Source organism: Haematobia irritans, chromosome 2, assembly GCF_050003625.1.
Source record: "Haematobia irritans isolate KBUSLIRL chromosome 2, ASM5000362v1, whole genome shotgun sequence".
In the NCBI taxonomy this organism is placed as follows: domain Eukaryota; kingdom Metazoa; phylum Arthropoda; class Insecta; order Diptera; family Muscidae; genus Haematobia; species Haematobia irritans.
This window is the reverse complement of record NC_134398.1, coordinates 232,678,345-232,750,433: the sequence shown is the minus strand read 5'-3', so window position 1 is coordinate 232,750,433 and position 72,089 is coordinate 232,678,345.

Below are 72,089 nucleotides of genomic sequence, written 5' to 3'. Positions count from 1 at the left end.
TTCTGTCTTTTTTATTTAACATAGACTTCATGTGGACTAACATACAATTTAGAAGAAAATCTTAAGAATGCAAATGTTACCACAAGCCAAGTAATTCGATTGTGCATGATAGTCCTTTTATGCAATCCATTGTGGAGGGTACATAAGATTCGGCCGTTTTGTTAGACCCATATATATATATATATATATTTTTTTTTTTTTTTTTTTTTATTGTTTATTTTGAATCATTGAATATTATTACATCTACAAATAAACAAAATAGATTTTTCATATATATTTATCATTATTATATACATAGTCCCTTCTACGAGCTCTCAGTACACTAATCTATCATCACATTGTTCTACATCTTTTCAGAATATTATATTTTAAGAATATATATGCAAATTACGTAGAGATTATCCTTGATAATGAAAATTTTTTGAAAAAACATTATCTTTAATATTGTTATATATATATATATATATATATATATATATATATATATATATATATATATATATATATATATATATATATATATATATATATATATATATATATATATATATATATATATATATATATATATATATATATATATATATTTCTATAGACAATTTGGCAAATTTTTTTATATATATATATATATATATATATTCTCCTGCCCTTACATTTTGATCATTACTTGATTTGAGAAAATATGAATTCCAATTAGACACACAAACTGACTGAACATGGGTTTCAAACTTTTTAGTACAATTTTCAATAGAACTTCTTTATAATCTTCATTTTAAAGAGTCTAATTGTTCACTCCCCAGGTTGGAGGGCTTAATCGCTTCCGAATTTGGCATAAATCAAATATTCTCTTTTAAATAGTCACCAATGAACTACTTCATCTTCATATTACAAAGTTGAAAGTGTATTTTCAAACATTTAAATTATATTTCCATATGCTAGTTAAATATTTATCAAAGCCCGTAAGTTTTGCACATCACACATAAAAATGAGGAAGGAAGAGCCAGAAGTTAAGAACTTAATTAGCTTAAAATCACCTATCAACTTCTTCAATTAACCCCGTCAGAATATCTGAAATAGACATAAATAATATTTGCTCGTACGTGTAGAGTCTCCTTGCGTGTATGTATGTGTGTATGCGTGGGTTTCTTCTCCTATGGCTGATGGTGTCTTCAATATTTAACATCTCCTCTTTCTCCCGAGATTGAGGTAAGTGGAGATAAATTTTACCACAAATTACCTATAAAAGTCATTTGAAATTTTAGCACCTTAACATTATGCTGATGTACTATTTATGCTAGCAAATAATGATTAAATGCTGTGTGTCATGGTACATAGGATGCGGAAGACACGACATGACTTCCATGTAGACACACCCTGTATGATGAAATAGGGGGAGGTCGGATATTTCGATAAAACAAAGTGTTCGTACCTAATAGTTCATATGCCAGAACCCCAAACATCTTTGCCCCTCAAATTGTGTATGAATGAGGCTATACTCTTGCATTGAGCTATGAATGTGTACTCACAATTATGTGAATCAACGTACCTACACACACACATATATATAGAGAGCTGTAGTACTAGAATGTGTACATAGGGATGTGTATTTTTTGTACCATTATACCTTTATTGGTAATACCGGAGCTGTCGATTCAATTCTGTGCTATAATGTCACTGCTGTAATGCAAATATATTGCTGGCGGAAAAGCAAAATTTTAATGAAACTGTCAACGCTACGAGTCTGTTTGTCCGTTTCTCTGAGCCCCACTTAGCACCTACCCGGCCCCCATTTTGACATCATCCAACTAAGGATATGCCACACAATTCAGGGAAGCTTGATTGCCACAATATTCTACCCACTCGAGTTGCAACAGCTGTAGTGTGGCATGGTGTGGTGGCTGTCTCTTTTATCTCCTGTTTTATTTATCCGATTTTTCAACACCATCCGCATTGGTGGCTGTAGCATTTGAAGTTGACGGTAACCGCGCTTATGGAGAACAGATTCAAAAAAACGAGAAGGATGAACTCCCTCGCCCTCTTGAAATACAATATAAACATTGCTGCTGTTGCATTTACCTCATTTTTGAATTGCTTCGATGTAATAAAACTTGACAAATTATTTTGCGGTATAAAGTGTGTATTTGTATGGTTACGAGTAAGCATTCGCCTGTTTGTGTGTGTGACTATTTCCGAGTGTGAATATATGATGGCATGTGTGAGATTATTTCTTGCACACCCAAACACATACAAATAAATATATTTAAAGAGATATTATTTACGTAATATAAATAACATGTATGTGTGCGTGTGTGTGTGGGTATTCGAGGGAGTTTGCACATCCGCACATATACTAACAATCATACAAATAAAATATGTTTATCCAGTGATTCTGTCATTAGTGATTTATGTGTTTGTGTTCGTTAGCAAATCATTTCCATGTGGCTTTCTGAGTGTGGGTGTGTGCGTGTTGTCATTTATTTGCTCCTGATGAAGAATTAAAATTCTTTTAAATGTCAAAAGGAAGAATTGCAATTTATAACGATCACATAACACTCTTGGCATAACCATATTTATGGCTTTGAAATAAACAAAAAGGGGCCTAGAAAAACCGAAATAGATTTGATAATTTTGATATATCTAAAAATTATATTTCGTTTAGCAAATTCTAAAGTTTTATAAAGATAATGATGGTCTCATACCAGTTAAAAAAAATAATTATTAATATATTAATTATTTTGAAAATTTAATTAGTTTTATATAAAATTGTGTAGAGTGAGCTGCCAATTTTGCCGATTTATCGGCATTTTGATGATTTTTTACTCACAAAATGGACAATTCCGATTTTTTCCGATTTTAACGATATAAGCTCCGTTCATTAGACACATAGTTTAGGGAGTTAAAGTTTTTACATTTTGAAGAAATTTTTGAAAATATTAAAATAAATTTGAAAATTTTTGGGAAAAAATTCGGAAACAAATCATGGAGTACTTTGGCTTTTCGAGTTTTGTCAAAATTCGTACAAATAATCATGATTCTTCCACACTCCACAGCAAACGTAGAAATTTTTAGCCAAAAAACTAAAATTAGATAATGGCTGGAGAATAATTCATTGGAAGGAATATTCTATTCCAAAAATAACCTAAAATGAAATAACTCAAGTTGAAACTTTTACTAATTATGATAAAATTCTAGTACAGTATAAAAAAATAACCACATATAGTATCTATCGGAAACACCATAAAAAAATCACCTGTTTTTTAAACTTTTTCTTGAGTTTCAAAATATTTAATTTTTAAATAAAAATGTTAATTACTAACAATATTTTAGAAAAATAGATTTTTTATACAAAAATTACGAAATATTTTTGTTTAACTAGAAAATGATTTTTATGTTAATGTTATTTGCACACAAAACTGATTTCTTTGTATTTTATTTTATTGAAATGCATAGTTGTGTACATTAATCTTCTGTTTTGTATGTGAAATAAATACTTTTGTTTTGTGTTTACCCAAAAAATACGTTTAATTTTAATATTATTTATATTGCCGATTTTTTGACGATTTTTAAAATGCAAGTGCCGATTATGACGATTTTTATCGGAAAAAGTGACTTTTCTTGAAATTTTATTGGCAGCCCTGTGTGTAGATACTTTTTTAATATATCCAAAGAGAGAGAGAGAATGATCAAAAAAATACACTGAAAAAATGCTTGGTTCCAACGATGCATATGCACTAATTACTTTGGTGTTGATTTCGAGCAAGATGGAATTCTCGTTTAAATTTAATTTTATACAATAGGACTCAGATCTTAATTTATGCGGATTTAGGTCTGCGTACTTCAGTAATTTCAAAGTCCCTCATAAACGTGTTAACCATTTAAGATAAGCTACATTATCATTCCAAATTCACACTTGACATGACAAATCTGCATTTGAGAAATTATGCAATGTTTCAAATAAAAAAATATTTAAAATAAACTTCTCCTATTACTGAATACATTTTAGTTTTATAGTTAAGATACAAATAACATCAAACTTAATGCCGATTTCTTTTATGTTAGTCTAAAGGGGAATCAACTAACGTTAAAGACAAAACGCCAAAACGGAAAAGTTTATAGACTTTTGGTCAAGCAAAAGTACATTTTATCAGTGAAAACATAAAACATTTATTGTTTTATGCTAAACAAAATCAGTTTACTATGGTCCCGGGTTCAATTAAGCTCACGGCTTTATTTAGATATGGGAGTTAATTTACTCCAAAATGGGATATATCTTTTTTTTTTTATCAATCACTTAACCCAAAGATGACGCACTGGATATATGGGAGCGTAATACGTCCTACCATAGCATACACTTCTCGAGTCTGGTGAATATCTATCAAAACATGAGAAACCATCAAAGAATAATAGGAGAGACAGTGATAGTAACGACAGATTACTGGAAGACCGTTCTCAGGGAGCAGGACCCCAGAACACGTAAAAGTCGAACTAATTGTTACAACTATATTTTAAAAATGGGGAAACGGCGGCATTGGAAGCATTAGTTGGACGAGTTTTGAGGAGTGGACTTTGGAGAACGAGATAGACAGCAGAGCTTGCCGAATGCAGGCTTAGGTATAACAGAAATGAGGATGAGAAATATTGTTATTATTTTTTAACCGGGGCTTTTTCGATAGAGTGCCCACTTTAACAGCTTTACAATAGTTATTGTGTGAGTTTGAGCAATATCATAACATTCAATAACATACCCTATTTTAGAATATACATTAGATTAATTGCCGCTAAGGCAGGACTCGTTGCCGCTAAATCAACATCGAATGGAATCCCACATCCATTAGGAATAAAATACAGATCATTGAGTACTTAAGCATTACTCAACCGTATTTGAATGAATCTTCCTTTTTCGTTTGCAAAAGTTTGTGTGTATTTCTATTTGGATTTGAATTGGCATTTTCGTTCCATGCCATCGAAATGATTTGAATTGCACTCGTTTTTCTTGGTTTGGTGTAAGAAATCCAATTTCTCGCAGTGAAACCACTAATTTCTACTTCATACAAAGTTTCGAAATAGCTTCCTTTTAGCTACAATATCGTTTGTTAAGTATTTGTTTGAGTGTACGTGTGGGTGTGTAGGTGTAGGTGCGTGGTGTTTTACCATTTCAAGACATTTCGTGGTACAACATCACCCACTCACAACAGGCAATATGGGAAGGAAATCCCAAAATTCATCTTAAGCAGCAAATGACAATTAAGGAAATGCGAAACTATTTGCAATTATGGTTTCTAAATTGCAGCATCATTACATCCCCCAAGATGAAGTTGGTACAGAGATAACACAACATGGAGACGCATACAAACACTACAGTATAACAAAACCGCACTGGCACACACACACACAGACAAACAAATGAGTATTGTTTGTGTAAATATTTTCACTAAGAGCTGAATGTATGTCTCCTTCGTGCTGAAGAGTACATTGTCAGAGCTACTGACAGGCTCACATTTGTATGTGCAAGAGACCATCCCGCATTTAACCATCTAAACTGTAGTGTAACCAATTAGTTCTACTTATTTATGGATCTCATACATTGTCGTATACATAGATGTACACACATTCAGAACGAGGTCCCCTATGAGCAGTGGCGCAAAACTAAAACAAAACCACATATGCAAGTTTTTCCAATTCGTTCGAAGAATTTTATTGCCAGTTTTTCGACATTATTGATTATTTATCTTACTGCCGTGGTAAAAAAACATTGTCTTTTTCATTTAAATTTCACTGCTATGACAGTCAGTGTCATCTGTCACAAATGTGACATCAAGGTCAGTGCTGCCGCTACTACTTAAAATGAAGTATTTTGCTTCATTTTCACAAAATTTACTTCGTCACTCCTTCTTCCAAAAATCTGCTTCACTTTTTGTTCTGCTTCAAATTTTAAAAATTTTCCCCATATTACCTAATTGTTTTTCCTATTCCTTTAATTACGATGAACCAATTTTTGCATAGTTGTTAGAGACCATATACTTACACCATGTACCAAATTTCAGCCGGATCGGATGAAATTTGGTTCTCTTAGAGGTTCCGCAAGCCAAATGGGGGGATCAGTTTATATGGGGGCTATATATAATTATGGACCGATGTGGACCAATTTTTGCATGGTTGTTAGAGATCATATGCTGAAACCATGTACCAAATTTCAGCTGGATCGGATGAAATTTGATTCTCTTAGAGTCCCCGCAAGCCAAATTTGGGGGTCCGTTTATATGGGGGCTATACGTAAAAGTGGACCGATATGGCCCATTTGTAATATCATCCGACCTACATCATTAACAACTACTTGTACCAAGTTTCAAGTCGATAGCTTCTTTCGTTCGGAACTTAGCGTGATTTCAACAGACGGACGGGCGGACGGACATCAGATCGACTCAGAATTTCACCACGACCCAGAATATATATACTTTATGGTGTCTTAGAGCAATATTTCGATGTGTTACAAACGGAATGACAAAGTTAATATGCCCCCATCCTATGGTGGAGAGTATAATAAAATGAATTCTATTGTTTTGTTTTCAAAAATGTATGCTACTTCAATTTTATTCAATCTACTCCACTTTTTTCCAAAATCTACTTCATTCAATTTTTCACTGGCGGCAGCACTGATCAAGATATTCATTGGTGTGTATTAAACACTTATCTCTCCGAAGTACAAGAAGTGTATTCGGCTTTTACAATTAGTGAAATTACATATTATTACAATATTTTTTCGAGCTTATTGGAAAGGAATATTAAGGGAATTGATATTATTAAGTTACTGAAAATGCCCGATACCCATCCCGCAAGCCTGACTATACATATGTTTCAATGTTGGACACTACACATTTCCATAGTCTTTAGTGAGATCTGACCCGGTGAGATGATTTAATTTGGGTCTTTTATGTTAATTCCTTATGAAATGTATATACGACAGTTATTATTCCCTAATTTAACCATTTTTTTCACCACCACTGTGCATCATCGTTTCCCTTAATCTTCCTGTCCAATAAGCTCGAATAAATATAATATGTAGTTCAAGTGATATGGACATTGAACCAGCCTGCATTGATATCAGGCTAACATAAAAATTAGTGAAATTATTCAATAAAGTAATTCAATGTAATTTTTTTCTTTTGTATAAAGGCCAATGATTTCATAACCTGTCGAAGTATTCTAGTATCCCATTTTTATGATCTTAAAATTTAGCACTGTATAATATCGCTTTAATTGGCAAAACGATAAAATAAAGATGCGATAATCGACTTTTTTTCAAAAGATTGATATAAATAAACGTGTTTTAATAACATCAGGTTTATACTCGTAATTTCAGGTAAACCACATATCAGTTCTAACTTCTATGTACTCAATAGTCGAAATTGGCAGATCTTTCTATACGAAAAAGTAAACTTTTCGTTTATAAAATAAGGAGGATATGGCGACCTTGGAGAATATGGTGACATTAATGACAAATTCAGGCAAAAAGACTTAATACTAATCTGCACTAAATTCATATTCATTGTATCCAGATTTCGTGAAAATTAGTATGTTCTCTACGGGAAACACGTACAGAATGCCACTAGCAGACCTATGGACTGGTTCTGATGCTTCAGTTTATCGAAACTTTAAATTTGTATACACCTCTGAAAGTTGAACACCCACAGTCGCCTAAATTTTGTCTATATTTGAGAGGTGTCCAGGTATGAGAGGTTAATTTTAATGTTTTAATGTAGCAATCGTCCCAGGCAACTGTCCACACTTGGGAGGTATGCGGTTTTCAGGGTGTCCAAGTTTGAGAGGTTGCACTGTATATAGTGAAACCAGTCAGAAGTGGACAATAGATTGGGTCACGGCCTAAAGAAAAAAAAAGTTGATGCGCTCACCCCCCAGTTTTGTAGCATATTCGAAGACAATTTCAGAACACCAAAACTTTTTTCCGTGCTCCCTACGACCCCCGAATGCGAAAGTGATTGTTAGAATTTTAAAACGGTAGGTTCTCAAATTGTTCTAGCAAAAACACATGCACTTTGCATAACGCAGAAAATGCCGTAGTGCAAACAACGAGTATGTATACAAAGTAGAAGTGTGCACGTGAGTAATAGTTTACTCACGCTCACGCACACTCACGACTGAAAAATCATACTCACGCACGATATTTTTTGGTAGGACTCACGCTCACGCACACTCACTCACGAAAACGTCGTGACTTACGAAAAATGCCGTGACTCACGAAAAATATCGTGACTCACGAATAATTTTATGATTAATTTACCTTACCGAAGTGTCTGAAAACATGAGCATTATTAAAATTGAGAGTATTATTAAACTCTTAACATCCCAGGTGTCACTAAAATTGTAATTGAATTTAACTCTTAAGCGTTTTATGTTGGTGAGCAGGAATATTTTCGTGAGTGTAATTCGTTACTCACGCACACTCACGAAGATATTATTTTCGTGACTCACACTCACGCACGACATTTTGGTTTGTTAATCACGCTCACGCACACTCACGCTGTTGTCATGAGCGTGACTCACGCACGAATCACGAAAATTTTCGTGAGTCACGACAATTTCGTGTCACGTGCACACCTCTAATACAAAGGTACCGTTAGAAATTTACAGATAAACAGGTTTTGGGTTCTAAATTCCTTATAAATTAATTTCGTAGATGTGAATAACAATGTGCATGTGGTTTCGATCGGACATCATGACAACACAGCAAAAACTATTTGGTGGTGTGTAGGGTGACCTATTGACTTTTTAAAATCTCTTTAATTTTTTTGTTTATGAATATAAGTAAATACTTTAAAAGCAAAAGATTCATATTTTGTTAAGATCTTTATAATGGTTATCAGAAAAAAAAGTTTTCGTGTTCTGAAATTGTCTTCGAATATGCTACAAAACTAGGGGTGACCGCATCAACTTTTTTCGTGACCCTATGGACACCCACGGTCGCCTAAATTTTGTCTACATGTGAGAGGTGTCCACTCGTGATAATACAGCAAAGGTTAGGTTAGGTTTCACAAAAGTTGTCCACTTTTGGGAGGTTCTGTTTTTCAGAGTGTCCAAATTTGAGAGGTTTCACTCACAAATATTTATACTCTCTTTATATTAAAATCTTAACGGTTCACATGCTCAAATTAATACAGATTTTTGAGAGATGGTCCAAGACTATTTCATGGGAACCTGCTACTAAACTATCCCAGGACGTGTACATTGAAATGAGCCCAAGTTATGTTCTAACATAAAGTGTGAGTTTAACTGGGACCGGCCCATATATACCAGGGACTGATCCTGTACAGGTGCTGGGTTGATGCATTACACCTAGTGTTCGTAAGCATCAGTATTCTAGTATGTTTGAAAAATTTTATTCTACGGAACAAAATTTCCCAAAACTGTCCATTTGGCCGTTTCGATAATTGTTCATTCTCTATAAAGAATAATGACGATGAAAGTTGTCAGAGCTTTCTTGAGGGAAAAGTCTGCATAGCACAAATATGTGGCATAGTAAGAGAGACAATTTTGTATTTGTGTTTGAATTTGTGTGTGTATTGGGGACCTTTAACCTATCCAAGTATGGCAATTATATGATGTGCTTACTTTTATGTAATTATTTTGTATATTTCTACACATGTCTACATATACGAGAACTTAAACACAACCAAGCAACTACATATTGGGTGTGTGTGTGTGTGCGTTTCGTGTAATATATAGTTTTGCCAGTATGGTATTTGGTAAGTAAAAGTGGTTCACTAAATGGAAGCTTTAACAACTTTCTTATCTTTTTCAGTCTCATAAAATAAATTGATGTATGCAGAAATATATTCAACCCATACAAACAGGCAATCATACACATGCATGGGACACACACACACAGTGTTTATGCAAGGATCCTAGTACAAAATATCTGTACACTATCTCCATTTATGGTAGATGAATGAGTGTGCAATAAACAGTAATGTAAGCTCTAGTGGATGGATATATGTATGTATGGATGTATGTGTCTGCATTGCTAAACTGGTGGGGCTTACATTATTTGTGGACGATAATGTGTTCATTAAAAGGAAATTTATGTCCCCTCTTCTTCATCGAGTGCATAGCAAAGTATAGAAATTCCAATGTTTTCCTACTTGCCTTCGCAAACTTTGATGAATTTTTCATTAATGATTAAATCATAAATTCCCCACAAAGAGAAGGACAAAAGCAGAAACCAAACCACAGCAAAACCAAAGAAGGACAACCAAGAACGAAAAAAATCACTACGTAATGATGAACGAGCAGTGTCACTAACAACAGTTTGTCACTCTCGGCGTTGGAGGAAAAAGAAATTTGCAACACTTACTAAACGAAACCTCTAAAAGCCAACGAGGCAGAGAGAGAGAGAGAGAGAGAGCGGCAGACGTTTTTCCCCTAGTGCATTTGCACAGAAGTTATATTTAGTAAATTTAAAAGGCAAAGGGTCGCATAACACACAAAACCATAATATTTTTCGTTTAAACCTCAAAGATGCCAAAAACAAAAATGAAATAAAATCATTCCCTTTTATTTGAAAGCTTAGACCCTTAAAAAAAAGATAAAAAGGAAATATGAGAATATATCTTGGCTCCTGTCAAACTCGAGTCAAATCTTGACTTTCAATGGAACAGAACAGCAACAATCAATCTGATAAAGATATCAAAGCACAAAAGCTCAAGGTCATGTGACGATAAGAGTAAACATATTTTTCTATCTCGTAAAAATATGTCGAATCATTTAAAAATAATTGATGAATAAAAAATAAAATCAGCTACGTAGACGAAATAAACGTATAACATACTCTTATATATATTATGTTCTCGATTGATGTTATCCCAAAGAGTGCTTCCGCAAAATATGGCAATATAAAAAAACATTGATGGTAGCTACAATGCACGGGGGCCCAGGGACCCAGACCATTTGCTTGTTAATATTCTAAGTAAATAGACTACAGAACCATCCAACCGCTTACCCATACAAATGTTTAGCTTGGCTTACCATTCATCATTCAATTTTTGTATTTATTAAAAAAAAAATTATTTTTGTTGAAATGGTGGACATTAATCCTATGACAAGCCCATGATAAATTCATCGCTTCTGCTCCAATTTTGCACCACTTCCGGAAAGAACATTTTCACTCATTTTTGCGACACTTTTTTGCAGGGAACCTATAATAAAATAGCAACCAGTCATAGCCTAACAAATCATCTACTATTTCTATTTCCTACTAGCTGTCCTTCCGTCCATCCGCTTGTTATTCACAAGACAGCGGTCAAACTATCTTTAAGATATTTGAGCATAATACACTTTTTTTATAAAAAGGCTATTTAATGCATGTCGAACATAATTTAGATGTAAATCTCAAACATTTAAATCACAAACGTACAAGAATAACATCCCTAAGGGAAATGGATCAACCCCACGACCGGTACAGAACTAGTCCCTGGTGTATATGGACCAGTCCCAGTTCTGGTCAAAACGTATGGAAAGTACCGGTCACTTTAATATGGATTTGTCATTGACGGGGTAAATTTACACTTTAGAACATGTCTTAGACTCATTCCAAAGGACGCGTCCTAGGACAACTTAGTAGGATTACATTATAGACAGGCCCTTATGAACTAATCTGGGACAAACTCTCCACCACAAAGTAAAAACTTTTGGAATACATGGAACAATAGATTCCCAGCAAAAAAATTTGGAAGTTCTTCCAAAGGCACAACTTTAAAAGCACTTCCAAAAGATGCACTCCCAATGATGTTCTTAATTTAAACCAACCAGGAAGTTCTTTCAATTAAATTTTTTATAACTTGGTTTTTTCATACTTTTACGGCCATTTTCATGTGCTCCGTTAGGATTTAATTGCCAGTTAACAGAAAGTAAATTGCAAATATCTTCTCTCCAGTTAACTTTAACTGAAAAATTTTCGTCAGTTAAGTTCCTAACTGGCATATGGAATATATATGCAAGATGACAGCTTCGTCCATAATACGGTTTAAAAATTGGTTAATTAACGGAACACTAACGGAGCTTTATGAAAATGGGGGTTATGGCCATTTTCATGTAGCTCCGTTAGGCTTTAACTGCCAGTTAACAAAAAGTAAATTGGAAATATCTTCTCTCCCGTTATCTTTAACTGAAACATTTTCAGCAGTTAAATTCCTAACTGGCATATGGAATATATATGCAAGATGACATATATGTCCATAGTAGGGTTTAAAAGTCCGTTAGCTAACGTAACACTAACCGAGCTTCATGAAAATGGGGGTTAATGAGTAATTTTAATTTTTTTTTTGTTTCAATAGATTAAATCCAAAAATGCTAAATCCAGTCTGAAAAAATTGTGAATTTTTTAAAATATCGGAAACATTAGAATCCATTAAAAATTATAAAAGAATTATAAAAATTATTTATTTGACAAAATATCACAGAATTTTTTAATTTACATCCAAAACATTGAATTCCGATCACACCTAAAGAAGTGATGCAAATTCAGTGCATCGGCTGTTGAAATGGAGGACTTCCGTACCATGTTAATTCATCGCTTCTGCGTTCGGATCCAAAAAGATCATTTTCATTACTTTTTTGGCGACGCTTTTTTGCTGGGTTATTCTGATATTTGTATTTCAGAGAGTATAGAAATCAATAAATTTAACAGTTGCGACAAACTGGAGCACTGATGCCTGTGATAGGTCTTTTAGTACCTCAGTAATGCTGGTGACATTTGTGAGGGTTTCAAAGCTTCTCTAAGTGGTGTCACTGGAATGTGGAACGCCGTTCGGACTCGGCTATAAAAAGGAGGTCCCTTGCCATTGAGCTTAACATGGAATCGGGCCGCACTCAGTGATAAGTGAGAAGTGTACCACTGTGGTATCACAATGGACTGAATAGTCTAAGTGAGCCTGATACATCGGGCTGCCACATAACCTAACCTAACCTAGGTCTTTTAGTAACAATTTGCACCAATTTCCCGTAGGGATGTAGAAAATGTACGCAATTTCGGTACTGATTATAATTATTGTTTCAAATAACGTTTTCCATAACATTTAGAATACAATTTAATTGTTGAGAAATTTCCCTTTTATTTCCGAAATATTAAAACAAGAAAAGAATCAAGCAAAGTTTCTCCAATAAAAGAGTTGACAAGTTTTATTTATTTTTCTGAATAGAAATTAACAATATTAGAAAGATTAGGATACTTAGTTGTTGACTGTTTGACTGCCAGAAATGGAGAGAGAATTTATTTTCTATTCAATACTTGAAACCTCATAAAAATAGGTTCGATGTCAATGATCAAGTAAACAATGTTCGATGACAATGTTGGACCATCAATGCATTTGCATATACAAACGTGTCAATGCTAATAGTAAATATATATGTTTGATAGTATAGTTCTGCACACAGCTGCTCTCTTTTTTCCTGCAATCCCAACAAGAACCAATGCATGCATTGCTTAAGTAATGGGCAAAGAGGTTGTTCGGGTAACAATGCACTGAGGGGGAAGGTATGACTCCCACTCAAATGATTGTTGCATAGCGGAGCAATGATCTGCACTAACGAAGTTATCGATGATCATTAATAGCAATGATGATAATGAAGTTTTATATGTCTATTAATGAAGTTTTGTTTGGTGAAATTGCCGACGGTATTTGATTGATGGATTTTGATGTTTTATAGGTTGGCGAAATAAGAATTTTCGTCAACATTAATAATATGAAAGAATGTTCATTAGGAAGTCAACTAAAATATCAGAAATAGTTTTGAAACATTGCAAAGCCTTCTTTTATTTTTATGCCACCGATCCAACGAAGTTCTAATATTTTTAAGCGTCAACACAAACGGAGACCAAGCTGTGTCAATCTGACAACGATTAGTTGACACCATGCATTGTCAAAATAACAACCAATGATCTGAAAACGTAATGGTTACGAATTTATAAACAAAATTAAAAAAAAAGGATTTCCGCTACCGTGACCCGAACCTGTGCTCGAGTTCGAGTAATTTTCCAGTATTTTTTTTTATAAACATTTTAACTAAACTGTATTGCCACCGCCGATGTCACGCCGATTTCACAAAAATCGGTAAATATTTTTCGACAAATTTTATGATAATTTTGTGATATAGTTCGAAGGAAAAATTTGGAGTTAAAAATTGCAAAAACGTCTTTAGTACGATATGAAGTTCATGATGGGCGCATTATTGGTAAAATTTACAAAATTTTAAGAAATTCTCAACGTTTTTATGGGAGACACTTATTTAGTAAAATTTTTTGCTTCATTTGTTTATAATTACCCCCTTTTTTAGTTCATTTAGATAACGTACCCAAAAAATTATCGTGGTCAAGGAAATTTTCTCAATGCATAATAATTCCATAAACTGAAATAGAATTAAATTGGCCTTAGTGCCAAATTTGAAATTGAAGAAGGTGTGAGCCGGTGTTTAATCGTGGTGAATGCGGACTTTTGCAATGTAGAATCGTGTTTTCTTCACTTCAGCATCGAATTATACCGTCAATTCGGTATAGTATAATATGATGAAAAATCTCACAATCACGATTGTTGCCTGAAGAGCCTAAATACATCAACATAGCATTAAGAGATTTCTCATGTGCATACTGTGTCAGCTATCTTGTACACCTTTAATCGATGTTCAACTAAAAGGAAATGCTGAATGCTTTTGGAGCAGTTGAATGTGCTCCCTGAGAAGGAATATGATCACCTCAAACATGTTTTAAGAGCAAAATGTTATTTTTGGGTGGTGACCATGTAACATGGTTTTCGCAACCATGTTATTTTCTTGGAAATCATGTATCTGATTTCGGCAACCAGGTTATATTTGACGACAAAATAACATTTTAGTGACAAACATGTTACATGGTCACCATACAAAAATAACATTTTGCTCTTGAAACATGTTTGAGGTGATCATATTCCTTCTCTGCGTGTGGTTCATCAAAAAAACGATCCCACTGCATTGCTCTAAGACAATTTCAATTCGCTGTACAATTTATCTTCTAAAAACAAAAATTGAATATTGAAACGAATCGCTCTTATCAGAGATGAAGCAACTTCTACCGTGCAATTAATACAATCCCATATTTAGATCGATGTCCAAGGGGTATAGCACACAAAGTCTAAGGGCATACAGGGAAAGTTGACAAAGCTGATATTATCATGTAAGTTTCCAGCATTATCAACGTGCTCAACATGAAAACTACTTGGCTGATTTGTGTAAACTTTTGGGATTATGTAGTGAACCATTCCCCCAAATATCAAAATTCGATTATCAAATTTTATCTAAAACCCAATAGTTGGAACCCAGCTTGGAAAATTGTATATGACTTTACTGATCCCTTACCATAGTAGTAGTCATATGTAAACATACGAGTATACAAGTATTTGCTGTAACAAATTGAATTCATATACGGCGCGTTCATAGTATCAATAAACTTTCGTTAATAGGATAACAGGTTGGCTGATAAGTCCCCGGTCTAACAAAGAAAAACACATTTTCTTTGTCAAAATTCGTTTTTATTATTCAACGTAGTTCCCTTCAAGAGCGATATAACGACCTTCCAATTTGTTGATACCATTTTGGTAGTACTCCTTCGGTTTTGGCTCAAAATAGGCCTCAGTTTCGGCGATCACCTCTTCATTGCAGCCAAATTTTTTCCCTGCGAGCATCCTTTTGAGGTCTGAGAACAAGAAAAAGTCGCTGGGGCCAGATCTGGAGAGTACGGTGGGTGGGGAAGCAATTCGAAGTCCAATTCATGAATTTTTGCCATCCTTCTCAATGACTTGTGGCACGGTGCGTTGTTTTGGTGGAACAACACATTTTTCTTCTACATATGGGACCGTTTTGTTCATAGTTTTTCCCTTCTCAAGATAATCGATAAAAATTATTCCATGCGCATCCCAGAAAACTGAGGCCATTACTTTGCCAGCGGACTTTTGAGTCTTTCCACGCTTCGGAGACGGTTCACCAGTCGCTGTCAACTCAGCCGACTGTCGATTGGACTCAGGAGTGTAGTGATGGAGCCATGTTTCATCCATTGTCACATATCGACGGAAAAATTCGGGTGTATTACGAGTGAACAGCTGCAAACACCGCTCAGAATAATCAACACGTTGTTGTTTTTGGTCAAATGTGAGCTCGCGCGGCACCCATTTTGCACAGAGCTTCCGCATATCCAAATATTGATGAATGATATGACCAACACGTTCCTTTGATATCTTTAAGGCCTCTGCTATCTCGATCAACTTCATTTTACGGTATGGATTTTTTGATGTTTTCGTCGGTAACCGCCTCTTTCGGGCGTCCATTGCGTTCACCGTTCTCCGTGCTCATTTCACCACGCTTGAATTTTGCATACCAATCAATTATTGTTGATTTCCCTGGGGGCAGAGTCCGGAAACTCATTATCAAGCCAAGTTTTTGCTTCCACCGTATTTTTTCCCTTCAGAAAACAATATTTTACTATATAAAATAATATGCATTTAATTCTAGCGATACCATCTATGTGTCAGACCGGGGACTTATCAGCCAACTTGTTATGTTTTCTGTCACCATAGTCTTCTTTAGATTTCTTAACAAAATAAACACACTGAAAAAACAGTGAACCCTTTTCCATTGCAAAATGAACAAAACTGTAGTAATATTGACCATGGTTTAGCCCCTACGATTTTTTTCAACTTGTCTAGTTTATAATTCTCTTAAATTTTAGTTCATCTATAACATTGTATTTTAGTTCATATTTACAATACCATAAGATTTATATACCCCTACCAAGATTTATATACCCTACATAGATGGGTCAGACCGGGGACTTATCATCCAACCTGTTATGTTTTCTGTCACCATAGTCGTCTTTAGATTTCTTAAGAAAAGAAACAGAGAAGCTTTTAATTTTAATTTACTACAATAGAATTTAATAGTACATAGTCTTTGATTTTGTTTCCTGTTTATACAACTTCTTCCAGGTACATATTTTTAGACATTAAATTCTAGAAATGTTTGAAAACAAATCGTTCTCATTGAAATGTAAGACAGATGTGCGGTCAACATAAAAACATTTATTTGTGTAAAATTGTTTCCAACATAACAATGGTAGCTTTCAAATATGATGTCACAGTAAATTTCTTATCCCTATGGTCGTCGACACTTTTTTCTGGGGCAACATAAATAATTGGCCATATTTTGACATGGAACATCCTTCACCTTAGTTAGCAGGAAAGTCCCTCTGGAGAAATGAAGAAACAAACAAAGAAAAATATTACAACTGTCTGTCGGAACATTAAATTTAATTTTCATTTTTGCGGCTTTTTAAGGTGAGTGGGTCTTCTGGATTTCAAAGGCTGGCCAATACAGAGTTCAAATTTCACTTTGATGAAAATCTCTGCCAGGAATTCTTTATTTTCCCCATTTTTATCATCTCTCTATGCAGGACTATTTTCATGCCTTGCTGAAAGTTATTTTAAATTGGCAGAAAACTGGAGGACAATAAGTACAAATTTTTCAAAGACAATTTCTTTGGAAATTTCGTAATTTGTGTGTGTATTAAGGAAAAACAAGTATATACGGCCGTAAGTTCGGCCAGGCCGAATCTTATGTACCCTCCACCATGGATTGCGTAGAAACTTCTACGAAAGACTGTCACCCGAATTACTTGGGTTGTGGTATCTTAAAACTTCTTAACATCGTTTTCTAAATTGTGAGTTAGTCCATACGTGGTATATATTAGACAAAAAAGTTATGTATTGTTAAGTCTACAAATAATTACGAATCGATATGGACTTTTTGCACGGTACGTAGAGAGCCAGAACTGAAATATGGGGGCGCTTATATGGGGGCTATATACAATTATGAACTTGATATGGACCAATTTTTGTGTGATTGGAAATCGATTTATATGAGGGATATATATATAACTATAGACCGATATGGACCTAGTAAGGCATGGTTGTTAACGGCCATATATGTTACTAGCACAATGTACCAAATTTCAACTGACTCGGATGAAATTTGCTCCTCCAAGAGGCTCCAAAAACAAATACCGGAATCGGTTTATATGGGGGCTATATATGATTATGGACTGATATGGACCACTTTTGGCATGATTGTTAAATATCATATACGATCACCACGTACCAAATTTCAAGCAGATCGGATGAATTTTGCTTCTCCAAAAGGCACCGGAGGTCAAATCTGGGGATCGGTTTATATGGGAGCTATATATAATTATGGGCTGATAGGAACCAATCCCAGCATGGTTGTTGGATACCATATACTAACATCACGTACCAAATTTCAACCGAATGGGAAGAATTTTGCTCTTCCAAGGGGCTATGGAGGTCAAACCTGGGGATCGGTTTATATGGGGCCTATAATTATTGACGATGTGGACCAATTTTCGCATGGTTGTTAGAGACCATATACTAACACCATGTACCAAATTTCAGCCGGATCGGATGAAATTTGCTTTTCTTAGAGGCCTCGCAAGCCAAATCGGGGGATCGGTTTATATGGGGGCTATATATAATTATTGACCGATGTGGACCAATTTTCGCATGGTTGTTAGAGACCATATACTAACACGATGCACCAAATTTCAGCCGGATCGGATGAAATTTGCTGCTCTTAGAGGCCACGCAAGCCAAATCGGGGGCTCGGTAATATGGGGGCTATATATAATTATGGACCGATGTGGACCAATTTTTTCATGGTTGTTAGATACCATATACTAACACCATGTACCAAATTTCAGCCGGATCGGATGAAATTTGCTTCTCTTAGAGGCCTCGCAAGCCGTTCGTTTATATGGGGGCTATACGTAAAAGTGGACCTATATCAATAACAACTACTTGTGCCAAGTTTCAAGTCGATAGCATGTTTCGTTCGGAAGTTAGCGTGATTTCAACAGACGGACGGACATGCTCAGAACGACTCAGAATTTCACCACGACCCAGAATATATATACTTTATGGGGTCTTAGAGCAATATTTCGATGTGTTACAAACGGAATGACAAAGTTAATATACCCTATGGTGGAGGGTATAAAAACACAAAAATTTAATTCTTTCCAAACTTAATTTATTAATTTGTATACTATGGAAATGGTCGAATTGAATTCGTGTTTAAGTACAACTGAAGAGGGTGTATGGTAATGTGGCTTACAGCACAAATGCTTTTTTCAAATATAATCCAATGTAAATAGAAATTCATCAGAATTCCCATAGGAGTGGAATATACCAAAGACATTTCCATCAATGGCAAATGTATTACAATTGAAAACCGGAAACTCGAAAGTTTCTATATATAAATATATTTTTGTATTTCATTTCTTTTTTTCTTTTGAAACCTGATTTGTTTGCAAAACAAATATTTCAAAGTTTAAAGTAATCACATCAAGTGGTGAGTGATTACTTGAGATTAATTAAAATTTGATTTAATTTGCTTGCTTTACCTGATGTGAATGTGTATGTGACATTTGATATAGGGGAGATTTTTCTTCACTATTATAGAAGTGAAAGGTATTTTATTTTTGATTTGTATCAAGATATAGCAATCAGAAATGTTTGTGCGAGACATCATATCATATAAACTAAACTATAGAATTAATTCCTTAATCGAAGTAACGCAAAGAGAAAATATAGTAGGTCTGATTGTCGATATCACGTTAAAACATTTCGACCTTCAATTAAGGATTTCGGTATTGATTCCGAGCCAAATATGCGGGTGCGTTAAAATAAAGACGTTTTAAGGAACCTTTATGGCTTCAAATCTAAGATCAATAAAATGAAATAAGGATACATATCTAATTTATCGAATTTTCATTTTTATACCCTTCACCACTACTGTGGTACAGGGTATAATAAGTTTGTGCATTTGTATGCAACGCCAAGAAGGAGTAATCATAGACCTTTTAGTATACGGATCGGCTTAGAATTAAATTCTGAGTCGATTTAGCGATGTCCGTCTGTCTGTCCGTCTGTCTGTCCGTCTGTCTGTCTGTCTGTCTGTCTGTTGATGTATTTTTGTGTGCAAAGTACAGCTCGCAGTTTTAGTCCGATTATCCTAAAATTTGGTATAGGGTCCTGTTTCAGCTCAAAGACGATACTTATTGATTTTGGAAAAAAATCGGTTCAGATTTAGATATAGCTGCCATATATATTTTTCACCGATCTGGTCATAATTGGCGTATATATCAACCGATCTTCCTCAAATTCCGTACATCCGAATATTTTATGAGTCTCGAAAAACAAACAAAATATCAGCCAAATCGTTTCAGATTTAGATATAGCTCCCTTATATAGCTTTCGGCCGATTTACACTCATTTGCCCAAAGAGGCCAATTTTTTGCTCCGATTTAGTTGAAATTTTGCATAGGGAGAAGAATTAGCATTGTAACTATGCGTGCCAAATTTGGTTCAAATCGGTTCAGATTTAGATATAGCTCCCATAGATATGTTTTTCTGATTTCGACAAAAATGGTCCAAATACCAACATTTTCCTTGTAAAATCGCCACAGCTTAGTCGAAAAGTTGTAAAAATGACTCTAATTTTCATTAACTTCTAATGTATATATATCGAGCGATAAATCATAAATAAACTTTTGCGAAGTTTCCTTAAAATTGCTTCAGATTTAAATGTTTCCCATATTTTTTTTACTAAAATTGTGTTCCACCCTAGTGCATTAGCCAACTTAAATTTTGAGTCTATAGATTTTGTAAAAGTCTATCAAATTCTGTCAGATCGAGTGATATTTAAATGTATGTATTTGGGACAAACCTTTATATATAGCCCCCAACACATTTGACGGGTGTGATATGGTATCGAAAATTTAGATCTACAAAGTGGTGCAGGGTATAATATAGTCGGCCCCGCCCGACTTTAGACTTTCCTTACTTGTTTGAGATATATTAATAAAGTTACAAACAAATGCCAATTTAAAACTTCAAATTATAACGGATACTTCAAAGAGGAAACGTTTTCTTAATTCTGTACACCGAAAAAAATATTGTCGTGAGGCAAAAGGTTTCATGTCCTTAAAATTCAAATGAGTATTTTGTGTGGTATAAAAGCATTTCTTTGCATTTCTCTGATATAAAGTTTTTATTTGTCCAAACTTTTCAAAGAAGTCGTTTTGTTTTATAATTAAGTGATTCGAAGTGTGAGAAATTTTTGTTTGGCTAAGGTCAACTTGACTTTAATAATTCAGAAAAATTCTTTAAAATTAATGAAATTGTCTTTAAATTTGTTGTCTTTTTTGCATCTTGACAACAAAGCAAAAACCCGTTTAAAAATAGGCTACGATTTCTAACACTTTATTTTAAAGACGTTTTTTACTTGAGACATGGCATAATTTCTACTGGAAGTCGAGTCTGAATTTAGAAAACAAAGTTGTCGTTAACTTGTTTTTAAAGGACTTTGATAGCATATGAAGAAAAAAGCTGAAATAGTGAAAAATTAAAATTTGCTTCCTAGAAGCAAGCACACAAAACCCAAATTTAAAAGAGAGTTATGTCTTAAAAGTATCCTTATTTGAATTGTGACTTAAAAGTATCCTTATTTGAGTTCTCTTTTAAAATGAAGACAAAATCTTTGGAACAGAGCATGCTTTTTTCAGTGTATAAAAACATTTCTTTGCATTTTTCTGATATAAAGTTCTTTTTTGTCCAAACTTTTCAAAGAAGTCGTTTTGTTCTATAATTAAGTGATTCGAATGTAGGAAATTTTTTTTGACTAAGGTCAACTTGTCTTTAACAATTGAGAAAAATTCTACCATATTAATGAAATTGTCTCTAAATTTGTTGTCTTTTTGCAAAAACGCGTTTAAAAATAGGCTACGATTTTTAACACTTTATTTTAAAGATGATTTTTACTTGAAACATACAATAATGTCTACTTGGAGTCGAGTCTGAATTTAAAAATTTAAGTTGTCTTTAACACGTTTTTAAAAGACTTTAATAGCACATGAAGAAACAAAAAAAAACAGAAAAAACGTATAAATTAAAATGTGTTTCCTACAATCAAGTAAGCAAAGCTTAAATTTAAAAGATAATTCTGTCTTAAAAGTATCCCTGCTTCAATTCTGCGCTTCTTTGGCTCGGAATCAATACCAAAATCATTAGTGTAAAGACAAAATCTTTGGAACCGGGCATGTTTTCTTTTTTCAGTGTACCTAGACTAGGCGATATTTTGTTTTGTTCGAAGGTCGATATAACTTCAACGTACGGATGGTCAGATTCCTATTTCGAATAATAAATCTTCTTTGGCTTAAAATCGTTTCTTTGATCAATACCCCTGAAATACGGTTATTTAAGAAATTCCTTTCGGAAAAAGCTTATAATTTAAATTAAAATTATTCGATTTTCTTTGTGACAAATGTTCTCCTGTCGTTTATCGAATTGATATCTGGATCGATCTATATTCCATCCAATCATGCTGTTATAGTTGCATATGTGCGAATCGGCTCAGTTCTTGGACATCAGCTTAATTTACTGCCCTTACAAATATTTTCCCATATACCTACTTAATAATTTGTAACCATGGATAATGCATTTTTTTATTCCATTTAATCGGATTCTGTAAAAGTTTCTCAAAATGTATTCCTTTTAATTTCATCGAGGTTAATAATGTGGCTTTAAGTGATTAACTGGTTAAAGTATGTCATTAATATTCAAGTGATACTTCAAAGGGAAACCGGTTAACTATTGACTGTTGTGACCACTCTATGATGGACCTGATGGATGATGATGATGATGATTAAATGACCAAGGACGATGATGGTGATGGAGGGACGAATGTAAATTTTCGATATTTAATTGCCTGACCACAAGTATGCATTCATTTCGTTACACAGCACAGCATTTTAAAGAGCTTAAAGAAGAACTCTTTTTGATAAGCCACAGGATTTTATTGCCGATACACCGAATTCCTTGAGAATGGCAGGAGGAAATTTAATTTAACTTTCGAGTCTCATAAAAAATTCACACTCACTCCCCATCCAAATGTATGTCCGTCCGTTTGGTTGCCCGTCCCCGGTTTGTAAGCCACCACACCAATCAAAGTAAAGCCAAGGCACGTTATCAATAATGTATACAATTTATTTATTTATATATACATACAGACAAATACACAAACACACACACTCACATGTAAACATTTCTCAGAAGTATACATAAACACAAACACACATACACACAAACATCTTCGTAGTATATACAAAATTTGCAATACATAAACTGAGATTTCCATTTAATATTTACTTGTATTAAAAAAAAAAAAAAAAGAAACAAAAATCTTCTTTGTTTTCTTGCCACTGCTACTGCTCTTGCTACCGATTTTGTTTTTTGTGTTGTTGGTTATTTATATAAAAGTTATAAATATACATATACATGCATATTTATATACGATATACATTCATATATTTATAAATCGTTAGATATGTGTAAGCGAGTAAATCTATAGTAGAATACAGGCCATTTTCCCTACTGTCGATGGGAGCGTTGCAAAATAAAAGTTCCCAAAATCTAATAGAAAAAGCCACCAAAGTCGTTTAGAATCAGAAAATTTAACAACAAACTTGCTACCCATCCAAGTTGATTCAAACTTACCCTATGGTATAAAGATTCGCAATTGTTAAACTACACTGAAAAAAAACTATTGTCGCGGGTACAAAGATTTTATGTTCTTAAAATACCAATACCATTATTTATTTATTTATAATATTTATAACCATAATAAATTATGAATATACAAAAGAAATTTCATTTTTGTGTTGCAAAGAAAATGACTCGGAATTAATATCAAAATAATTTATGTAAAGACAACATCTTTGATACTTGCAGTTTTACATTTTTGAGACAAGCAAAGTTCTCAAAAAATTGTGTTGGCTATAAAATTATATAAATATTCCATATTGAACGCTTTTGTGATGTGTAGAAAAGATACAACAAGTCCAAAAATTTATTGACGATTTCATTAATGATGAAGATTTTTTCTGAATTAGCAAAGACAAGTTTAACTTAGTTAAACAAAATTTTCTTTCATGTAATTATGCCATATTTTAAGTCGTATTTTGGGCGTATTTTAAGGACATGAAATCTTTGGAGTCACGCCAATATTTTTTCAGTGCTGTAGCCGAAATAACAAAAAAGCTTTCAGCACTACCATAGCGGATTTTCGGATTCAGATTTAATTAAATTTTACTTTGGGTGAAGATCGAACTTCTCTTAACTGATAATGCCGTACTCAGCATGTAGGGAGTTCACTCATAATTTTAAAACGGTTCTGTCAAAGTTGGAATTCTTTTAAATATCCTAAAAAATCTTACTTTTTAAAAGTTGTAGAATGTCAAAAGTCGATAAGTTCATTATTTGAAAATGTCGATAGATCATTGCTTTCTACCAATGGAAATTTCTTAATTGTTATTTAGAAATAAGCATATTAATACCATATTCTAAGTCTAATTTCTAAGATCGGAAATGAAAATTTACTGACTTCATACACAGAAAATTTATCTAAATATACAAAAATAAGATTATCTATATATATAAAAATAAATATTGTTATAGGCTGATAATTCTGGTAGAAATTTTTAAACCGATGAACGAAAGATTTGTTCTACTTAATTTGTTTCACTGCCGAATACAAACTGTTCGAGAAGTCATGCTTCTGAGTAGTTTAATTTTCTGAAATATCCATATATACCCTCTCAGGAAAGCCTCAAATAATTTGAAATGTTTCAAATGAATTCACAAAATAAATATACTAGCCATCCCGACGTAAAAACATAACGATGACTATGGCAAAAGAAAAAAGGAAAAAGTTTAACCACCTTACCAAAAACCCAACATGAACTTCGGAAATATTTCCCATAAAGGCAATATTGACTTATTGTCGCTGAACGCCAAGTTTCATACTCACAAACACACGCACACATACACTCTCTACATACGGAAACCTCAACGAAGCATTTGTTATGCATATCCGGTTTGGCGCTCTTAAAACAGGAAGTCTAGCATGAGCTCGGTGTTTTTGGGCACTACGCCACCAGCAAAAGAACCACATTCATGCAAACATTTTGCTTTGACTCGCTACTCTCTAGATGGAAAAGGCAGAATAAGTCGAGCGATATAATGCGGTAGAAAGCTTTTCGTAGATTTTTCATACACACTTCTCCTGGTCTTCTGTTTGTTGTTGTTGTTTTCGAATTTTATTTTATTTTTGTCTTTTTATACAAGCCATCACTTTCAGCATAACTTCGATTGTCTCAGCGTCATTGCCAACCAAGATGGTATGCACACAGCGACAGTTACGTTGTTACACCGAGACCACCGTCACTTTTTAATTTGTGAGAAATATTGGCAGAGATTTCCGATTTAATTTTAATTAGGTGCTATTCAATTTGTATGTGCCTGACAAAGTGTATGGGTGAATGTGTCCGTGTGCGTTTGTTTCCCCAGCACATACATCCTTTGCCAAAGAAATTTTCCCACACACACACACCCACAGACAAGTTCATAGATTTGAGAAATGGAAGATTTTAAGTAAAAGTTTTTGTGTAACTTATTCTGCAGCTAAGAAGATGGAGGCATTTGTGATCACGCACATTCATCCACATCCGTTGGTATAAACACACACACACATACACATATAGCGAATCGTTTCTACCATAAGATGGAAAACAAAACTTTTTCAATGAATTTCTAGTTCGCTATTGTAGAATTCACAATTCTCAATTGAAAGGGGAATGAAGGCAGGATAACATCAGAGTTAGTGAGAGTGATTGAAAATATAAGCTCTAGCTCTGACATAGTCGTGCTCATTGATACGAGTCTAGTTTTGAAAATATGGTAAAATTATTAAGATACCATCCTATTAAGATACTATCCAACTTTACTTTTCATGTAATAACCTACTCTTAATACACCGCCAAATTTGACATTTTGTAGGGACCTACCGATATTTAAATCTAGGCTCTAAATTGGATACATATATCATTTATGAATTTTCATTCCCTTTTTGCAATATGTTTATAAAGCTGTTCACAAAAAAAAAAAAAAAACTTTGAACCAAACAGGCGACATCCTAAGACTTATTTTGAGTCTTAGCCTATATTTAAGGTATTTTCATCCTACTACAGATTCAATATAAAGTTGATTTCTTTAAATAAAAAGGACTTATGTCTTTTTTATTTAATACTTGAGATTGTCGGATTGAATTTTTAATATTTTATTTTCTTATTTAAGATTGTAGATAATTAGAGATTTTACCAATATATTTTTATACCCTCCACCATAGGATGGGGGTATATTAACTTTGTCATTCCGTTTGTAACACATCGAAATATTGCTCTAAGACCCCATAAAGTATATATATTCTGGGTCGTGGTGAAATTCTGAGTCGATCTAAGCATGTCCGTCCGTCTGTCCGGCTGTCCGGCTGTCCGTCCGTCTGTGGAAATCACGCTAACTTCCGAACGAAACAAGCTATCGACCGATCCCCAGATTTGACCTCCGGAGCCTCTTGGAGGAACAAAATTCATCCGATCCGGTTGAAATTTAGTACGTGGTCTTAGTATACGGTCTCTAACACCCATGCAAAAATTGGTCCATGTCGGTCCATAATTATATATAGCCCCCATATAAACCGATCCCCAGATTTGACCTCCGGAGCCTCTTGGAGGGGAAAAATTCATCCGATCCGGTTGAAATGTGGTACCTGATGTTAGTATACGGTCTCTAACAACCATGCAAAAATTGGTCCATATCGGTCCATAATTATATATAGCCCCCATATAAACCGATCCCCAGATTTGACCTCCGGAGCCTATTGGAGGGGCAAAATTCATCCGATCCTGTTGAAATTTGGTACCTGATGTTAGTATACGGCCTCTAACAACCATGCAAAAATTGGTCCATATCGGTTCATAATTATATATAGCTCCCATATAAACCGATCCCCAGATTTGAACTCCGGAGCCTCTTGGAGGAGCAAAATTCATCCGATCCAATTGAAATTTAGTACGTGGTGTTAGTATATAGTCTCTAACAACCATGCAAAAATTGGTCGATATCGGTTCATAATTATATATAGCTCCCATATAAACCGATCCCCAGATTTGACCTCAGGAGCCTCTTGGAGGAGCGAAATTCATCCGATCCAGTTGAAATTTGGTACATGGTGTTAGTATATGGTATCTAACAACCATGCAAAAATTGGTCCATATCGGTCCATAATTATATATAGCAAAAGTCATCCGATGCGGTTGAAATTTGGTACATTTTGTCAATATATGGCCTCTAACAGCCATGTAAAAATTGGTCAATATCGGTCTTTAGTTATATATAGCCGATGACTTATTACACAAAAATTGGTCCATATCGCCAAAAATAATCTACCAAAACTTTATTTCCATATCAAATTTTGTCAAATTTTTTTACTATAGAAAGTTGTGTCAAAATTTCATTTCTATAGAAAGTTTTGTCAAACGTTTATTTCTATAGAAATGTTTGTCAAAATTTTATTTCCATAGAAAGTTTTGTCAAAATTTTATTTTTATAGAAAATTTTGTAAAAAATTTATTTCTGTAGAAAATTTTGTCAACATTTTATTTCTATACAAAATTTTGTCAACATTTTACTTCCATAGAAAATTTTGTCAACATTTTATTTCTATAGAAAATTTTGTCAAGTTTTTATTTCTATAGAAAATTTTGTCAAAATTTTATTTCTATAGAAGATTTTGTCAAGTTTTCATTTCTATAGAAAATTTGGTCAAACTATATTATATACGTATTTAATCGGCCTTTTTTTGTTTAATATATACCCCGTATGGGCTAACTTACAATTTTGAAGACAGTGTTAAAAAGTTTTACGATACCTTGCCATCGGCAAGTGTTATCGCAACCCAAGTAATTCGATTGTGGATGACAGCCTTTAGTAGAAGTTCCTACGCAATCCATGGTGGAGGGTACATAAGATTCGGCCTGGCCGAACTTACGGCCGTATATACTTGTTTTTGTTAATATTTTATACAATTTGTTTGACTATTAATTCAAAACACTTTCAATTCGACCCCCTTTTTTCTGTTCGCGAGTAACGGAATGACGGTCATTATTTCTATGGCCTTATACTTGGTCTACTTTGTCTTAGACTTGACGATTATGATGGGTGAGCTAAAGTAGCATGGCAGTAAGCCCAAATGAATGGCATTAATAACAATAATCACAAATTACTTATTCATAAGTTTGAATTTCATAATTAATAAATAATTCGCATTAAATTACCCAGTTCAACCATCTGAGATAAAGGAGCACATTAGCAAACCTATTCTATCGTCTGCGAATGCCATAACAAAATGAAGTGATTTTATTTTTGTTATGCCATTCCCTGTTATTCTAGCCACCGCCTCCAACTTACAAAAAAAAAAAATTGTGGGTAATTAGGGAAAATCTCCTTTAGACTTATGTTAGCCAACTGGCGGTCGCTTGGTGGAGAGAGAACTTAGAACAGAATTGCAATTTCTCAAAAACATGGCATACACCCTCAATCACAGAAACGATGAATTAATTCTCTTAACAATCTTCTTTGGAATTGTCGATTTTCTAGTTTTCCTATTAAATTCTTTAAGAGTTTTGTGTGTGAAGTTTTCATAAAGTTTGATAACAACATATTCCTGTAATTCCTGATACCAATAACTGTATCAGTTCTCAAATTGATTCTTTTGAATGATGTTGACCTTAATTTGACAATTTGGTTTTCAATTCTATAGGTTCTTGGAGATGAAGATATTTTAATGAATGGATCTGAACTCAGGTTGACATTTTTCTCATTGATATCTGTGATATATGTATACACCAATAGATATGGATTTTTTAAACTTCAATTCCAGGCAGTAGCATCATTAGAATAAATCCTTTCGGATTTATGTCAACAATATCAACAAATCGTCTAAAAGTCATTTCTTGAATAGGGTTGTGACAAATATGGTACAAAGTAATTAAGCACACATTCAAAAAAAGTTTACTTTAATTCAAATACGTTGACCTTCTCTTAAAGATTTTGGTATTGATACCAAGCCAAAAATGCGGCTTCTTTAAAATAAAGACATTTGGCTTTGAATCGAGGATTAATAAATTTCTAATGCGGATAAAGGCTGTCGAATTTTCGTTCTCTTTTCGCTGTATAGTAACAAAGCTATTCAAATACAAGTTTAAATATCCAAATTAGAACGCATATTTCAAACCAAACAAGTAAGGAAAGTCTAAAGTCGGGCGGGGCCGACTATATTATACCCTGCACAACTTTGTAGATCTAAATTTTCGATACCATATCACATCCGTCAAATATGTTGGGGGCTATATATAAAGGTCCCAAATACATACATTTAAATATCACTCGATCTGGACAGAATTTGATAGACTTCTACACAATCTATAGACTCAAAATTTAAGACGGCTAATGCACTAGGGTGGAACACAATGTTAGTAAAAAAATATGGGAAACATTTAAATCTGAAGCAATTTTAAGGAAACTTCGCAAACGTTTATTTATGATTTATCGCTCGATATATATGTATTAGAAGTTTAGGAAAATTAGATTCATTTTTATAACTTTTCGACTATTTAAGCAGTGGCGAATTTACAAGGAAAATGTTGGTATTTTAACCATTTTTGTCGAAATCAGAAAAACATATATATGGGAGCTATATCTAAATCTGAACCGATTGCCAAATTTGGCACGCATAGCTACAATGCTAATTTTAGTCCCTGTGCAAAATTTCAACTAAGTCGGAGTTAAAAAATGGCCTCTGAGGTTATATGAGTGTAAATCAGGCGAAAGCTATATGTGGGAGCTATATCTAAATCTGAACCGATTTCAACCAAATTTGGCACGCATAGCTACAATGCAAATTCTACCCCCTGTGCAAAATTTCAACTAAATAGGAGTTAAAAAATGGCCTCTGAGGTCATATGAGTGTAAATCGGGCGAACGATATATATGGGAGCTATATCTAAATCTTAACCGATTTCAATAAAATTTGGCACACTTGATTATAGAACTAATTGTTCTTCTTGTGCAAAATTTTAAGCAAATTAGGGTAAAACTCTGGTTTCTGGGGCCATATAAGTCCATATCGTGCGACATATATATATATATATATATATATATATATATATATATATATATATATATATATATATATATATATATATATATATATATATATATATATATATATATATATATATATATATATATATATATATATATATATATATATATATCGCAGCTATGTCTAAATCTGAACCGATTTCTTCCAAAATCAATAGGGATCTATTCTGAGCCAAAACACATACTTGTGCCAAATTTGAAGTCGATTGGACTAAAACTGCGACCTAGACTTTGATTAAAACATTTGTTCACGGACAGATGGACAGACGGACATGGCTATATCGACTCAGGAGCCCACCCTGAGCATTTTTGTCAAAAAAAACCCATGTGTCTATCTCGTCTCCTTCTGGGTGTTGCAAACATATGCACTAACTTATAATACCCTGTTCCACAGTGTGGCGCAGGGTATAAAAATGTGTTCTAAATTCCAAAAACTTTAAATCAAAGATGATAAATCCCCAAAATAAGACTTAGCCTTTATTTGAAGCGTTTTTATCTTAAATAAAAAGTTTCAATATTTCAGTCAATTTTAGTACGATTTCTTTTTTAAATCAAAAATGTGTTTCTTTACTTAAAAAAATTACTTAATTTAAAGGCATACGACTTTAACGAAGGGACAAAAGTTTCCAAAATTTCTGTTATAAATTTAATAAAAACAAGTATATACAGCACTAAGTTCGGCCGGGCCGAATCTTAAATACCCACCACCATGAACCAAATATTAGTGTTTCCTTTGAAATTTCAGGAGGGCTTGAGGACTTGAGGACACTTCCCGAAGATAAATTTAAAGATTTCACCTATGAGGACTATATCCGATTCTGGATTTATAAGAACCATTTTTGTTTCAGTTTTAGAGGAATCATTAACACCTCTTTATGACCCGAAAATACCTCTAGATTTCCAATTTCAGGCAAATAGGATAAAAACTTCGGATTCGAGAAGCTTAAGAAGTAAAATCGGGAAATCGGTCTATATGGGGGCTATGCCAAAATATGGACCGATACTCACCATTTTCGGCACACCTTTTTATGGTCCTAAAATACCTCTAGATTTCCAATTTCAGACAAATTGGATAAAAACTACGGTTTCTATAAGCCCAAGTCCCCAAATGGGGAGGTCGTTTTATATGGGGACCATACCAAAACATGGACCGATACTCACAATTTTTGGCACACGTATTTGTGGTCCTACAATACAATACAATTTCCAATTTCAGGTAAGTTGAATAAAAACTGCGGTTTCTATAAGCCCAAGAAGTAAAATCGGGAGATCGGTCTATATGGGGGCTATAGCAAAACATGGACCGATACTCACCAATTTTGGCACACCTCTTTATGGTCATAAAATACCTCTAAATTTCAAATTTCAGGCAAATTGGATAAAAACTACGATTTCTATAAGCCCAAGACTTCAAATCGGAAGGTCAGTTTATATAGGGACTATATCAAAACCTGGACCGATATAGCCCATCTTCGAACTTGACCTGCCTGCAGACAAAAGACGAGTTTGTGCAAAATTTCAGCACGATTGCTTCATTATTGAAGACTGTAGCGTGATTACAACAGACAGACAGACGGACATCGTTATATCGTCTTAGAATTTCTCCCTGATCAAGAATATATACTTTATATAGTCGGAAATCGATATTTCCATGTGTTACAAACGGAATGACAAACTTATTATACCCCCGTCACCACTCTATGGTGGTGGGTATAAAAATTGAAGCATAGATTAAAAACTTTATTTTAGTTAAAATTTCATTATTTTAAAGAAATTTGTCCTAAATAAATTGTGCATCCTAAAATTTAGATTGCGTAATCTTTAATATGACGTAAATAATATTTTCAGTGCAATTCAAAAGAGCCAAAGAGCAATTTTTATTGTTAATGTGCAAATAAACATCACTTTAAAATTTTAAATTATAAGGGATAATTCAAAGTAAATACATTTTTCTTAATTTGCAAAATAAAGAAAACTTTAAATAAAAGATTAAAATCTATCAAAAGAGCTACATTTAAAGCTCTAATTTCAACTCCCAGATACTTTAAGATGATTTATTTAAATCAAAAACGTTTTTCTTCATTTTAAGGAAATTTTTCTAAACTTCAAAGACATAAGGTCCTAAAATTTAAAGGCTATGCAATTTTTTTTTTTTTTTACTTAAGAGAAGTTTGTCCCTTGTGAATGTTGAGCTTTCTAAAATTTAGATTATATATCTTTAATATTTGTTCAATATTTTTTTCGTTGTATGTAAAAATTTGCTTTTTTACTTGGGTCGGCATCAACTTAGTATATATACACCTTTCATTCACAATTCAAGCTTAAATAGATACAGGATTGTACGGTATTGTTGAACTGAAATTCATATAAGGTCACAAGGTTTATTGTCTCACAATCGACTTGATAGTCTATGGATATTTAAAACAACAAACCACGACCTCAAGAAAATTTTACAATGATAAGGAATATATCACGTAAAGCTTATGGATCATATGTCTCCATCTTTTGATGAAGAAAAAGAAAACAACGCTTTATGCTATTTCCCCTATTCAGCATTTTAAAATTTTCCACAGTTATAAATGACACTTTATTATGCTTTACGAGCCTTATGAACCATGATTAATGTAACGCAATAACAGCTTAACAAACTCTTCTTATTCGATTTAGTCGTCCGAACGGTCCGAACTTTCCCCATCGTACCGGGTAAGCAATCTCCGCCTATTGGTGAAGCCCATTTACATGTAAAATATTCAAAGCATATGTGAGTCCCGACTTACGGATGGGTCTATCATATTTCATACATGTCCATAAATTAGATGAACTCAAGTGAAGCACACCAACACCATTAAACTAACACACACGAACACAGAAATCTACACACTGATAACTAAGTCCTTAAAAGCAAAGATATCTCCTTTGCCCAAGTCCTAGGGTGTTTTTCTTGCATATTTCAAATGTTATGAAGAATTTGTAAAGAGCGAATGAATGAATGTCGACCAAAGAGTAAATCTGCTCAATGGGTGACTATAAAGATAGATGGACCAAGTCTTCAACAAACTCACACACACATTCATATATGCGTTTCAGGATAACTTGGAAAAGAATTAAATCGTTTTGTTTAGATAAGAGAAGAAAAAATCTTCAATATTTCATATTGTGTCATAAAGACGAAAACATCAAAATTCATAATCTTTCTAAATTGTATAAAAAAACAGACTAAGCCTCTTTTCGACTCAAAGAATCAATGACACAAACAATCATTCCCACAGACAGTTACAGTGGATGATAGTGTTGGCTGGTTGGATGGCATACAAGCAATTGACATGCATGACTCTTTGAATTGGTGTGCGTGAGCATGTGTGAGCATATGGACATTTAAAACACTTCCTTGTAAATGCATTTGTGGAAACATAAATTAAAAGTTTCCACATTTCTTTCGTTTCAATTGAAAATGTTCAAGAAGGACTTTTCTTTATTTCATTCTTTTTCATAAATTTTGTTTTTTTTTTTTGGTAAATCCCTTTAGTACAAAAAAGACAGCAAAACGAGTTGCCTGAACTGGTGAGGAGGGAGGAAATGAAAAACGAGACCATTAATTCGAAACTAATTTTCAATGTAAGAAAAAAATGAAGAAAACGTATGAAAGTGTAATACAAAAGTAGAAAAATGGAAGCTGTGGCAGCAGTAGAAAAACACCAACCAAGATGTATGAATTGGCTCGCATCATCTACTGAGCCATGGGGCTCAACGAACTACAAGGACATAGGAATACCAATTCAACTTTGGTATGAGAAACCATAAAAGCATTTATCATTTGAATGAACCCCAAAAGATGCTGCCTCTGCTGCTGCACAGGGAGCAAGTTGAAGAGGGCATAGAAACCAAATTTCCTCAAACAAAGGCACACATTCTCAAACTAAAATTCAGCAGCATGGTTGACATGGAAAGTTCAGGGAAATTCAAAGAGCAATTGCAGAGCAAATTTTTTTTATGTGATTTGACATTAACTCAAGGTTGAAATCTTACTGTAAAGCGATTCATAAAATTTCAATAAATTCGAAAAAAACATTTTAGTCAAAGAAAACATTTTAGTCGCTAGAAATAAGCCAACGTGATAGTATAGAAAATGTTGCTATTGCACGTTATTCGGATTATTCTATAATAATGGCTTACACTAAAAAAAAATTAAAGACGAATTTTCTTACAGTAAAGCAGTTCTAATTAGGAGAAAGTTTATAAGTTTTTTGGATTTATATGAAATAAGGTATTAAATGTTTAACCCTTCTGCTATGTTTGGGTCAATATGACCCAATTTCAAAAGAAATTTCTTAATAATTCTGCTTAGGACTAATGGAATGAGCTGGTGCTTTTTCTATTCATAACGTTATTTAAAAGCAACGTTTTTGCATAGAAACAATACAAAATTTTTTTTTTTCGTTTCAACGGTGACCCCATATTTATGTTTTTATAACACTTATTATGTTTTGGGTCAATTTGACCCACCAAGAGTTTGTGTGCGAATTTAAGCATTTTTATCATCCAAACGAAAATGTTACAATCGACGAGCAGTTGGTACCGTTCCGTGGACGATGCAATTTTAGACAATATATTCCGTCAAAGCCCGCAATATGGGCCCTATGAGCAAATATGCGTGGAACATGGAAGCTTATTTGGGTCGGCAAAGAAATGCGCAGCCAGAAAAAAATCAAGGTAACTTATTCATGGAACAAAGTATAACGTTTAGCGTGTATAATGTTCTCGTATATTCTTATACACATATAAACCAGGTGAACGTGTTGTCTTATCTCTGTCAGAGTCACTTCCCAGAGGACATACCGTTACGTGTGATAATTTCTTTACAACGCATAACCTGGCCTTGCAATTACTTCGTCGAAATATAACTTTAGTAGGTTCAGTCAGAAAAAATAAAACTTTTTTGCCAGCTAAAATCATTGACTTGAAAAAGAAGGATGTATTTCATAGCGAATTTTTATTCACAAATGCGTTAACTGTTGTGTCCTATGTATCCAAGAAGTATAAATTCGCAATTGCGCTGAGCTCTCTTCATCATTCTGCTGCTGTAAGTAATGAAGATAAGAAAAAGCCCGAAATAATACTTCATTACAATAAAACTAAGGCTGGAGTAGATGCACTTGACCAACTTGTAGCTAACTATACGTGCAAACGTCAAACTAAACGTTGGCCGGTTGCATTATTTTCAAATATCATAGATGTTTCAGCATACAACACTTATGTCATATGGACAAAAATAAATCCTTCCTGGAATTCCAACAAGCTGTTTAAGCGCTGGCTTTTTCTGGAAGATCTTGCAAACCAGATAATCAAGCCCCAAATTTTGCGAAGGGAGAAACTAAAGTATGCAACAGTCACATCAGTCTTCAGAAGCAACCTCATCTCGGTGTAATATTGAAAGCCCTGGAACTTCACGAAAGAGGCAGCGTGGTTTATTTTGCCAACAAACAAAAAACGCAAACAAATATTCAAAGAACACAGCAATATAGCATAAATTGTCAATAAACGACTGCTATATATTATAATTTCTGATACTTATGTAATACATTTTTGTATTTATGTACATATTTTGATTTAAAAACACAACGTCAACAATAAAAGTAATGTGAACTAAATAAACATCCATTTTTTTAATTGCGTTGAGATTGTATGGGTGGGTCAAATTTACCCAAAACATAATATGTGTGGTATATTTCGAAACATAGCAGAAGGGTTAATAAAAAAAAATTCAAATATAAGCTAAAATTTTTAAGAGCTTTTTAAGTCAAGGCGTTTCTTTAAAAAAAAATCTTTATTTTATAGAAACAACGTCTTTTTCTCAGAATCGACACCAAAATCCTTATGTGAAGGTCAAAATCTTAGCATCCAACCAACCTCTTGTTTGAAGTGTAGCTGATAATCGACCGAACCGGTAAAATTGTTTCGAATATTCAAAATCATAATTATTTTAGGAATATCGTATGAGTGCTGCTGGTTCGTCACCACGATTATACAAGTTTTTACCTATTTTTAGGATGGTTATTGGATTTCATAAAGGACCTTTATTTACAGTAAAAGCTGAGGTTGTTTGAAGTGAAGAAAATACATTTGAAGATTGATTCACATGCGAAATATACTTTGTTATCACACAATGTAATTGTGAATATCTAAAGTCAGGAACCTAAGTACATCGATTGAAAAATGCAACTTTAGTCTAGGGATGTATTTATATGGTGGCTGTTTATGTATAATATGGACGATATTGGCAATTTTATGTGTGGTTGCTTATGGCTAGAAAGGAGCATAAAGATTTGCAATCGACTCGGATGAAAATTTCACACTCAAAATGCTCCAAAAGCACGATTGCCACAGTTGGTAGGATTCTACCAAAAATGGTAGATTTTTTACTATTTGGTACATTGGTAAAATTCTTTGTATTTTGCTAAATTTTGCAAAATATTCCGCTCCAACTATAAGGTACTTATAAATAGAAATAAAAATTCGACAAAATTTTCTATGGAAATAAACTTTTGACTACAAATTTTCTGTAGAAATAAAATTTTGACAAAATTTTCTAGAGAAATAAAATTTTGACAAAATTTTCTATATAAATAAAATTTTGACAAAATTTTCTATAGAAATAAAATTTTGACACCATTTTCTATAGAAATAAAATTTTGACAAAATTTTCTACAGAAATAAAATTTTGACACCATTTTCTATAGAAATAAAATTTTGACAAAATTTTCTACAGAAAAAAAATTTTCACAAAATATTCTTTCAATGATGTCGTTTTGTCCTCATAATTAAGTGAATCGACTTAAAGTTTGCATTTTTACATGAATGAACATTTTGTTTGACTAAGGTCAACTTGGCTTTAATGATTCAGAAAAATTCTTTATCAATTAAGAAATCATCTTTAAATTTGTTGATTTTTTGCATCTTGACTACAATGCAAAAAAGTATTCAAAATTGGAGATGTTTCTCAATATATGTTTTTTAAAGGCGTTTTTTACTTGAAGCCTAGCATAATTTCTACTGGAAATCGAGTCTAATTTTGAAATTTAAGTTGCATTAACAAGTTTTTAAAAACTTTGAGAGTATATGAACAAATAGGCTAAAAAATGATTAAGCAAAATTTTCTTCCTAGAATCAAGTACGAAATACTCAAATATAAAAGAAAATTGTGTCTTAAAAGGATACCCCTACCCCCTATTTTCCGCTTCTTTGGCTCATAATCAATGCCAAAATTAATTATATAAATTGGAAGGAAATTTTTCAACCAGGATCAGGTCAAGAAATCAACAAAAACTTACTTATGACGTGGATTAATTTTTGAGTGGATGCTGGAGATATGAGATATTAATCGAAACAGAATTTCCATTTTGCTTATGGAATTTCATATCCTCACAACACGCACAAAAGCCAAATTCGTGGTCATGAGACAATTTGCACACAATGCATATAAAATTTCTTTCATTTATGCACCATGTGGAAATCAAGTTTATCTTCGATGACAAATCAGGTCTAACATTCGTGGGATTTTAGTGACCCACTAAAATTCGGTTGCACTAACACTTCTATATTTGAATGGTCGTTCTTATACTTGACATACCTCTCTCTCGCTCGAGATGTTCTGTAAAAATAATGTAACCAACTCCAAAACTAAGCACATGCACTTATCCTTAAACTCGGTACATGTTTGCATTTGTTCGGCGAACTTCTGGCGGATGTGGCATCTGCAGCAGTGATGCTTCCAAATATCACCAGCCATCACACAATGGATTTCAAATAAGCTCAATGCTCGAGCATGCATCATCGTGCCATTTACTATATACACTAACATCTATCGGCAAATGTATGTGTGTTTACATTTAAGGATATGGAAACGAACGAAACGACATTTTATAAAAAAGGATAAAGGAAGGACATGGAAAAAGCGCCACACCAAACAAACCGAAACGCAAAAAAAAATGCCCAAACAAAATGGGAACACAAAGAAGTGCTCGAGCACATAGAGGCAAAACAGCAACAACCCTAATTCCCTTAGGAAATAATTCAGACCTTTGCTGGTTTTCTACATCCACAACACGTTCCTTGTGACATGAATGCAATAGCTCTTGGAACACTTGCTCTAACCCATATAAAACTTCAAGTGAGTATTGGTGTCGATGACTACGTATGTATGTGTGTGCGAATGTGGCAAAATCGGGAATTTTGATGTGGATACTTTTTGACTTGACCCAAAGGACCAAAAACCAAAAACTTTCTATGCCAGAAGAAAGAACCAACTAACACGGTAAAGAACAAATGCATACATGTTCCAACCGCAAATGTCACACAAACCGAAGAGAAAGGCAACGTGATTGAAAAACAAAATGGACGAAGAAAGACCAGCAACAACATCAAAAGTCGGCCATCAAGGCAGGACATTTGCATCGAGAATGTAGCCAAAAATACTCTTCGAATAAGAAATTGCAGGCTGAATGTTCACTTTGTTTCGTGTAGCATGTGTCCCAAAGAGAATTGGTTGAGTGCATTTGTATTGGTCACAAAGGCGTCAGGATACGGAAACGGGGAAAACGTTTTCAAAATAGAGGCAAAAACTAAAATTCACACTCACTTGGATGGTTATTGTAAACTATTTTAGCACTCTTTTATTGACATACGGCAGCATCACAAGCTTTTGTTTCAACTGGTATTTTTTTTTGTTGGTTATTTAATTGCACTTGCCAACTTAAAAACGGCTTATTCAGACAAAAAACAAAAATACAATTTGGAATATTCCAACATATTTCCTATGGCCTCATGCATTTCTTTTTTCTTGAATACCAATTTTGGCAATCGAATTAAAAGAAGTCACACCTGTTTTGCTAAAAAGGAAGATAATATTTCGAAAGCGAAACTAAGTTTGCTTCAATTGGGTCACCTACACCAATAAGCAAACAATGCTGGCCAAAGTCCGATACGAATGAATAGAATAAAATATATTTGCCATCGATGATACTCAAAGAAAAAGGAACAAGTACAGTGAAGGCGAGTCTATCGACTTTATTGTACGTTTAATGATATATGTATTTATTTATTTTTATTCATTATTTATTACAATTCTAAAAACTATAATAAACATTAAAGCACTTGCTACAAAGGCTATCGGCTTATATATGTATATGGCTTAGGTGTTATGAAAAGATAAAATAAAATAAAAATAAATTTGATCTGCATGAAAATATACCTAGCAGAAATATAGCTTGTATTTAGATATCAATCGACTCATAATAAAATCAAATTTTTATTGTATCGAATTTAGGCATCACCCCATATATTTGTATCGCCCGATTTGTGCAAATATGGCCATATAACCCCAGCAATATAAGCGTCGCCAAAAAAGTAGTGAAAATGTTTTTTGTTTTGTTCCGGAAGTGGTGCAAAATAGGCGGAGATGTGATTATTTTGACATGGGCTTGTCATAGGTCGATGTCCACCATTTCGTTGCACTGAATTTACATCACTTATTATGGTGTGATCCAAATTCAGTTTTGGGATGTGAATTGTAAAATTTTGTGATCACTTTTATATTTTTTTTTTTAGCTTTTATATTTTTTCATAATTTTTAGTGCATCAAATATATTCAAAAATGCGCATCTTTTCTACAATGGATTTAGCATATTTGGACAAAATTTAATATTTTGTGTCATTTTATTAATACTTACTCTTACTGTTTTATCCTATTTAAAAACAAAGAAATTTATAATTACCCCTTAAATATATGAAAAAAGAGAGTTATAAAAAAACTTAACTGAAAGAACTTCATGTATTGTTAAAATAAAGAACATCTTTGGAGGACATTTTTGGTTGTAATGGGATTCTTATTTAGTAACCGATCTTCGAATCGTTTAAATTTTTTTGTGTATTCACATTTGTTAATCGGACATTGCCCGATTAACAAAAAATCCATAATATAGTTACCTTTTGGCATACTATATGTGAAACCTTTAAAATATTACGCAAATCAGTTAACTCTTATCTTGGCGAAAAATTAACCGTCACAAATTTTACAAATTTATATAATTTTTTCTTAGTCGTTTCGTAGTTTTTTCCCGACTTTTCCTACAGGGTTTTGTTGGCAAATAATTTTTCTTTTTTGCATCACAGTTATTTTGCTTAAAAATCTGAACGTCGCGACAAAAAAAAAAGACTACTATAACAGAGTTTTACTCGCTGGTTTAATGCTCTTGAGTATCATCGATTTTCACATATTTGGTCTTATATCATTGATTAAGTGATCACAATGGACCAAATAGTCAATGTGAGCCTGAAATAAAACAGGCAAGTGGCAGCCTGTTTTATTTCAGACCGGTTTCTTCTTCTTTTATGTTTATTCAATCTGTGAGGCCGTTTCTTAGAAAAACTAATTGGCAAAGATAAATGCAATACCATCATCAAGTACATTTATAACTCTTTACAACAAACTGGTATGGTTAGGATATTTAAGGCGATTTATGTATATAATTTTATTCCTATAAGATTTATCGATCCCAAATTGCATATTGTGTATACTGAAGTATTCAGCATTATGGCTTCATCTGATCTAGTTCAAAGTCGCGAAGATTCACGCATCAAACCATTATATCTAGACTTATTCCATGTTAAACTCAAATACTGTAATAGTACTCAATATTAAAAAAAGAGAAATTGTCTATATTCCAATTCAAAATATGTGAACAAATAACACATTTGCATTTTTACTAAATGCTCACTTTGAACCATAACTCATATTCTACGAACTCGTGCAAGTTTTACCAACTTTGACCAAGGAACTCTGTTAAAAACATGGATGGATGGAGAACAAAAAAATGAACATACCCAAAAAAAAATCCATTATATTATCATTTTGTAGGCCTTTCCTTTTAGCATTGCCTTGGCTATGAAATGGACCAATAAATCACAGTAAATGCCAAACTACAACTGCCTTTATTTTAGAAACTCAACTAACTCTCACACACACACGCACGACAAACGATGTCTATAAGAGAGTCTCCACGAACATGTTAGCAGAAGGACATATGTGATTGTGTGTTTATGTCCATTTGTGCTCAACATGAGTTCAAATACGCTTTGAACAAGCTTTTTGCTACCAAAAACTTTGGGTTTTTTGGTCTGGCCACATGCCATACTCATGACCATCCTTGGTCGTAAAGATCGCTTAAAGTTCGGTCTAGTGTGGCCATCCACTTCAAATATCGTGCATCGTAGGAAGAAATGGTGCAAGGAATGTGAATGCAAAAATAAACCAAAAATATTTGTTGTACCTATACCTTAGTTATTTTTATTTGAATTTAGTTTTCCTTCATTTCGAACAACAATAGAAACACTCGAAAACTTGCAAATATTTTGTCCCAGTATGAAGGCGAAGAGCATATGAAGAAGGTGTGTGTAGAACGAGGTATGGAGTATATCCACTGGTTAGTGAAATACATATAAGAAAGAGTTAATACCAACATGTTTCAAATGACAAGGTTATGCTTAATATGAGTTTGTTGCCAAATTGAACCCAAATTTTACATTCTATAGAATTTAAAAATAACAAGAAAGGAAGAAAGAATATGGAAAGTCTGTTTATGCGTTTTTAGTATCACTGGATTAATAAGTTTTCGATAACATGTTGGTAAAATGTTCATAAGAAGAAAACCTTGGTCAACATTTAATGAAGATTTGTTATCAATATTGTGGATGCCTTGCACACACTATTGCCAAATTTTAAAATGTTAATTTAAAGAATGAATGCATAATATAATATAGTTCGAATTTTCCAATTATTCCTTATTCCAAAAATATCATTATTTCTTTGCTAGAAACAAATCAAATCTTTGATTTTTTTAAAGTTTTCAATTGTATTACATTAGGGAAAACTTGATTTCAGACTTTTCTTAGTAATCTTCTTCGAATTAGGATAAGATGTATTGCTTCCAGTATTCTCCTAATTTGGCTACATGCGGATTCGTTCGGGTTCTAAAAACACAATTTTGAACATTATGAAAATTAGACTTGGAAAAAATCAAAGGTTTGATATGTTAAATTTTTAAACTTTCTGAACAAATTGATTAATACAAAACTCAGTTTTTACTTCTTGGCTACTAATTTAGTTGCGACATATCAGATGATAGGCTTCGGAATTTTAGTTATTTCTTACTCATTTCATATTGAAAATGGAAACACTTGAATTTACATAATTCGTACATTTCTAAGGTTCAAAATCCTCTTTATGAGATGGCTTGCCATTCCGTTTTTATCAAATCGAAATATTAACATATAACGTATATAAGTTAATAATAACAAATTGTTTTGTGGAGCATTTTATTAGAAAATATTGTATTAACCTTTTCACTACCGATGTCCACTTAGAAGGACATTCGAAAAACACACCAAATTCTAGTTTCCCACTAAGATTCGATTTATTTCTGGATGTTATTTTAAAGTAGAGGCTTTAATGTAAATAATCTATAAATATTTTCTATATTGGTGAGCACTAAAATACATTTTTATAAACTTCTTTAACAATAAACGAAAAAACGAAAATTTGAGACAATTTTTCTACTGTATGTTTTTAGTAAAAAGACATTTATACAAAAACTATAGCTGATACTCTTTCGGGTTCTTTTTTGTATTTTTCTCACACTTTGAAAGATATTGTAAGCCAAATAGCGCTCATTTTCGTAGGGCCATTCGGTCGCAATTCAAGAATCAAGTTTTCAGAACATGCTCATATAGCTCTTGAAGTATTTGAGGTAGGTTCTCGAAATGACAATTTTCGTTCTACATGCTGTTAGTACAAGTAAAAACAGAAGAAAAATTAAAGCTTTTAACATAAGGTTTATTTCGGTAGTGAAAGGGTTAAAGTCAGGTTTAATTACAACAAGTATATACGGCCGTAAGTTCGGCCAGGCCGAATCTTATGTACCCTCCACCATGGATTGCGTAGAAACTTCTACTAAAGATTGTCATCCACAATCGAATTACTTGGGTTGCGGTAACACTTGCCGATGGAAAGGTATCTTAAAAAATCCTTAACACCGTCTTCTAAATTATAAGTTAGTCCATATGGGGGATATATTAAACAAAACAAAATTTTGTATACAAATAAAATTTTGACAAAATTTTCTATAGTAATAAAATTTTGACAAAATTTTCTATAGAAATAGAATTTTGGTAGATTATTTTTGGCGATATGGACCAATTTTTATGTGATTGGCCATTGGCTATATAATTATAGACCGATATGGACCAATTTTTGCATGGCTGTTAGCGGCCATATACTAGCGCAATGTACCAAATTTCAACCGAATGGAATGAATTTTGCTCTTCCAAGAGGTTACGCAGGTCAAATCTGGGGATCGATTTATATGGGGGCTATATATAATTATGGACCGATATGGACAAATTTTTGCATGGTTGTTAGATACCACATACTAACACCACGTACCAAATTTCAACCGGATCGGATAATATTTGTTCTTCCAAAAGGCTCCGGAGTTCAAATCTGGGGATCGGTTTATATGGGGTCTATATAATTATGGACCGATATGAGCCAATTTTTGCATGGTTGCTAGAGACCATATACTAACACCACGTAACAAATTTCAACCGGATCGGATAATATTTGTCCTTCGAAGAGGCTCCGGAGTTCAAATCTGGGGATCGGTTTATATGGGGTCTCTATAATTATGGACCGATATGGAGCAATTTTTGCGTGATTGTTAAAGAATATATACTGAAACCACGTACCAAATTTCAAGCGGATCGGATGAATTTTGCTCCTCCAAGAGGCTCTGCAAGCCAAATCTGGGGGTCGGTTTATATGGGAAGCCATACGTAAAAGTGGTCCGATATGGACCATTTGCAATACAATCTGACCTACATCAATAACAACTACTTATGTCAAGCTTCAAGCCGGTAGCTTGTTTCGTTCGGAAGTTAGCGTGATTTCAACAGACGGACGGACGGACGGGCGGACATGCCCAAATCGACTCAGAATTTCACCACGACCCAGAACTTTATTGGGTCTTAGAACAATATTTCGATGTGTTACAAACGGAATGACAAAATTAATATACCCCCCATCATATGGTGGAGGGTATAAAAATTATAAACTATTAGATGTAATCCAGAGGCAGACCTCACTTAGCGATAATTCTCTATGAGAATGTTTACAGCTCGGTTGCCAATTATGGTTTATATCAGCTCATATTTTGATATGAATCTCATATGAACCGGTATTCTTATTTGACGTCGTAAAAGTAGCACGGAATACTCCAGATTTATAACTCAAACCATCTTAAAAGAACTCGGTCTCCACATATGCAAATTTTATGCTTTGTTAACCTTACCAACCTTCCGGATGGAGTATGTTTCGTCGGTTATCCATTATGACATGAAAGTTTTATATCCGATCCATGATGGTAGGTATTTAAGGTTCAGCCCGGCTGTATTTACTTTTTTACTTTCAAATTTAAGTGAGCTTCCCCCATGTTCCAAAATTCGGAATCGCAAATCACAAAAATGTATTTTTCTTGGACTCAAATACTATTTTAATTTGAACTTCTCATTAAAGAAAAATATATTGCCAAGATTTAAGTATAAAAGTTTCAGGGTTAAGAAATTATTTTCCGATTTGCGAAAATTTTCCGATTTGCGATTCCAAATTTCGGAACATGGGGGCTTGCTATATGATAACACCAAAGAATTCCATTTTATTGAATGTTTCAGTTTGTATATTGCTATTAAATAGAGTTTTCGTTGTGTGAAGCACTTAAAGCGCTCGTCATTTTATTCTGGAAATATGATTGTTCTTTTTTAAAATTTAGAATTCCAAGAAAAAAGTGTTTTGTAAAATATTTTTATTTAATAAAAAAATCACTACTCTACTGAAGTTATAAAACTGTTCACTTTAACTCGCGAATGCGTTAATTATCATTAATATAGCTTTCAACACCTTATTCGTTATTTATCAATCTTTGCTTTTCAAAATCAACAGTTTCTTGTTATTTTTCCGTATTCTTATTCCTGGAAACCATTGCAACATTGCAGTAAACAACATTAGGGTGATAGCAATGATTCTTGCAGTTTTACATCGCTTCGATTTTTTTCTTTATAGCAAAAAAAAGTAGAAGATTAAATACCAATTTATTTCCTCACAATTTTCTACTTAAATGGTACTTCAGTGTCTATTATCCTTTCGAAATCAATTTCTTGAGAGAAGCTGTTACCATACCCACCCTCCTATGAAGCCAATTCAATAAAATCATAGCGCACAGTTAAAGGCCAAAAGATTAGAAACCTTCGATGGTAGCCAGAGTAGAGAATACTGCAAAGAGTCGGGAATCAACCATGCCATGAATGTCTGTGATTTATGTAGAAGTACCTTATATTGCAGTCAATACTGTATGCTAGAAACACAGAACGAATATTCCGGAGAATGGGTGAGAGAGAGAGATAGAGTATGCGTTTGTTTGAGTGTGTGTGTATGTGCACATGTTCAATTGAGTGTTTATGACTATGAGTATAGTGGCACCCTAACTCAAGATTCCTTCATTTTATGGGTCGATATAACACATGAGTGCGACTGCATGAGTGCTATGTGTGTGTGTGTGGAAGGAAATACGGCCTGAATATAATCACAAGTGATTTCTCGTTATTTAAACTTTAAAGACACAACTTTGAAAACTATTAAGTGGTCTTTGAATGTTAATGTCACAAGCATTTTATCATATACTCAAGAACCCACATCCACACACATGCACACCCGGATTGTGATGTCATTTGACATTGGAAATAAAAATGTTAAAACTGAAACTATCATCATTCGTTGCAAAGGACATTTATTATGCAAAATTCGAGTGTCCAGACACATGGTCAAAGTCGAAATGTAATTAAAGTGTATGTCACTATACTATGACAGTCTACTTTATCTTTTGCTGCATTCTATGCAAAACGACAGACATTTCACTTCTTTCTGAATGGTATCTACATAGATACAATCACACACACAGCTAAGGAAAACTCTGTATAGTTTTTCAATGTGATCAAAGTTATCATGACCCTTGGGAAGAAGAATAGAAAAAAAATTGAGAAAAAAATTGCAAACTTTTTCACGGTAAATTCAATTTAAGACAACTGAAACAACAATCAAACTTAAATTTTATATCTTCATTAGTAATTTATTTAAAAGTATGATATTTCTGTGCTATTCAAAGAAATTGGTGCCAAGTTTAAAGCTGTTGAGCCTGTCAAGTTTAAAGCTACTACGATTGTTTTAGTGCCGCATATTTTTTTTTTTTTTTTTTGAGAAACCTTGTCAGGAAATGTAATAAAACGATAATTGTTTTTTAAGATAGTTGAATATCATACTATAAAACAAACGTGGCTAGATTTAAATATCTACTAGAGGCATTTTTTATAAATAAGAAATGAATTAAAATATTTGCAATTCTACTATATTCTGTGTATAAACAAGAAGGTTAGGTTAGTTGGCCGCCAACAGTGTCATTTCCTGATTCACAAGAACATTAAATTTGCAGTCCTTGTTTGATTCACAAGAACATTTCCTGATTCACAAGAACATTAAATTTGCAGTCCTTGTTTGAACCAGAGATGGTCCGAGTAATATTATGTTGGTTTTCTACTAAAAAAATATTATAAATGTCAAAAACGCCATATACTTGTATAAAACGAAGTAAATGTGAAAATAAGTAAGGAAAGTCTAAAGTCGGGCGGAGCCGATTATATTATATGCTGCACCACTTTGTAAATCCACATTTTCTATACTACATCAAATCCGCCAAATGTGTTTGGGTGCTATATATAAAGGTTTTTGTCCCAAATATACACTTTTAAATCTGACTCCATCTGAACAAAATTTATAATCTATAGACTTAAAATTTAAGTCGGCTAATGCCCTGGGATTGTACACAATGTTAGTAAAAAAATATGGGAAACATTTTGAGGCAACTTCGCAAAAATGTATTTATGATTTATCGGTCGATAGATATGTATTAGAAATAAAGGAAAGAAATTTGAGTCACTTTTACAAGTTTTCGAATTAGCAGTGGCGATTTTATAAGGAAAATGTGGGTATTTTGGTAATTTTTGCCCAAATCGGAAAAGCATATATGTGAAAGCTATATAGAAATCTGAACCGATGTCAACCAAATTTGACATCCATACTTAGTATTTTAATTCTACTCTCTGTGCAAAATGTCACGTAAATCGGACTACAACTTTGAAGTCTGTGGTCATATGACGGAAAATCGGGCGAAAGATATATATGGGAGCTATATCTCAATCTGAACCGACTTCAATAAAATTTAGCACACTTGACTACACTACTAATTGTACTCCTAGTGCAAAATTTCAACCAAATTGGGCTAAAACTCTGGCTTCTGGGGCCATATAAGTCTATATCGGGTGAAAGATATATATGGGAGCTATATCTAAATCTGAACCGATTTCACTCAAATTTTGCATACTTCACTATACAACCAAGTGTTATGTTTGTGCAAAATTTCAAGCAAATCAGGGTAAAACTCTGGCTTCTGGGGCCATATAAGTACATATCGTGCGAAAGATATATATGGGAGCTATATCTAAATCTGAACCGATTTCTTCCAAAATCAATAAGGTTTTATTCTGACCCAAAACAGGAACACGTGCCAAATTTGAAGGCAATTGGACTTAAACTGCGACCTAGACTTTGATCACAAAAATGTGTTCACAGACAGGCGGACAGACGGACAGACGGACATGGATAGATCGACTCAGGGACCCACCCTGATCATTATTGCCAAAGATACCATGTCTATCTCGTCTCTTTCTGGGTGTTGGAAACATATGCCCTAACTTATAATACCCTGTTCCACAGTGTGGCGCAGGGATTTGATTTCAAACTTTTTTTTTTAAATATTCCTTACTAATAAATTCCTTAATATAGAAGCCATATTGAAGAATTGTTTCTAATAATATTTTGAAACCTTTATTTAAAAGTAATTTGCATTTTTTTCCAATGAACCAGGCAATGGAAAAATGTCTAAATTCAGCGCTCTTCAAAGTGTTGAAAGAATCTATCGAAGTAGAAAAAATCGGAATTAGATACAACGTTTGAACATACAAAATACCAACTACGTCCATTTAGATTTATAGATAAACCCGATTTCATATGGTCATATGGTTACGCCTATAAAATCTGGAAAAAAGTTTGCCATTCAATATTCGATTTTGACCGATATGAGCGTTTTCTTACTCTTTAACTATAAAGAAAAGGCTTACGTAAAAATAATAATTGTAAAACAGTATTGATTAAATGGTTCTAAAAACGTATACTATTCAAATTCTTATTAAGTCTACGTCTAAAACTAAGGATTGTACAAAGGTTTACGACGTTTTTGACGTATGGTAAAATACGTCGTAAATGTATGTCAAATACACAGACCATCTCTGGTAAGAACATATACCAAATTGGTGACTTTTCATAAATTGTTTTGAAGATCGAGTTTTCATAATTATTATGATATATAAAACATTTTTTTATTTTAAACATGCGATCCAGAAGTAGTGCAATTGTGAATCATCTCCATTAAATTGTTAATTGTCAATAGTAGATATTTGATAGACTTGGATGAATGAATGCTACATTCGTTGGTAATAGAAAATATCTTTATGCCTCGTTTTTTTTTCTTGTTATTTAATTAAAATGAGTTTGACTTCGTTTCCAATCCTTTCTCGCAAAAAGTAGAATGCACTTGTCATTTCATTTCAAAGTCTTCATTGCATTTTTTTGTGATTTACCACGGGATCGTATAATAAATAATTTTGTTAATGAGATAATGGCACTCATACGCATCGGTGTACAAACAACAATGGATTAGATCATTCACTGTTTTCCGGCTGCTGAAAATTGCTTCTATTAAAAGTGAGTAATTTAATGATGGTTACCAAGTGTTAATGACATCGACCTTGAATGTTACGATGATAAGTTAGGGGGAAAACACAAAACGTGACAATATATATTTTTTATCACATTCAACTATGATTTAAAGCATTAACTGTATAGAACGAAAATTAATCTAAATTCAAAGTGAGCCTTTAACGTATTCAAATAAAAGTACATTTGTGCCAAACAATATTATGGTTACAAAGGGTGATTTTTAAAAGACTATAGGGTCATCTGAAATTCGGAAATATACATTAAATCTTTATTTTAATCGATGGTTCGGTCCATATAATTTAATATATGGATTTACATAAGATTATTTCATCCAAATGGTGAACGCAATTTCGTAACAAAAGTTACGTCCTCTTAGTCCAAATTTGGTTTACTCTTTGCAACATGTGAAATAAAATTGCTTCGCATGATGTGCTGCATGCGCTAACGTTTTGTTGCATTTTGTGCACAGCCAAGATGGACATCATCTGACGGTAGCGCTCATTACTCACAACTACGTTACGACTCGCATCGTGTTTGAAGAATTGCGGCCCAGTGATGCTACCAGCCTATAAATTTATCTAGTGATGCTACCAGACCATAAACTTTATCTAGATGTATAGGTAGCATTTACAATGCTTCTAGCTGATCTTCACTCCAAAATCAAAAATTCTGTTTATTTAGGTGCCCATTGAGCCTAAAATGAGCTTCTTCGCTAAACACAATTTTTCGATCAAAAAGTGGATCTTCGGCCAACTTTCCAAGAGCCTCATTTTGATAAAAATTCAACATTAAAATATCGACCAAAATGAAGATGTTGGACCGTCAAAACAAACACGAAACGTAAAAAATCACCCTTTATTTTAAAACACGACAGTGAAATCTCTCATACTCGAACACATATCCCTAAAAGTGGTTGACCATTTCTAAGATTTTTTTTACTGTAAATTACAAAACCAATTTTCTACTTTATGATGAAGGGGATGTTATAGATCGTAAGGCTTCGAACTCCTCTATATGAAATTTTATTAAGATCACTTAAAATTTGAGATTTTTCTTCAAGGAAGGGTTAATCGTAGTGTCTTTTACTGTGGTTCCTTCTTATTACTGCGGTGATCTTTCCTAACATGAACGATATCTCGCGTAGCGCCTCAACTTGTTATGTTTATCGAATTGTAAATAAGCAATAAATATAACTTCGGACCTTATATAAAATTAGAGCTCCATTTTACAATAAAGCGCCCTCTAAAAAACACCCTGAACAGTCAAAGTTGCAAAATGGTAGATAACGACAATTTATACTCTAAATGAAATATTTTTGCACATAACACAATAAAATTCTGTAATCGAAAGGATCCAGCACCCATTGTGCCGCCCCTTTCACGGACATATCCCCAAAACGTACACAGGATTACAACCAATGACTCAATACTCACACATCAAGTTCAAACAGTGCATAATTGTAACGCTAAAAACCAATAAATAGGCACCTATAATTCCTAAATGGCTTCCAAGAAACGTAAACGCTGAATTCTGCGAAGGGAATTTCTCCAATTAAAATCTTAAAAACTCTCATTGAGTCCAACATCATCTGTCAGCCCTTTAAAGTAGGTAGCCTAATCAACCTCAATCACTGCTAGTTGTGTAAGAAAAACATAATAGAAAGCATACATATAGCTAGAAAAGGATCCTCTAATTACTAACTATACATTTAGTTCCTTGTATAGAATACCTTACATATAAGTTGAATGACAATTTAATTTTCCGCCTGAGAAGAAATAAGAACAGCTTCTACAAAATTCCTAATGTATTCGAATATGTAATTGTGTTTAGTGAATCAGTATAACATATTTGAATAGGTAATAAAATGTTATTGGCATACAACAACACACTTAAGTGAATTCATCCTTGATAAAAATAAACTACATTCCCTTGCTATCACATGATATGGATGATGAAAGGCTCTTTTAAAGAAACACATCCAAAAGTCTGAACGATTGTCCGCAATTAAAGAGAAACAACCAGTAAGAAAACAAAGTTTTCCCATTCAATCTAATATTCATTAGGTATGACTAATTTGTTACACATCTGATGGCATTATTTCATACGCAATTAGATACTAATTCCATTTGGATTATTAGCACATGACACGATTGCCACAACCAAATAATAATTACAACAACTGCAGAAAAAAAATTTTACTTTGGTCAGATTTATTGCCTAGCAAATGTCTCTTGTTTGAGACGCAGACAAAGATTGAATACAAATTTATTTCTACACTTAACTCAGGCACCGCAGAGAAGTAGAGGACACCTTTGTGTGGAAAAAAAGCCATTTGACTTTAAGAAGATTTAATCTGGGACTAAGCACATATGTTTGTTTTGTTTACTTTAATTAACAAATATTTAATACGACGCTCAGGTAAATTTTGATTAATTAAAATTTGTGGGTATATTTTATTCATCTGGCCTAAAGAATGTCCTTTGATTCTTGCGTTTGTTTTCCAACCGAAAGAGGAATGGTATTAGGCTTAACTGAGCTTTTGCTTACAGTATTAGCAAGAGCATGAATAACATCTAGACCAACGTTTATCGTCCATGTGTATGGGACATACGCATACGCATATATATACACACACACTTGGGCGACTACAAAACTATAGTTACTATAATCGGGCGCACACACACATCCACACGAATTTACTCTTATACAACCGTATACCGGTTGTATGGGTTTAGATTGAAAGACGGAATATAATTTCCGTTTCCAGAACTAAAACATTCACACATAACAGGCTCACCACACACATACACATCTACATTGGCTCATAAACGATCGCGCCCGAGCCCATACTCATCCAATGACAATGGAAAATCCCATCACCAAAGCCCATTTGCGTAGATTAATTTAAAGACAATGAGGTGTTATATTCTAATTTCCCAATAACATTATTCTAAGCCGACACAGGATGGGAGCAGGATTACGGCTATGCTATGTTACTTGTGTTCTGTTCATATTACCATCGTAGCCGGGTATCAGTACTGGCTGCTAGTTGTGGAAAAGCTAATGCTGCTCGTCTGTGTGTGTGTGTGTTGTCATCGATGAATGAAACAAGAGCCGAATCATGCAGTACAAAATACGCAACAAAGCGTGTAATTGTTTTGACTGGCAAAATATGTTGACCGAAAATCCATGCAACATCCTTATGAAACCATCCGGAAACACACATTTACACACATATGCACACTCTCTGCTACACACATTCACAAAGGGATACGCTGACCAAGGACTACAATGGAGATATATTACATACACGCACATTTCGAGTGAGCTTGTAATGTTGCAAACCTTGTTCAACTACCGACACAGGATGGAGACGATGTATTCACAAACCAGGTGATGCGTATACGAATGCTCGCAAATATCTGCATGTATATATGAGATATATGTGGGTGTAATGAGAATGAGAGTAATTGGGAACCAAGAAGATTGAGGAGTACCAAAAAGGTATTTCATAAATATTTTTTATGTGTATGCGTTTGTGCAAATAGCTGTAACGGACAATAAATATATAATCGAAATATTATTTTTTTTAAGTTTTTTATTGTAAGTTATACGATGGTCAAACTCATACAAAAAAACCCACATATATTACTTAAAAGTTCTCGGCTTCATATCACCTCAAAGGAAGACTGACTACTCGTTCGACGCATGATGATGTGATTGCCTAAAATGAGGCCTATTTCGAAGCTAAGGACAATTAATACTGCGAATTCGATAGCGAAAAGACGGAGGGTAGTCCTTGACCTGTTATATGTTTTTTATTTATTTCTTTTTTTATAAATCATTCCTACAAACTATTTTGACATTCGTTTCAAATGAGGTAGATTATTACATATTAAAGATTATTATATTCAAATATACACCTTCAAAAAAAAATCGCTTCTCTACCATATGTTCCAAACATATTTTGCAGGAATCACATATATTATTGGATACTGCCGAAACATTTATATGTTTGTTTTATGTGAACATATTATATGTTTGGGAGCATTTTGAGCCCAAAAATAATATATGCTAGGAAGAATGTTCCCCAAAGAAGATTGTGCTCATTCCCTCACATAATTTTCACTTCCATGAATTTTTTTAGTTCTTGGCACCTTTTTGTGTAATACAAATAATGTTGAAGAAATTATTAAATTTTTTAATTTTTTTAAATTTTACCTTTCGCCTGGACGGAGAATCGAACCGAGGACCATACAGTTTGTAAGCCGACACACTATCCACTGGGCTACGTAGCTGTTATAGTCACCTGTAGACAATTATCGTTATAAGTTACATTTATATAACATAGTTTGCAGCGCCCACGAGCCCATGCAAACATAACATTATTTAACAGAAACATATATTTGTTGGCCACGTGGAGCAGTGGTTAGCATGACTGCCTTGCATGCATAGAGTCGTGGGTTCAATCCCTGCTCCGACCGAACACCATTTTTTTTTTATATATACATTTGAACTTAATTTCATTTTTACCTTTAAGGCCGGTATTAAGTTGGCATTATCACCCTAAAATTGAAATGTTTTAGCTTTTACTTTTCTTTAATAATTCATTTTAAAGAAAATAAACTTTTTCAATTGTTTTAGCTGCAAAACTCGAACTTAATGTTCGCTTTTCTACTTTAAGGTGTCCGTCAACTCCTCTTGGTCTATTCTCTTGGTTCCGAATGTCTATTCTCTTTACTCCGAATACTCATTCTAATATTCAAATTAAATAATATTTAGACTTAAGCATATTAAATTGTTGGTCTTATCATAAAACAGTTTTCTGAAACAACATTCAAGCGGTTTCAAAGAAATTGCTCCCTTTTGATTCTCTCGCTGTGTTATGTTCATATCTTTCGTCAACCCTCCACACGGATGAAAAAGACTGTTTTTCATATGTTTGGCTATAAACATTATATGTTTGGAACACAAATTTTTAAACACAATATTTTTAAGTGCAAGCATATAATGTTCATAAACTAGCATAACATGTTTGGGACATATATGTTAATATGTTAGAACATATTATGTTTGGGACATAAAATGTTTGTAAATATAATATGCTTGGATGCAAACATATATATATTTAGAAATAGTCTATAAACATATATGTGTTTAGTAGCTTGGAGCGCTATTTAACAGGGAGCGATATTGAATTAAGTTGGTGGTTGTTGCTTGTTATTACAAAATTAACATTTTATTTTTCCTTGGGCAATTGATCAGCTACTTCTTTGATCCTTACAAACTGTGTGGTCCGCTGTTCGAATCCCCGTCCGGCAATAGGTAAAATTAAAATAAAAAAATCATACAATTGAATAATTTCTTCTACAATGTTTGTATTACAGAAAAAGGTGCTAAGAACTAAAAAATCTCGTGGAAGTGAGAAAGATGTGGGGGAATATACAATTGGGCAGAAACAAAATTTTGAGCATTCAGGTCGAAAACCTATGTTGTTAGCACCTATATTACCTGTTTATTTTCATAATTCATTGTGATTGTAAATATATAAATAAATAAATAAAATTTTGAGCACAATATTGTTTGGGAGAATTTTTTTAAGCATATAATATTTTTGGGTGCAAAATGCTTCCAAACATATTATATGTTCACATAATAACATATTGTTTTTTGGAAGACAACATTATTGAATTTGGATGCAAAAATACAAAATGTTTGGAACTTAGACTACCCAAACATATATTGTTTAGACCAATATGCTTTCAAACATATTATATATTGGAAGAGATCAAACATATAAATGTTTGGGCAATACCCAAAAATGTATATGCTTGAAGCAAAATATGTTTGGGAGTATATGTTACAGAAGCGATTTTTTGTGAGCGTGCAGGTTTCCATCTCTATTTCTTTCTCTATACTCTCTCTCTCTCTCTCTCTGTCGCTCTCTGAATAAAATATCACAACATATATATGTCTACTCGAAATTTGTGAATTTATATATGTTTACATTCACACATCATGCCCCAAACATAATATATTCTAACAAATTAAAATGTGTGTCCCAAACATTTAATGCTAGTTTAGGAACATTACATTTTTTCACTTAAATATATTGTGTTTAAAAATTGTGCCCGAAACACATTTTGTTTATATCGGAACGTATGAAAAACATATTTTTCTAACAGTGTATATGGCGCAATGTCGATATAACATAGGCTTATTCACTACACATTGATGAATAAGAAAGCTCTATCACAGTAATGTGTGAAAATCAATTCTCTTCTCATTTCTTGAAGAAAATACATTCTTCGTATGTGATACTGGATTAAGATTGTAAGAAGGATGGTGGCGACGAAAAGTTCTACTTGAGAAAATAAGAAATTATAGGAACTGTTGAAATGAAATTAAAAATTTTGAAAATTTAAATGTGTCAAAGAAAAAAAAAGAAAAAATTAAAGGAGAGAGAAAAAGGAGTCAGAAAATTTTTATGTTGGAAAAAAAATATATATAGAAAATATACAATTGAAAATTAATTGGAAAAATACCAAAAATATATAAATAAGAATATCGAACGGTTTGGCCGGCGACAGTAACAATCAGCCCTTAGCCGTAGAGGACAGCAATTAAGAAAAATTTTAAATTGCCGTTACGTGGTTGGATCCCAATAATAAACCTGGAAAAGGGAGATCAAAGATCAGTTGGATTATACCACATATCGCCCTCTTAAGTACCAAATCAACAATATTTAATTTTCCCACAAATAATGTATCTCATAAATGCAAGATTGATAATTGTATCTGAAACCATCCCCTGTCTATGCAAGATTAATATAATAGAGCCTAATTTTACTATACTACATTTTATTATTCACCTCCACTTAACTTACATCTCGAGCGAGTTAATTCGATTCCAAAATTATCAAGCCCCGACTTCAGGATCCTCCTTCATCAGGCCTGAGGACTGCGATGGATTTTAAATGGTAAGTCAACCGTCTTTGACCATCTCTTAATACTTCATCAGGCCTGAGGACTGCGATGGATTTTAAATGGTAAGTCAACCGTCTTTGACCATCTCTTAATACTTATGGAATTTGCTCGCGATTTCGTTGTTATATGTTACATAGCATTTTATCTTTTTAGTCAAGACCTCTAGTCTACTATTTTTTTATCTATCCATACATAAATTTATCATTTTACACTTCATTATATCCAATCAGCTATAACACATCCCATTTGTTTTACTTTTATATGTTTAATATAAGATACTCATCTTCATTGTATTAAATTAAATTTATTATGAAGTTCTAAATTTTGTTTGAGATTCGTGAAAGGAAAGGGAGCCTAATCAAAAGGTAAGATGTGTCCCATATAACATCCTGGACAAAGTGGTTTTAATACCAAACTAGTACGGTCATTCTATTAATTTATCTACACGAACACTATATGAATTTTTCTTTCAAAAAAGGCTACCTATTGTACACTTTTAGGTTATGATAATGTATCCAAAAATATCTTCTCTGACCAAGAACTGCCCCATGACTGAGCATGGCCGGGGCAATAAGGTAGCCAAAGTCAGAGGAGATGAGACCAAGAATATGGATCGTTACAAGATCCACCTAAAGAAACGCTTCACAAAAAGACAAAATTGCTCAGAGTGGAGAGAATAAAATTAAACATTAAAATAATTTCACGTTACGAGTAAAAATTGCTCAGTTAAATATATTTATCTAAATCAGCGGCTAGATTTTAGGCGGTCATTGTAGTAGTTTTAGAAGAATAAGCGAAACATTTGAATCAATATTTAATAAAGCTTAACTAACGAATGATGGTAATACGGTTAGGTCAGAAATGTCACCAGCATTACTGAAGTAGAAAACCGCTGAAAAACTTTTTGGTGTTCGGTCGAATCAGAATCGAAGCCACGACCTTGTGTATGCAAGGCTGGCATGCTAGCCATTGCACCACGGTTCCTCCCTTGGTAATACAGTAAAAAACCTTAAACAAAAACTTAATGATACGTGGAGAGACGGGCAAACATAGAGAAGGAGTTAGTTCATATCAAATATAGAATTTCTTTGTTCAGGAAATATTAAAAGATCAAATCGATATATTTTATTCCCACACACAAAAATTTTTTTTCTGATTCAATCACGAAATTAATTGATCCAATTAATTTTTTAATTGAAATGTCTTCAATCTCGAAAATGATAGTATCAATCACAGTTTTAGTTGGGCATAGAAAAGTTGATTAAAAAATTAATTGATTTCATTACCAAATTTCAATTAATGTTTTAATTGATTCAATTAAAAATTTAATTGACGTTGATTGCAAAACTCAATTAATTTATTAATTAAAAAAAGGTAACTATTTTCAATTACCTTTTGAATTGGCTTAGAATTTTTATTTGGATTAACAATTGATTGTTTGAAAAAAATTTTAATTAAAAATTTAAAAAAATGTTTATCACTTTTTTAACTGACTTAGTCTTCCGAATATGATTAAAAGTTTATTGTATCAATTAACTTTTTAATTAAAAATTTTAAAATTTTCAATCATTGACTTAATTAACTTAATGTTTCTATCTTGATTAAAAAGTTAATTGTACCAATTAATTTATTAATTGAAAAACATTTCAACTTCAATTAACTTTTTAATTGGAAATATTTTGGTGATATTTTTTTCTGTGCAATTTTGTAAATATTTAGTTTAAATAAGATTTGAAAATTTATCTTTCACATTTTGTCTCAGAATTATAACCGACATCTTTACATTAAAACAAAGTGTTTATGTTTCATAAAACAACATCTTGTACATACTCCCTTTACATGAGAAATAAAACTATAATAAAATTTCCAATATTCTATCTTCCTTTTACAGTTGCCCTTCGTAAAAGAAGAATTATTGCATAATACAAATATCCTCCCACAACATTCATATCCTTTATATCCTTAAGTTATATAAGAACTAAAAACATGAAACACGTCTCAAATATTGCTACATTATCACCTCTCAAAAGTAAGTCCTAATGTGTGCTCTATGAAAGCCATCTTGCATAAACAATTTAGTAATAATTTTAAAATTGTATCTTTTTTTCTAAAAACATGATTACATAAACGCAATTCTCTTACCGTAAACTTTTGGAAAATTTGAAAAATGTTAGCATGTGTGTTCGTTAGTTCTCTTGTTCATTTTTGTGATTATTAAAAGCAAAACTATTAGCATAGCCAATTTAAATTCTATTGAAAAGTCCACAAGCATAGAATGGAAATTGCAACGATGTATGGAGCTAACAATACTCACCACTTGTATTCGTAATATTCAACAGTGGGTAAGTGAATGATTTAATTGTAGTAATACTTTCATAGAAATTAATATAATTTTTTGGAATTATGTTTGATATACAAATTAAATTTTTATATTTCCAATTTAGGACTCGACTTCAAATAGAAATTATTCAAGTGAAAAAGGTCTTTAAAATAAAGTGTTGAAAGATATCTCCTATTTTTGGAAGCTTTTAACTTTGTAGTCATTATACAAAAACCCAACAAATTTGGAAGAATTTTTCAGATATATGTATGAAAAGCAAGTTGATTTTAATCCAATAAAATTATACCTTAACTAAGTTTTTTACATTTTTTGATTAAATCTGTGTCAAAACGTAACATAATACTATAGAAATGCGACTTCTATGACAAACAAACCTTTTTGGACTGCAAGGTTGGATGGACGATAGTTTCGGCACTCCCGTAATCATCTACTTGCAGCGAAACTAACAACCAATTATCAGAATAAATTCATATAATTAACTACACCAAATGTGAGTTACACTCAAACCGAACACCGAAAAGTCTTTTTTAGTCGACTTTGCCATTGAGGTCGAGAATATTTTCTTCAGCGTAGTCTCTAACCAATGTCAATGGGTCATTTAAGTCGATAGTTGCATTTACATTGGGTACCGATATTTGTATTGCATGATGGAACATAATTTAAATATTCTATCCGTAAGACCAATTGTAGTGATATTTTTCGAAATTACTTTCATTGGATATGATCTAATTCAATACATATTGTTATATGATTCACAGTGCACTAACCAAAATTATCTCAAATGAAATATTTAATAACTCTTTGTACGTTCAGTTCTAAATTCATCTGTATGCTAGAGTTCCCCTCCCTTCGTTTGGTAATAAGTTCCCTTCAGCTTTTAACTCGTACAAATGAATAGGGCTTTATGTGCTACTTTGCTCTGTTACTGTTACTCTGGATGTTGCCGTTGCCTCTGTTGTATGTCTTGTTCGTTTTTGTTGTTGTTATTCCATTTTCATATGGTCGCATATAGTACGCCCACATTTCCACAAAGTTTTATCTTTCTGTATGTATTATGTGCCCATATAGTATAAAGAATGTGGGGATAGTTACTTTGGTTCATTCATAGAATGAACAATTGGACTTGATGTAAAGTTAAATGGCTGGTATAGAATTCCACACTTCTAAATACTCCATAAATTAAGTTTCTAATGAAAGGTCCTTGTTTTGTATTCACATAATTAATTTGTAGTTGTTCTCTATGAGATTGAGTATGTGTATGTGTTCATATATATATAGAGTCCATATAGATGTATATATGGATATTGGTGTTACACCAACAGATAACGATATAAGTACCAAGTACTAAAATTAATGTATCTTTGTATGTATGAAAACACAGAAACTAAAGGGTGATTTTTTTTATCTATTAGCTTTTTAACAACACTGGTTTAAGGAGCTGACGCTCGCTTCGTGTTTTGTTTCGGTATCAAAAATTTTCAAATTGACCTATAATTGAACCATGAATCGTCTTACAAACGAAAAACGGTTGCAAATTATTGCATTTTATTATCAAAATGCGTGCCCTGTTAAGAAAGTTCATCTCGCTTTTCTTCCATTTTATGGTCAGTTCATTTTTGGCTCAATGGGTAAATTCTAGGTAGCCACCGCACAGTGCTTCGAAAGCGGCAAATATGCTACGATTTATATTATTTTTATACCCTCCACCATAGGATTGGGGTATATTAACTTTGTCATTCTGTTTGTAACACATCGAAATATTGCTCTAAGACCCCATAAAGTATATATATATATTCTGGGTCGTGGTGAAATTCTGAGTCGATCTGAGCATGTCCGTCCGTCCGTCTGTTGAAATCACCCTAACTTCCGAACGAAACAAGCTATCGACTTCAAACTTGGCACAAGTAGTTGTTATTGATGTAGGTCGGATGGTATTGCAAATGGGCCATATCGATCCACTTTTACGTATAGCCCCCATATAAACGGACCCCCAAATTTGGCTTTCCGACCCTGTAAGAGAAGCAAATTTCATCCGATCCGGCTGAAATTTGGTACATGGTGTAAGTATATGGTCTCTAATGGCCATGCAAAAATTGGTCGAAATTGGTCCATAATTATATATAGCCCCCATTTAAACTGATTCACAGATTTGACCTCCGGAGCCCCTTGGAAGAGCAAAATTCTTCCCATTCGGTTGAAATTTGGTACGTGATGTTAGTATATGGTATCCAACAACCATGCACGAATTGGTTCATAACAGTCCATAATTATATATAGCACCCATATAAACCGATCCCCAGATTTGACCTCCGGTACCTTTTGGAGAAGCAAAATTCATCCGATCTGGTTGAAATTTAGTACGTGGTGGTAGTATATGATTTTTAACAACCATGCCAAAAGTGGTCCATATAAGTCCATAATCATATATAGCCCCCATATAAACTGATCCCGAGATTTGGTTTTGGAGCCTCTTGGAGGAGCAAATTTCATCCGAGTCAGTTGAAATTTGGTATATTGTGCTAGTATATGGCCGTTAACAACTATGCCTAACTAGGTCCATATCAGTCTCTTGTTATATATACCTCTCAGATAAATCGATCCCCAATCACACAAAAATTGGTCCATATAAAGTTCATAATTGTATATAGCCCCCATATAAGCGACCCCCATATTTCAATTCTGGCTCTCTACGTATCGTGCACAAGTCCATATCGATTCGTAATTATTTGTAGACTTACACATACCTTTTTTGTCTAATATATACCACGTATGGACTAACTCACAATTTAGAAAACGATGTTAAGATACCACAACCCAATTAATTCGATTGTGGATGACAGTCTGTCGTAGAAGTTTCTACGCAATCCATGGTGGAGGGTACATAAGATTCGGCCTGGCCGAACTTACTGCCGTATATACTTGTTTCTGTCTTAAATAGTCTATGATATCGAGCTTCGAATACAAAAATTAGTCAAGTTAAATATTTTGTGTAGGTATTAGTGGTGGTTTTTGAACTAAACCCCAAAAAACTAAATTTGAGCAAATTACAAAGGACGTAAAAAATTTATATCTCTAAATTTTGTTATCACACTACTTTTGGGTTATTTAGGCTAATTTTGATTTGAAATATTTTTGCTTTTGTAGCATGGTTTTGGTAAAAACAACGAAGGGATTTTGGATGAACGAGTTTTTGTCATATATGCTACAATGACACTATTTTATAAATTTGTGATAATGTCAAAAATTTCCTTAAGTGTATGAAAAATTTGATAAAGTCTGATATCGACAATCAAATAAAGTCGACAAAATTTGATAAAGTCTGATAATCCACTAACTTCAATTTGCTTTTTTTCAGTGCAGTGCAACGCTTTATTGGCCTATTATTTAGTTACCATTTGTGGTGGCGTGAAGTGGAAAGACTTCTTGGGTCAAAGGGTAGTGTTGAATGTGTTTTGGTTACCAGCTTTTGAGCACCGAAGCCGTGCCAAACAAAACACCAACAATACCACCATCGGCATTTACCCATTTAACATCAACCCAAAGTCTCAGTATGATGCACTGTATATGACAGCTTTCAAAATGAATTCTTATAAAAACAACACACCACAGTCGTGCAAACTCTTACATACACATATCCACATGCCCCCACACGTATATGTGGAAAAGAGTGTGGAAAGCATTTTGTATATAAAATACAAAATGTATGTGAAATTGTTTGTGCTAAATTGGTCAATTTTCAAACATTCATATCCTAAATCATCTAACCTCGAACCCCTTCTTTGTTGCCCATAACGCCATCTCTACCACTTCCACAGGGCAAATTCACAATCTACTCTTTATCTCACCGCAATACAGTGGAGAGGACACAGCCATAGCGTTTGTAGCACCCGTTCTGCTGTTTTTGATTAGAATATGGTTAAAGCAGAATAAATGGGTTAAGTATAATCGTAAAATATATGAGCCAATTTATGGTGTATAACCATTGGAAAACATACGCACACACATTCTCTTTCCAACCCCATAGCAGATTTCAATAGACCCAATTGGTACAAAAAAGTTAAATCCAATTGCTATTTTTATGGCAAATTGTTTTATAGTCAATTTAGGTAAGTTCACAGTAGAAAAGCCAATTCACAATTTTTATTAGAATCGCTAGACTTGATATTACATTTTCAGATTTTAAAACTGCAAAGCAAGCTTCATTTCCTGTTGGGTAATAGTTTATATCTTTCTAACAGCATTGGGACAACGAAGTTACAACCACATTTACACAACATTGCCTTTATCCCATTCAGGTGTCTAAAAGTATGTATGGCGTCCTTTGTAATAAAGTGCAGAAATGTTGTAGCAGGATTGGAAATGCGATGTTGGCTAATAATGAGGGAACATGTTTTTGAAAACTTTACAAACGATTTGATAAAGATTTTGTCGATGAACACTACACCATTGGATGTTCCTGCATAAGTGTGCACTCACACACACACACACACTCACACCTACCATATTTGCAGTGAAAATGTAACTCGTACTTTACTGAGTGGCCAATGCCTATGTGAAGCCATTGTGGCTACTGTCAGTTGAAGTGGACCACGTTATCAATATCAGATGCAATCCTCCAGATACCACATTTAATGACAATTTTATTGTCAAATCCAGTTGGAAACTCATAATTCAGCACTTGTGTAAAAAGCTGCATCCTATTACCATAATAGGCCAGGTCATGTCAATAACATTGCCTTTGTGAAAAGGGATAAGTTTTGAAAATTTAAGACAAAAGCGTCATCAATTTTGTGAGGGTACAAAAACATACGAATCTATTGTTTGCTTGAAATGAATGAATGATTTGGGTTTAATTTGATTTTACAACAATGGTATAATTTTGTGAAATGGTTGGAAATGCTATGGCAGTGTTCATATAAATACTACTTAAGCAAATAAAAAGAATCTTTAAATTACTGTGAAGAAGACGGACTTTTTCTACTCGAGCAGAAAACTACATTTGTTTAAAAGGTTATCCGGAGAGTATGCAAGAAGACAAATGAAACATTTTCACTCTATCAATATTCCATTTATATATCGTATACATTTTCAGACTTTTTTTACAAAACTTAATATTACAAAATAGTGCAAACCATGCACACAGTCAAACCTCTTATAGGTGGATACTCTGAAAACCAGACACCTCTCAAAAGTGGCAAATTTTTATACCCACCACCATAGAATGGTGACGGGGGTATAATAAGTTTGTCATTCTGTTTGTAACACATCGAAATATCGATTTCCGACTACATAAAGTATATATATTCTTGATCATGGAGAAATTCTAAGACGATATAACAATGTCCGTCTGTCCGTCTGTCTGTCTGTCTGCCTGTTGTAATCACGCTACAGTCTACAATAATGAAGCAATCGTGCTGAAATTTTGCACAAACTCGTCTTTTGTCTGCAGGCAGGTCAAGTTCGAAGATGGGCTATATCGGTCCAGGTTTTGATATAGCCCCCATATAAACCAACCTGCCGATTTGGGGTCTTGGGCTTATAGAAATCGAAGTTTTTATCCAATTTGCCTGAAATTTGAAATCTAGAGGTATTTTATGACTATAAAGAGGTGTGCCAAAAATGGTGAGTATCGGTCCATGTTTTGGTATAGCCCACATATAGACCGATCTCCCGATTTTACTTCTTGGGCTTATAGAAACCGCAGTTTTTATTCAATTTACCTGAAATTGGAAATCTAGAGGTATTGTAGGACCACAAATACGTGTGCCAAAAATTGTGAGTATCGGTCCATATTTTGGTATAGCCCCCATATAGACCGATCTCCCGATTTTATTTCTTGGGCTTATAGAAACCGCAGTTTTAATTCAATTTACCTGAAATTTGAAATCTAGAGGTATTGTTGGACCACAAATACGTGTGCCAAAAACTGTGAGTATCGGTCCATGTTTTGGTATAGCCCCCATATAGACCGATCTCCCGATTTTACTTCTTGGCCTTATAGAAACCGCAGTTTTTATTCAATTTACCTGAAATTGGAAATCTAGAGGTATTGTAGAACCACAAATACGTGTGCCAAAAATTGTGAGTATCGGTCCATATTTTGGTATAGCCCCCATATAAACCGACCTCCCGATTTGGGGTCTTGGGCTTATAGAAATCGAAGTTTTTATCCAATTTGCCTGAAATTTGAAATCTAGAGGTATTTTATGACCACAAATACGTGTGCCAAAAATTGTGAGTATCGGTCCATGTTTTGGTATAGCCCCCACATAGACCGATCTCCCGATTTTACTTCTTGGGCTTATAGAAACCGCAGTTTTATTCAATTTACCTGAAATTGGAAATCTAGAGGTATTGTAGGACCACAAATACGTGTGCCAAAAACTGTGAGTATCGGTCCATGTTTTGGTATGGTCCCCATATAAACCGACCTCCCGATTTGGGGTCTTGGGCTTATAGAAATCGAAGTTTTTATCCAATTTGCCTGAAATTTGAAATCTAGACGTATTTTATGACCATAAAGAGGTGTACCAAAAATGTTGATTATCGGTCCATGTTTTGGTATAGCCCCCATATAGACCGATCTCCCGATTTTACTTCTTGGGCTTATAGAAACCGCAGTTTATATTCAATTTACCTGAAATTGGAGATCTAGAGGTATTGTAGGACCACAAATACGTGTGCCAAAAATTGTGAGTATCGGTCCATATTTTGGTATAGCCCCCATATAGACCGATCTCCCGATTTTACTTCTTGGGCTTATAGAAACCGCAGTTTTTATTCAAATTACCTGAAATTGGAAATCTATAGGTATTATAGGACCACAAATACGTGTGCCAAAAATTGTGAGTATCGGTCCATGTTTTGATATAGTCCCCATATAAACCAACCTACCGATTTGGGGTCTTGGGCTTATAGAAATCGAAGTTTTTATCCAATTTGCCTGAAATTTGAAATCTAGAGGTATTTTACGACTATAAAGAGGTGTGCCGAAAATGGTGAGTATCGGTCCATATGTTAGTATAGCCTCCATAAGAACGATCTCCCGATTTAATTTCTCGGGTTTCTAGAAACCGTAGTTTTTATCTGATTTGCCTGAAATTGTAAATATTCTGGTATTTTAGGCTTACAAAAACGTGTATCGGATTAAGTTTTTATTGGTCCATTTGGTAATGCCTCCATATACACGCAAAAAAATAATTCTTTCCTCCCAAACGAAATTTTAGACAAACAAAGTTCGTTTCTCATTTGCTTTTCGCTGTAAGGAAGTGTATTTGGAAGAAAAGTATATACTTTTTGTGATAAACGTTTATTCTTTTCCAGGATGTAAAAACAATTTCATAAAGACTAGCTCAAAAAAAAAAACATTATTTTCTTGCTAATTGCATTGTCCCTCACATCTTTCTCACATCCACGAGGATTTTTAGTTCTTAACACCTTTTCCTGTAATATCAACAATGTAGAAGAAATTATACGATTTTATAATTTTTAAAATTTTTTTTTTACCTTTCGCCTGGACGGAGAATCGAACCGCGGACCATGCACATTGTAAGCCAACACACTAACCACTGAGCTATGTACCTGTTATGGTCATCAATAGATAAATATCAATATAAGTTATATTTATATAGCATAGCTTGCGGCGCCCACGAACCGAATAAACAAAGTTTATTTAACAGAAACAAACATTTAGTTTGGCACCGTGGAGCAGTGGTAGCTACGTCCGACTCTCATGCCAAGGGTCGTGGGTTCGATCCCTGCTCCGGCCAAAGTTTTTTTTTTGCTTTTTTTTTTTTACATATATTCCAGATATATTCGGAAGGTTCCGAAAAAATGTTCAACATTACATTGTACTATATTAAATTTTGAACTGTAAAATGTGTCTTATTAAAGACCTAAATTCAGAAAAGAACAGTGTTTGATATAAACGAAATGGACTGTGTTGTTATTTCAAAAATAACTTTTTTTATTGAAAAAATAAAATTTTTGTAACAAACGAATTTTTTTGGTGATAAAAGTTTAAAATTTTCGAAGCAATTCAAAAAACTCTAACAAAAGAAAAACGTTTTCGGTACACGTTTTCCAAACGTTTTTTTTCTTTGCGTGTAGACTGACTTCACTTGTTGAGGGTGTAGAAGGCGCACTGATCATGAAAATTGCTTGAAACTCAATGTAAAATTTCCAGATTTTACTTCTACAGGCTTAAGATTTCAAATCAAGACGTTATTTTATAATTTCTTGCACACTTACAAGAGATGTTAATGATTCCTCTAAAACTCAAACAAAAATGGTTCTTATAAATCCAGAATCTGATATAGTCCTCATAGGTGAAATCTTTAAATTTATCTTCGGGAAGTGTCCTCAAGCCCTCCTGAAATTTCAAAGGAAACCCTAATATTTGGTTCATGGTGGTGGTGTAACGTGACAAAACCGACTTAGTGCTTTTTACGTACACGAGTGACTTAGTCTGTTTTGCGTTACATTGTTGGCACTACCTACGTCACCCAACAATCAACCAACCAGCACCTCACACACATAACCCATCACATGGCCATATGAACAAATATTTGATACGCAGGTTTGTCTTCTGTCGACACGAAATTAATTGCTTATTTCATTCTAGCGATGATAATTCACAGTCACTTCATTGTGTGCCCTACTTATATGGTGGCTGTTTTGCCGACCAAGGGCAGACTCGGATAGGCGACTGACTGAGACTTCGGACAAACACCGGCATCTACTGTATACAGCTAGGTGCAAATCGTACTACGAGTGGCTCATTGCACTTCGTTCCGCTTGAAGTTCGGTGATTTTCATTGCGTCGTCTGAGGAATTTATTCCCAGACGCGAAATAAATATCCACAGAGACCTTCGGGCCTGCTGTTCCACAGAGACCTTCGGGCCTACTGTTCCACAGAGACCTTCGGGCCTACTGTTCCACAGAGACCTTCGGGCCTACTGTTCCACAGAGACCTTCGGGCCTACTGTTCATACGTAGACTAGCTAGTAGCCATAGAAGTAGCTTGCATGATAGTCGACAGTACTACTAAACACCGACCCTGACCAATTACCGACGCGAAGCTGATCCCGACAATCATTTCACCGCCGAGACCGAAGCTAGCGCTGCAACGATCAACAGTAGCAAGGACAACCGAAGCAGAAACCAACCCCCATCAACGAACACTCTCAACGAACATCAATTCTCCAACAGACGACAGCCAACACCAATCACCGAACCAATCAGTTACAATCACCGACCGCCTACCACATCAGTCCTTCGGCATTTACAACGAACCGACGACAAACGAACAACATTACGTCAGCCAGAATTCCAAACCCCGATCATCTACAACACAGCACACTGACGACTGCCCGTCCACCACATATCAACTATATTAGAGAGATTATCATATAACGCATAAAAAGATTATAAATAATTATCAATAAAACCGAATTAACTTATATTTCACTCAAAAGAGTTAATCACTGGTGTTCTTATTCCGAAAGGTTTCGTGGGTCCTTACGGAGACCCTGGAGGCGGCTGAGCTTACCTCAGCCAACGAGAAAAACCCCGTTACAGTGGATATTTAAGATTCGGCCCGGCCGAACTTAGTGCTGTATATACTTGTTAGTGATAACTTTGCTATTTTAGAATAATTTCTCAAGTCACATCTATCAACTGTAGACAAAATTTAAGCGACCGTTAGTGTCCACTTCTATAAGTTTTCACTGTACATATATCATGGTATATAAACGTATTAGGTTAAAGTGGCAGCCCCATTTTATTCAGTCTGACTTGGTCTATTCAGACCATTGTGATATAAAAGTATTGAAAACTGCAGATCTTTAACGATACTGATCCGTACACTACAAAAATATTGACCTAACAGAAAAGAAAACACAAATTAATTTATTTAAAAACAGGTAAGGAAAGTCTAAAGTCGGGCGGGGCCGACTATATTATACTCTGCACCACTTTGTAGATCCAAATTTTCGATACCATATCACATCCGTCAAATGTGTTGGGGACTATATATAAACGTTTGTCCCAAATACATACATTTAAATATCACTCGATCTGGACAGAATTTGATAGACTTCTACAAAATCTATAGACTCAAAATTTAAGTCGGCTAATGCACTAGTGTGGAACACAATGTTAGTAAAAAAATATGGGAAACATTTAAATCTGAAGCAATTTTAAGGAAACTTCGCCAAAGTTTATTTATGATTTATCGCTCGATATATATGTATTAGAAGTTTAGGCAAATTAGAGTCATTTTTACAACTTTTCGACTAAGCAGTGGCGATTTAACAAGGTAAATGTTGGTATTTTGACCATTTTTGTCGAAATCAGAAAAACATATATATGGGAGCTATATCTAAATCTGAACCGATTTCAATCAAATTTGGCTACATGACTGCATTACTAATTGTACTCCTAGTGCAAAATTTCAACCAAATTGGGCCAAAACTCTGGCTTCTGGGGACATATAAGTCTATATCGGGCGAAAAATATATATGGAAGCTATATCTAAATCTGAACCGATTTCAATCAAATTTGGCATACATGACTATACTACCAATTGTACTCCTTGTGCAAAATTTCAAGCAAATCGGTATAAAACTCTGGCTGCTGTGTCCATATTAGTGCATATCGGGCGAAAGATGTATATGGAACCGATTTCAAAATCAATAGGGTTCTATTCTGACCCAAATTAGGAACATGTGCCAAATTTGAAGGCGATTGGACTTAAATTGCGACCTAGACTTTGATCACAAAAATGTGTTCACAGACAGACAGACGGACGGACGGACAGACGGACATTGGCATTATTGCCAAAGACACCATGTGTCTATCTCGTCTCCTTCTGGGTGTTACAAACATATGCACTAACATATAATACCCTGTTCCACAGTGTGGCGCAGGGTATAAACATCTTTAAAATAAAGTGTTGAAAAACATGTCCTATTTTTGAACGATTTTTTGTTTTGTAGTCAAGTTGCAAAAAGACAACAAATTTAAAGACAATTTCATTAATTTTAAAGAATTTTTCTGGAGTTGACATTTTTAAGTAAAATCACTTAATTATAAGGACAATACAACTTCATTGAAAAGAGTATAGACTTTTGGACAAGAAAAAAAAACTGTAAAAGAGTCTTCTATGCTAAGTCAAATTTGCATTCGTATTTTAAGGGCATGGCCTCACGACAATATTTTTGTTTTTCAGTGTACGTAAATAAGCAGAATTGTCGTATTTGGAGTGAAGATAAGCGAGAAGCATTGCATACGCTATCAATTTAACCACAAAAAGTCATAATTTGGTACGGTTTATGGTCTGGAGACATTATTTTACCGTACTTCTTCGAAGATTATTATAATGGTCAGCGCTACCGTGAGATGATATCAATAGATCTTAAAAGAAACCCTTTAAAAAATGTTCTCGCTAAATACCTCAAAAACTTCTATTTTCAAACACATATGGAATTTTCGCACCAAGTAATTTGTATAATAGAAGTTAAAAATTCTGCGTTCACTGTACTGCATATTGATATGCGTTTTTCGTAGATATCTTAGTTTAAAAATTGGGACACAAATCGTTGTTATCATTATTTTATTTTTATAACCATACCCATCAGTGTGGCACTACTGCAGTTATATGTCGCTGATATGGAACTTCCTTTTAATAGCCAAGTTCGAATAAGAATTAATGATACTAAGAAATAGCGATGCTAGAATCCTAATCCAATCAACTTTTTTAAGTATTATCGATTAAACTATTATTTTTATTTATAGTAAAGTCACTTTAATTTGTATGTAAATTCTTAAAGAGCATATTACCTCATTTTGAAGCACTTTCCGTCACTTTCTATATAGGCGTACGACTTTTTTTCTTTAAATGTTATATAATAATAATTTTGTAACACATGTTTTCGTTTTTTATTTAAAAATTTACTAAACTTATGAGTTCGTCGAAAATGTATTTTCTTCTTCGTTCTTTAGATATTCTATCAGGGAGACTGTACAACAAATTGATTAGCTTAATTCGAAATTGACTTTTAATTTGCAATTGTATTTTTTCTAAGCTTTCGCTCTTTGTATCCTAGGTTAGCAATGGGATATTTGAAAATTTAAAGGGAATTTCTCCCATTACTTTCTACTCAAATTTTTTTTTTTTTTTATAAAATCAATTTTGAGTACCAACATATTAGAACTTTGTGGTCAACAAAACAATTTTTCACAAACAAAATTCTTGTGTTGCATGGTAGCTTCTTAGGGCTCTTTTGGTTGCAAATTGGTATTGTTCTTTGGCTATGTAACTATTTCATGAATTCCAGGCCACAGCACAATGGCACTCCATGCGCAAGTACCACAAGATACGAATGAATTCATGGAATGCCTACTACTGCCTGAACATAAAGGACAAACCTATCAACATGCATTCCTATGGCCGTTGTGTAAGCTGGGATAAAACTTTGAAAGGCGTAATAAAAGTGTATGACATTGAAGCACACTGGGTGACATTGCAACTACACCATCCATTGGTCAGGGTATAAAAATTTTGATTTGCATTAAAATGTCCATACGATTGAGAGACAATGGTGAATGTCTCACATACTAAGGACTGTTGTTCAATTTTATTTAAATCTCAATGATAAACGACTTTGTATTCATAGCATAGCCCAAAAGGCATCACTATCATTTAATGTATTATTAGATAATTTTTTGACCACAAATAATATTTATTTTCTTTTAAAAATAAATTGTATTAAAAATTATTGAAAACTATAACAAAAACGTAATTTAGAAATTCACCCTCTCTATTTTCCATATTCACAAACTATTAACTATTTGTTGTAAATCGATATTTTTGAATAGGCTGGCGAAACTACCAGAGTTATCTAGAGTTATTCGTTTTTTTTTATATATATTTGCATATACGGCCATTAACAACGGGGATATAGTCCTAAAATATGGCAAATATTGATATTTATTTTTATTTTTTTAATACAATTTTAAAAAATTAACTCTAATAAACTTTAAAGCTCTGAGCCACTTTAAAGCTCTGGTGCAATGGTAGCTCGCCCGCCTTGCATACACAGGGTCGTGGGTTTAAACCCAGTTTCGATCAAACACCAATAAGTTTTTCAGCGGTGGATTATCCCACATCAGTAATCCTGGTGACATTTCTGAGTGTTTCAAAGCTTCTCTAAGTGGTTTCACTACAGTGGGGAATGCCGTTCGGACTCGGCTATAACATAGAATCGGACAGCACTCAGTGATAACAGAGAAGTTCACCACTCTGGTATCACAATGGACTGAATAGTCTAAGCGAGCCTGAAATATCGGGCTGCTACTATACCTAACCTAACCTACACTGAAAAAAAAAGCATGCCCGGTTCCACAGATTTTGTCTTTACACTAATGATTTTGGTATTGATTTCGAGCCAAGGAAGCGGAGAATTAAAGTAAGGACAAATTTAAGACACAATTCTCTTTTAGATTTGATGTTTGCGTGCTTGAATCTATGAAACAAATTTTAATTTAT